Source organism: Pseudonaja textilis, chromosome 3 (genome assembly GCF_049901715.1).
Source record: "Pseudonaja textilis isolate UNSWEBS1 chromosome 3, rPseTex1.2, whole genome shotgun sequence".
NCBI classification, from domain to species: domain Eukaryota; kingdom Metazoa; phylum Chordata; class Lepidosauria; order Squamata; family Elapidae; genus Pseudonaja; species Pseudonaja textilis.
In genome coordinates, this window is record NC_141992.1 from 86925717 (window position 1) to 86997805 (window position 72089).

Genomic DNA, 72089 nt, shown 5'->3' on the forward strand with positions numbered 1-72089 from the left:
ATTTAAAATAAAGTTTGGGATGTCCCTTTCGCAGTTGCAGAGTCATCATCTTATCAAAACCAGTGATTTTTATTACAGAAGATTTCGGGCATAAGCAGAAATTTTATTGAGTTTTACCGATAGAGGTTAAAAGAATAAAAACGCCACCCTGATCCATCCTCTAATTTTTCATCCGGTTCCCTTGAAATTGGGAAGAGAGATCGCTTCAGAACCGGAGGTATATCGCTTATAGCGCCCTAGCGGAGATTCTTTGACTATGTCAAGTCTTCCCCTCTTTCGGAGCCGCGTGTGATGTCATCCACCCAACTCAACCAATAGCAAGCATCGCGGCGCATTCGAAAAAGAGAGTCGGAAGTGCCGCGGAAATGGTAGTCTGTTGGTTTAATGTCGACGGGCAGGTAAGCAGTAACGCGCGAAAAGGTCACTTCTGGACGCGCCTTCCTCTTCTCTACTCGAGGGATTGTTTATGGACTTGCTAGATTTCTATAGCCCTCCGCTTCTTTAATTAAATTCTCTTTTAAAGCAGTCTTTCTTGTCATGCGAGAAATACTGTAAAGCTTGCCGAGGCAGAGAAAACGAAGCCCGGCTATTGTTTCTTTTAATGCCGGATTCGGGAACTGGAAGGTTCCCAAATGTTTGGAGGCAATTTGAGTGCAAATGCCATCGTCCGTACTCTCTACAGATGGTGGGAGTTGTAGGCTAGCCACAACCGGACATTCAGAAGTCCCTATCCTTGTTTCAGTTCAGTGTTTTTCAAACTTGCCAACTAAGATGTGTGGACTTCAACTCCCAGAATTCCTCAGTCTTCATACTGGCTGGGGAATTCTGGGAATTGAAGTCCACTCATCTTAAAGTTTGAAAAACACTTTTTAAATCCCTTCAGGAAGGATTTCTTTAATTTGAAAACTCTGTCAGGTGTTTTTGTTTTCTCCCTTATTCAGTGAATGCATGCAAGAATTCTAAGGAATTATAATTTGATATCAACATCGTGGATTTGGGCCTTTTCAAAAATAATTTCAATAACACTGAGATCAATGTTTGTACAATTTTTGGGGTTTGTACAACTTTCATAATTGTACAAAAGTTTTGTAAGCCTGATCATAACATCTGCAGAAACTCTTCCATGCAATCCGCCAATTCATAATTTGCTGCTATATTGTAATGAATTCACTATTCCGAAGTACTATATTTAAAAGGTAAAAATGCTTTTCATGTTTCTTCATTTTTAAAGAAAAGCAGATTGAATTTTTGTTTTTCACATCTCAGTCTGCTATACACTTTTTCAGTAGAGACTCTCATTTTGTGGAGTATCCTTTCTCTGGAAGAAGAGAGATTCCTGTCCTTCATACAGTCTTGACATTGTGAATTTGGACGTTAGCTTACAGTAGTTTAATTTTATCATTGACTTAAAAAAAGATATTACAGGTAGTCCTTCACTTATACCCCCATTCATTTAGTAATTGAAGCTACAGCAAGAATGAAAAAAGTGACTTATAACCATCACAATTTCCCCACAGTCATGTGATCAAAATTTGAGTGCTTGGGTAACCAGCATCCTGGGGTCATGTGATTACTATTTCCAACTGTCCGAGCCGTTTTTCAGACAAGCAAAGTCAAGGAGGGAAGTTGGATTTGCATAATGTCCACATATTCAATTAACAACCGTGGCAAAAAAAGGTAAAATTTAGTGTGACTCAGTTAACCACCTAACACCTGCCTTGCTTAGTAACAGAAATACTGGTCTCAATTATGCTCATAAATTGTGATATGTTAATTTTGTATGCTTTATCATTTTATTTGCTTTAGCTTTGTTGTACCCTACTTGAATTAGTTAGGAATAAGGAAGATTATAAATATTGTGAAATAGATGAATAAATATGATTTAGTCAGAAATAAATGCCACCAATTAATAAGCCCTTTCTAGCAATGCAGTCTTATTTGAAATTTAACAGGTATTTTACAGGCTTGAATTATTAGTTATTTGATTACATGTGTTACCACCTACAATCCTACTGAATTTTATTTCTTTGTTTTACCTGAAAATAACAATGCCTTTTTTCTTTTTCTTTTTACAGATGCCGTCATGACATGTTTGTTTACATTATACTGAAAGTGAGATTAGATGCCAATTCTTTTTTTCAGGCAGACCTTATATGAGATAATTTCAGTTCTACAATTGTAGTTAATAGTATTTAGTCTTAATGTCTATTGTTTCTATTCCCAAGAAAAGCCACGTTAGTGAGCTTGGTGGCTCTTCACAAAAACAACTCTTTGGAAATGTCTCTTCAACACCTGGATTTGGACAATTAAAACCACGTGTATTAGAAGATGAGAGAACCAGTTTATTTTCACAACTTTTGAATAAGAGTAAAGAAATAAATAGAACCTATGTAGTTTCTGCTTGTAACAAATTGTCCAGTCCTTTACCTGCATATACATCAGAAATCAAGTTGACTCTCCAAAGAGGAAGAGAAATGAGGAAAAGAGAATCCAATATAGATAAAATCCATGGCAGTGATAGTACACTAGTGGAAAAAAGATTAACCCTCCAGCCCCGAATTGTAACTAGATCAACTGAAAAATCTAAGACAAATAATATTTCTGAACTTAAAACAGAAAATCCTGGATACTTGCCACTGAAAAGTAATAATGCTGCATTTTCATCCAAAGGTAACAACAGTGATATTTTACTTACTAAGGCTACTGGGAAGACAAATTATAGTAATGTTACTGGGAATGTCACACCCATAAAACCCAGGACCCCTGCTGCTTCTCAAAATCAAAATGAGATTTCTCGATTATTACATTTAACCACAACTAATCCTAATGGTAAACCATCAGCATTAAAAATATCTGGAAAGTTCAGTAAATCAAATGGAAGTGAAAACCGGCAGAATAATATTACAAAAAATGAATATTTGGAAAGGCAGAAGACACCAAGGAAAAATACAGCAGAAGTATTTAAATCAACTGTTCAGTATGCCAAGAGTCCTACTACTTCTGTCTTAAAAACTAGGATGCCTTGCCCTCAAATCTCACGAAAGGAAAGCTGTGCTGCATTCACTCTAAGCAAAATGGGAAAGATACAAGAAAATACCACATGTGCTCAACGAGCTGCTTCAGTTAAAGACGACAGCATAAAGCAGACTGTGCCCTTTAAAGACAACCCTTTTAAAATAGAAAATAGTAAAGTGACTGTGGCTGTGAGAGTACGGCCCTTTAGTTTCAGGTAAGTCTTTGCACAGATCATTGTAGTTGTGCCCAGTCACTGTCTTCTTTCAAGATGATGATAATCATGGATAACCTTTTAGTGAAGTACAAGAGTTATCCAATTTTATTCCTGTTGTTTCTTTCCCTAGTATGGGTTTCTGAAATTCAGCAACTTTAAAGTCTGTAGACTTCAACTCTCAGATTTTCCCCATCCAGCATGCTGGCTAAAGAATTCTGGGAATTGAAATATATAAATTAAAGTTGTTGGGATTGAGAAACACTGTTCTAGTCTACTACCAAAGTTAATCTCCAGCTTTTTGCAATGCAGTGTAGTGGCTTCCATATTTGTTTTTTAAGTCTGCTTTCAACCTATTCTGAATCTGTATAGTATTGGGTAGGCTGGAGACACATTAGCTCCCAAACCTACCAGCACTACAATTCCATTTCTAGCAGTACCGTGTTTCACTGAAAATATGACTGGGTCTTTTTTTCCTTTGACCTCTGAAAAAAAATGGCTAGGGCTTATTTTCAGGTGGGTCTAGTTTTTAGCTCACCTCGCACTGGTCGCACCATCTGCCCTGACCAGCAGGAGCCCACTGCCGGCCCACTTCTGTTGTCACTTGCTGCTGCTTGCACACGTTGCCCCCAGCCTCCATTTTGCTGTCAGAGCCTTCCAGAAAGCTTTCTGAGCTGAGAAACTGGCTCTGAATTGACATGCGCAGCACCCCCTGGCTTCCATTTTTCCTTCAGATGCCTTCCGGAATCCGGATCAGACCTCGTTTCTTGGCTGCAAAGGGATTTCTGGAAGGCTCTGATGGCAAAAGGGAGGCTGTGGGTGATGGGTGTGAGTGGTAGCAAGTGGCCACAGAAGAAGTGGGCCTGCAAGGTGAGGCAGATGTTAGGGTGTGCGAGGACTGGTAAGTAGAGCAGCTCCACCGCTCCATTTCCACCCAACCTTAATTTTTACCTGTGTGCCTTGTCCCACCCCCTGTCCCTCAGGGTAGGCGGGGTCTTAATTAGGGCTAATTTGGGGGGGTAGGGCTTAATTTTAGTGCATGTAATCAAATATATAATAGGGCTTCTTTTCAGGGTGGGTCATATTTTTGGGGAAACACGGTATTATTTTGAACTTCAGAAGTTTAGGTGCCTTCCCTAACATTTTATAGAACTAGTGATTCAAGTCCAGTTCCAGCAGAATAATACACTGCAGGTTTGGCAGCAGAAAAACCATCCCTTCTTTGCCTTCCCTGCAGATTTATTTTGTTCCCTACTAAACCTGCTGAAATGTCCTAGTGAATTCACCTTTATTTTATATATTTTATACTGATTGCTCAAAGTTACCGGGTGAGCCTCATTGATTGAAGCTGAATTAAATCCTGGGACTTTCCAATACAGAAAGTCCTTGACTTATGACCACAATTGAGCCCAAAATGTCTGTTGCTAAATGAGACATTTGTTAAGTGAGTTTTTTCTCCATTTTACGACCTTTCTTGCCACAATTGTTAAGTGAATCACTGCAGTTGCTCATTTTAATAACACAGTTGTTAATTGAATCTGGCTTCCCCATTGACTTTGCTTGTCAGAAAGTTGGAAAAGTTTACAGGACAGTGCAACCATCGTAAATATGAGTTATTTGCCAAGCATCTGAATTTTGCTCACATGACCATGGGGATGTAATAATGGTCGTAAGTGTGACTAGCGATCATAAGTAACTTTTTTCAGTGCCATTGTAATTTTGAATGGTCACTAAATGAATTGTAACTTGAGGACTACTTGTACCAGGTGTAACTACTACATCATGATGGTCCTGAGATAATTTCATCTAAGACCATTTCATATCTGAATTATATGGCTCTGATAGTGTAAAACCTTAAGATATTGATACAACTTATTAGTCTGTTATTCTGGTTTAGATAAAACACATAAAGGAAAGTTATACTAATGTGAAAACTACTATAAAATGATATTCCTGATCATGACAGAATGTCATGCCCCTGGTGGAGATTGACTCTGAGGGAGAGGAGGAACAGCGGACAGGGAATGGAAGTGTGGATCCGGAGGTTGTGGAGAAGGCTGGGGAAGGGCAGAGGCCGGCTGGGCAGTCAGAGGAGACCCAGGCCCATTCCCTCTTCATCCTAGGGCATGCAGTGAGGAGATAATAAGGGAGAGACGTGGTCTTCATGGGATGCAGCTGTGACAACTGGATAAGAGGACGGGCATGCGTGTGGGCGAGTGATAGAAACAAAAAGTGGAAATATCTCTAGTTTATTGCTGCTATCTGAGTTTGACGTCCTTCCCAGTGTGTGTTCTGATATCTGTGGACGTCTTCAAGCCCTTATCTTGCCTGGTTTGTGTTGTTTTTTACTCTTTATAATTTAAACGGCATTTCCCTCTCTTTGTAACTGCTTGTGTGGGAGTTTTTTTGTCTCCAGTCAAGGATATTTGGAGCTTGGAAGCAAAGTGAAGGAATAAAAGGGGCTTCATCTGTTTTTTGTGTGACTGTGTTTATTTTGTATCCTGCCCTGGGTCATCACACAGAGTTTTTAATCTTTTCACAACTCACCCCAAATATAACCTCCTATACACTGTAGTTCCTAGAACATTAGCTAGATAAATGTAAATTGTTAGTTTTCACGACTATTATAGATCTAATATATTGAGTGTTTACCTCATTGCAAATTACATTTCTTTTGTGTTTTTGTTTAGAGACAGAAGTGAAGAATCTGTCCAAGTGGTTTCAATGGAAGGACAAGAGACTGTTGTTCATCATCCTTCTACAAAACAAATATACAGTTTCACCTTTGACTTTTCATTCTGGTCTGTTGATAAGCGCCCTAACTATGCAAGCCAAGAAGAAATATACCAATCTTTGGCAATGCCTCTTCTAGAAACGACCTTTGAAGGATACAATGCTTGCCTGTTTGCATATGGACAGACTGGTTCTGGAAAATCTTATACGTAAGTTGAGTTGGAAGGGAAAGTTTGGGGGCCAGATGAGAATCAGCAGCATTCAATATATGTTGCCTTTTGATAGTGATCTTTAACTAATATTTTTGACTAATATTGATATTTTTGACTAATATTGATATTTTGACTAATATTTTTAACTAATATTGAAATCGATGTAACCCATGAAACTAAGATAGAACCTCAGCCAGTCTTTAAGATGCCCTGAGTCTCTTTGTTGTTTCTTTGCTGCAACAGATTATTAACATGTTTAATCCTCTCTAGAATATAATTAACAATTTAAAAGATTAACTGAATTGGAAGGGACCTTGTAGGTTATCTAATCTAACCCCCCCCCCTCCCCGCCCAAGCATTAGAATAGAAGGTAGCTACCGAGTGATAAAATTTCACACAGATCTTTCTGGAAACATGATAAAAATGCAGTCTTGTAAACTAGGGGTAGAATAATATGGCGGCAAAGAGACTTTAAAGCAGGAGTTTAACCAGAAATTCCTTGAAAACGTTTTGAATATACTAAATGGTCTCAGGTGATCATCTTTTGGGTTGGATGAACAAATTGTGTTAGACCATAGATTCTTTTAAATGTGGTTTGCTGGATAAATAAGAGTTAGCTGAATTCATGTAACACATTAAGTTAAAAAAGGAGAAAAATATTTTGATTCAATTAACTGTTGAATCCACTTTTTGTCTTGGGCACTTGTCAGCAATATAGAGGTAGTAACCCGCATATTGTAAAGATGGTTGGAAAAACAACTGCAAAGTTGGGTGGACTTTCTGCATCCAAAGGCCTTCTGGCTTGAATCTGGGGAGTTCCTCCTTCCTTTTCTAAATAAATTTATAAGGACAAAAACCTACTCTCTTTTGTTTCTGTCTTATTGAAGATGAAATCTATAATAAGTTCCTACCTTTGTTATTAGATCAATTTGGGAGGGAGAGGGAGGGAGGGAGAGAGAGAGAGAGAGAGAGAGAGAGATCATTTATTAGTCTAATGAGGATGGGTTATTTTTTTTTTAATGCTTCAAGATTTTTCAGCATTCTGATTCTATAGAACAATTCTGATTTCTTTAAGTTGTTTTTTTAAAACCCTGACCTCTTTTGTATGCAGAATAATTTGAAGAAATTCAAAGGTCTTCTGCTGAACTGAATATATTTAAATTGTCATTACAGCATGATGGGGTTTGATGACGATGAACGAGGAATAATACCGAGATTCTGTCAAGACCTTTTCTATCAAATAGCAGAAAAAGAAACAGAACAGGTACTGTGATACTTACATCCTCGTCAGTTTGGAATTGAAGTATTTTTTTTTAGCCTGTAATAATTAAATGTGCATTTCATCATTAGTTTCTGGAATTCAGATGGAATTAAAATAAAATTTCTTCATGTAGTGCTTCAGTTGTGATAAGTCTTCCTTAGCTGAGGTAGATAGAAGCTAACATTTATAAAAGTGCATATAAAGAACAATGTGATGCAGGTAAACTTTATGCCATCTAAAGTCTTTTAGTATGAAAACTTAACTTCAGATGCATGCTACGATTTTTAAAAACTGGTTTGTTGATTTGATATATGTTGTAAAAAAAAAAGTAGTCAAATAGGATCAGAAACCAATTCTATTTCTTTAAGGTGAAGGTTTTTACATACTATGCTTTTATTTCATCCAAGATGCATATATTGATATATTGAAACTGTTTCACAAGCATTATGAAGTTGGATCACCAACTTCATAGTTTGGCTAGTATTAATAGAATAATGTGCCTTTTGTAAAAAGTGATCAAAACTTGTTTACAACTGTATCATTTTAAACCATTACTGACTGGAGAAGAAAGAAACATCTGAGAATGATCCTTGATTTTTGTTTATCCTAGAAATTGTTAGGATCTACATTTATACACTTGAAGATAAGTTTGGTCATTCATCCTAATTAAGATATGAGCATATCTTATTTTGGGAAAGGGTTTTTAGGCTGTGAGATTGGTGCCTTAAGCATCTGTAAGCTTTAAGGCATCTACTTTGCCTATGAGGAGCTTAAAACCTCTGTCCTTGAATTGAGCAATAAGGCCCAAATGTTTGGTTTCATCCTCTGTGGAGATTCTCTGAGTTATAAAAAGTCCTTAGGTCACATTTCTGCAGCTTCCACTATCATATATTTTCCCAAAGTACTTAACCAGAAATCAAACTTTTCTTCTCACTATTAGATAACTTATCATCTTGAAATCAGCTACTATGAAGTCTATAATGAAAAAATTCATGATTTGCTTATCTTCAGAGCTGAAAATGGAGAGAAGAAACAACCTGTAAGTTAAAATGTTAATTTAAATAACTAGTCCAGGTTATTTTTTCCTCTGTCTGTTATTTTGCTCTATTCTGTTTTAACTCTTACTTTTTAAATCTCTTAAAGTTTAATTTGCATGCTGTTTTGCCTGATGCAGTTCTTACGGTGAAGTATATTAATATTCTTCGTAGTTTATAAATAAAATGTAAAGTGAAACAACTTTTTTGAGAATTTTCACATTTTTATTGTGTTTCACTGAGATCTTAATGTTCTACGCAGCCTATATATGAATTGAGAGGCCACAAAAAATTGTTTAGTGAATCACTAAAAATAATTAATTCTTTTAAAACATTTCTTTCACATTTATAATCAGCATTTTTTTTAAAATTCAAAGCTTCGTGTAAGAGAACATCCAGTCTTTGGACCATATGTGGAAGACCTGACAGCGTAAGGGATTATCCAATTATGCTTTTTCTCTGATAGAATGGTATCTGCCAGGAAAAGTGATTTCTTCTTCCATTTTCCCGTTTTCTCCAAATCTGCTCTTGAACTGGTTTGGGGAATGTGCAAAGAATTATAAGGAGGGGATGTAAAATTGATAGGAAGTTTGATTGTGTAAAGAGGAAGTCTCTTGGGATATCCTTGGATTAGCCCATCAATTTTACTTTCTGAATTTTTCTATGAATGCCTGGGTACTGAACTGCAGCTTTATTTGATGATGCCAAATATAACAAGAAGTCTGCCTTTATTTCATAGCTGTTGTAAATCATGAAATTTAGTCCTCAACTTATCAAATTTTCTGTGGATATTCTCTCTCTCATTAACTTCCTTCTCTTATCCAGACTTCATTTTATTTTACCTACTGACTTTCGGGTTTTGTTTCCAAATTGATATCAACTATTTAGACTTCCAATATGATAGACATCCATCTTGATTCTCTTTAACTTGGTCCCTTAATCAGTTTTCCAGACCTCAGTCTACCCAGTGTGGATTCTCCTCCTTAGTCAATTATAAGCTCGAGTCCAAAATTTTGCTTTGTTTTTCTACTTAGATTGTAAAATATTTAGCTTGTAATCCCATTTAATTGGTTCTTGTGGTCTAACAAACAAGTAAAAATAGATTCCTCTGTAAACTTTTGTAAATTATGAATAAGTATACCAGTATGTGTTTGTTCTGTATCTATATCTGTATACTAACATACTATTAGAACTAAGAAATATAATTTAAGCAGATTGCTTCATATCTGTCAACATTCGTTTTTCTGATTAGATAAAATTATCCCTTTCCTTTTAGGAATGCTGTTAGTTCTTACTCCGATATCCAGGTAAAATTTTGTTACTTAAATATAAATTATGAATCTTTCAATGGAATATGCAAAGATATAACCATTAAGTATAGTAAAGAAAAGATTATAGAGTAACTGAGAGTATATTACATTATGCTGACTTTTGTGTGGTATTAAAATATTTGAACTAGTAATAAGTACTGGCATCTTGGTAGAAAGTTCCTTGCATTATCAGTATTTTTAATTCATTTTCTTTACAAACTCAGCAAGAATTTGAAACAGGCTCTGTTTTAATTCGCATACCATATAATTTCCAAGACAGATTCTCTTTAAGAATGAAGTAACAGATGACAAACATAAAATACAAATGCTAACTAATTCTGTAATAAATACTGACAAGCTAATTTTAGGGCTGCAGTTCAAAGACTATTTGAGCAAGCAATTCTGCTTGTTTCTCCTGCATATATAAAATAGCACATGGAAGCTTTCTTTAAAAATCAGTGCAACTGTTTGCATCCCTATTTACTCTCCAAGATGAGACCATCCATTCTTTACCAAGAAGAATCTAGTAATTTGTTGTTATCATGCTACGGGTAGGTAAAAAATGTAGCCCTGAGAAAGAGTGAGTAGCTAGAAGATTGAGGAAAGCTTCATTTTAATGTGTAGACCAACTGAAGGCTTGGGAAGACAGCAGAACTCAACTGAAGAAGGAAAGGCAATGTGAACTATTAGATTGAGAGATAGGCTCCACCTGTTTCTCTGAGGGGCCAACAATTGCACTTATACTAGACAGAGATGATTTAGGTATCTGTTTTCCAAACGAATGCTTTTACAATTTGAATGTTTTATTAGATTAAAATATAGTAATCTACGATAGCTAAGTTGTATATGTATGATTATATCTGTTTTACTCACATTAGCTGTTCTCATGCTTATTTTGAAGTAATAATGGGATACAAAGTGCTTTATAAACAGTTGAGCCTCCTTTCTTTTCATCAGAATTGGCTCCAGCTGGGAAATAAACATAGAGCTACTGCTGCCACTGGCATGAATGACAAGAGTTCTCGATCTCACTCTGTTTTCACATTGGTGATAACACAAACCAAGGTATTATGAGGACTGTCTTAAAAGGTTGTATATATGTCATGTACATAGGCTGGTGGTGGCTTTGTCATAAGATTTTTCAAACATTCAAAATGTTAATCAAATAACTTCCTTTTCTGAAGGAGATTTGCTTTTTAATATGGATATAATATTCTGATAGCTTGTAGTTATAGACAGTATCAGAATAGTGCAAGCCATGATATTCTACATGAACCTCTATGGAAGCAAAAGTGAACTTCAGAGAAGCAGGATATGAAAAATACTGATTCTTTTGGTGTTGGAGAAGATTCCTGAAAATACTGTAAGCGAGGGGTGTCAAGCTCGCATTGTCATGGTGGCATCACTATCCCCCTTTGCTAAACCAGGCATGGGAATGGCCAGCACGTGACGCATCCAGCCCATGGGCCAGGAGTTTGATAGCCCTGCTGTAGGCAGTCAAGGAAACTAATTAAATGCAATAAAACCTTCCAGAATATAATAAAACTTTTATTGTTCTAATAACCATCATCATCATAATCAAAATAATGATAGTAGAACACGATCGGCATTCACAAATTCACCATCAGTCAATTGCAAAAGGTAGCTTTTCTTTGAATTGTTTACTTCCTGTAACGATATCTGTAACACCATCAAATACCCACATCTGTCTGTGCCAGGTCCTTGGGAAGGACTCAATAGGCAGACAGAAATGCTAACTCCAGTCTGAACTGACTGACAGTGACAAACCATGACAGTAGGCATCCAAATACAGGTAACTATTTTAACTCCCCCAAGGGTCTCTGGAAATCCTTCATTTTAAAAAGTTGTTCAAAAAACCATTTCAAAAGGGGCCATTCTAATTTCTAATAGCCTCTCTGATGAAAAAGCAACATCTTCTGGCCTCAGCATCTCTCATTTCATGAAATAATGATGAGGTTGAAGGTACCTGGAACAACTTTTACTCATGCTAGGTTAGTTTCTTCAAATTTCTCTACTTCCTGCGTACATCTCACTTCACTCAGATGGATTCCTTGATACAAAGAGAGAATTTTCTGGGCGTGTAGGCAGGTGCAGTAAATAAATCATGGGAAACCTAATAAATAGTTGGAATTTCATTTGGACTTCTCTGGTTCTGTTTGAGTACCAGAGCTGTTTGCAGTGGAGCAGTCAAGAGGTCCAAAATCATAGATATAACCATGGATAAAAGCTTTGCCACCCTGTATTCCTTCAAGGAATACTGATAGTTCTCAATTTACAACCCCAATTGAGCCTGGAATTAGGACTGTAAGTCATGTCATTCATTAAGTGGGTCATCACATAACTTACCTGATTTATGACATTTTTTGCAGTGGTCATTGAGTGAATTTTTATGGTCACTAAATGAGTCCACTATCGTTAAGAAATGAGATGATGGTTAAGTGAATCCATTGTCTGCAATGGGCATTTTTTTTGCCAGAAACACCTGTTTGGGTTATATAATGCCTTAAAAGTGAGTTAAAAATAGAAAAAAGAAAAGAAAAGAAAAACCTGTTTACTTTTGGAAGAGCTCTTTACAACTGTTGCTGTCTGCTACTATCTTAGATCTCCCTATCCCTGGAAATTTAGATCAAATGTACCTATTTTAACAGGGTTCTCCAAAATTTCAGTCACTAAGTGACTAGTCATAAATTGTGTGAAAGCGGTTGCTGTCATTATCTTGGACAGGAAATGATTTTCAGGGATGACAAAATGGGTATGAAATATGCCTTCTCTAAGGAGCAGGACTCTCAACCTCTCCTGATCAAAATTCTTTTGGCTACAAAGAAAGCTTGCCCTTTTGATGGATTACAGCAGAAAATGGAAACTGCTTCCTCTTGAATTTTCAGAATCCTCATTTGTCTTGAGCGTTGCCCTCTTTAACCTACAGCAGACTTGGTAATCGTTCCTATTTAGTAAGTATTTATCAACAAAACCAGTCTCTGATTTTAGCAACAGATTTTTCTTTCTATCCTTTCATTTTTAATGCTCTGGCAGCATTTATTGACTATGCATGTTATTTATTGCTATTAAAATTTTAAATGTTAGAGAACCACGCTGTATGAAGGAGGAGATCCTTCTGCATTTTTTATAAATATGTAAGCTGATCTATTGCTGTGGGGAATTTATAGTGTGTTTAATTGTAATGAAATATTTATTTGTTTTAGACAGAGATGGTGGAAAAGAAAGAATACGAACACAGAATCATTAGTCGTGTCAATCTAATAGACTTAGCAGGGAGTGAACGCTGCTCTACATGTCAAACCAGTGGAGAAAGACTAAAGGTAAAATGTATATATAGGCAGTTTTCTAATGGAAGTGTTTGCCTTGTTGGTCTCGTTCTCCATACCAAACAGGCATACTGCCGCACATTTTGAATGTTGATGGATTCAATTGCAAAACAAATAGCAGATACAATCATTTATAAGAGTTTTTCATCATCTAATTATTGCCAGCTCCATGCAGCTTACAAGAATAAAACAAGCAGAAATCAGTCAGTTTATTGCAGTCTTAGACCACTACAAGAAGTTCATGAGTGATCTCTGAGCAGTTATAAATGTCTTTTAAAGATAGTAAATAAAATTTGGGATAAAATTAAAATGTGTCTATAAAATAAATTGACTAGAACCTGTGAGTCAATTCCAAAAGGAGCAATCTGAGTTAGTAACATGCACAAAATAAATGTCAACAATCGTTAGTGTAAAACAATAGCATCATCTATCCCTCAAATTGTATAAGTTCACAGTAAGAACCAAGAATACCAACTCTATAACATCAAAACACATTTATTAATCAGCATCACTACAGAGGTAGTCTTCAACATACAACTGGTCTCTCAGTGATCATTTGAAGTTACAAATGATCCTCAGGAGTACATATGACCAGATTCTGAAGTTCTGACAACTGTCCCGCTGTGGTCACATGACCGAATTTGGGATGCTTGGCAGCTGACCCACATGGCTGTTTGCAGCACCCATAGTCATGTGACCATGTTTTACAGTGTTTTTGCGAAAAACCAGCATTTACTTCCTATTTTTATAAAATTTGACTCGTAACAAAAAATAATTCACTTAATAATTGCCACAAAAAAGGTCAGAAAATTAGATCAGTCACATGGGTGACCCACTTTATGACCATCACAACTTGTGACTGTAATGGGCAGGCTTCATTACACTCCTAAGTCAAGGACTACCTATAACCGCATATAATAGTGTAAAGAAAAACAATTGAAAATCAGCCAATTCCTGCAAGACCACATCTGTTGTCACTCTATCAGCCATGTAGACTTATACGCCTTAGCCTTAGATGCCACCTCATAGTGTTTTTTTTAAAAAATTTTTTGTTGGTTTTTAAAACAAACATAAACAAACAAAACATAAAAACATCAAGCCATCTTCCATATATATACATATAGTGTGCCGGTTGGTTTACAAATTGTTTTGTGCTTCCATTTTGTAGTCTTCAATTACAATTACATTGCATATAATTTCGTATTTTCAATCAAATATTAAATACATTAATATCATTAATCATTTGACTATACTTTTATTCTTTCATGTTTTACAAAATAATCATATTTTACTTAATTTATTTTATGACGGTTCATATTATCATCCCAAATCTATCCTAAAATCATTTTGTAGATATAATAAGAAAAGAATACATCTTTATATATTTATTATTTTCGAAGAATCTACATATTTCATTACTATATTTTATTGTCTAACCATTGATGGAATAGATCCCAAATTTTATAAAATTGTTTATCATCTTGTTCTCTAATTTCAAATGTCAATCTACTCATTTCAGCACATTCCAAGATTTTCTTAATGATTTCCTCCTGTGATGGTGTTTTCTCATTTTTCCAGTTTTTAGCAAATACAATCCTAGCCGCTGTTAATATATTTACAATCAGGTATTTCAAGTCTTTACTATATATTTCAGGTAAAATTCCCAATAAAAATATCTCTGGTTTCAAATCTATATGCTTTTTTGTCATTTTGTCCAACCACGTGTGGATTTTAGTACAATATTTTTTAGCATCCGCACATGTCCACCACATATGGTAATATGAGCCTTCACCCTTTTCATTCAATATTTCACCATATCTAACTGTTTGTTCCTTTTTGTATATTATAAGGATAAGAAAATGCTTCAATAGTCAATAGCCATACTGGAATTTTCAAATAACATTGTCTTTTAATCTTCTCCCAGTTTAACCACAGAGACTCCTGTATATAATATCTTCTAAAATACCCCTGTGTTTTAGTTCCTTCATACCATAAAAAAGCATGCCACTTCAACGACCGATCATGTCCTTCTAATGTCAACAATCTAGTATTTCTTAATGTTATGCATTCCTTAACCCACAACAAATTTGTAGCTTGGTAATACAACCCCCAATTAGGCAAACCAAATCCTCCTCTTATTCTAGCATCTTGCAAAAGTTTTAACTTTATTCTTGCTTTCTTACCTTGCCATATATATTTCAACACAATTTTGTTTAAATTTTCAAAGTAATCTTTTCCAAGCCTAATTGGAATTGTTTGAAACAAATATAAAATTCTGGGTAATATATTCATCTTGATTGTTGATATTCTCCTGATTAATGACAGTTGTAAATTTTCCCATTTCACCAAATCTAGCGCTATCTGCTGCTTAAGTTTGATATAATTATTCTCTTTTAGTGTACTGCATCTTGCTATCAAATATATCCCCAAGTACTTGATCTTATTCGTGACCTGGATTTTCAGTAGATCTGCCAGTTCTTCCTTTTGTCTTGATAACATATTCTTTGTCAGGATCTTTGTCTTATCTTTATTTATTTTCAAACCAGCCACCTTTCCATATGTCTCTATCTTTTCTATCGATTTTGATGCTGTTTCTAGTGGGTCTTCTAAAATGAAAACCAGATCATTGCAAATGCTTGCAATTTAAATTCTTCCTTTTTAATTTTCATCCCTTTTATATTCTTTTCATCTCTAATATTTCTATTTAGCACTTCCAAGGTTAACATAGACAACAGAGGTGATAGTGGGCACCCTTGTCTCGTTCCTTTTCTTATATCGATAGAGTCTGTCAGTTCTCCCTCTATCATTACCTTTGCCGTTTGCTTATGATATATAGCTTCTATTGCTTGAATAAATTTTTTAGCAAAGCCCATCTGTTCCAGCAGTAATAACACGAATCACCAGTTCACATTATCAAATGCCTTCTGTGCATCTAAAAATATCAAAGCCATTTGTTTTTCAGGATGTGCCTCGTAGTATTCTAAAGTGTCCAAGATTACTCTCATATTGTCTTTAATTTGTCTCTTTGGCAGAAATCCATTTTGATCAGGATGGATAAAATTGTTTAAGTATTTTTTAAGTCTTTCTGCCAATATTGAAGCAAAAATTTTATAATCTGTGTTTAGTAAGGAAATAGGTCTATAGTTCTTGATTTGTAATGGATCGGCCTCCTCTTTTGGAATAAGTGTAGTATAAGCTTCTGACCATGATTTTAGCATCCTCTTCTTTAAAATAACTTCATTCATAACTTCTAGCAATGGAAGGTTCAACGATTCTTGTAATGTTTTGTAAAATTCTGCCGGAAGTCCATCTGGGCCTGGTGCCTTTCCATTATTTTGCTTCTTGAGTGCTCCAGTTAACTCCATCATTGTTATATTGCTTTCTAATATTGTTTCAATCTCTTTAGGTATCTGGGGTAGATTAGCATTCTGTAAATACTGTTTAACTCTTTCCTCATCAATAGTCTCTTGTGTGTATAGTTTCCCATAATAGTCTCGTATGATTTCCTTCTTCTCTTTATTACCATAGCAAGCTTGTCCTTGATCATCTATTAATTGCAATATTTTCCTTGATTCTTTCTCCTTTCTCAATTTATATGCTAACCATCTACTTGGTTTATTTGCGTCTTCAAAGTAGTTCTGTTTAGCACCTCTAATTTTCTGTGCTAGTTCTTCTTTTTCTATTAGACCCATTTTATGTTTGGATATATCCATTTTTAACTTAATGTCCTTTTTCTGTGGCATTTTCTGTGGCATTTTCTGTAGCTCTTTTTCAAGTCCTTTATACTCATCCTCTAATGCCTTAGAGGCTAATCTTTTCATGGTATTTCTTTTCCTTGTATAGTCTATTATCAAGCCTCTGGCATATGCCTTCATTGTATCCCATACGTTCTGGATTGATGTATCTTCTTTTTTGTTTTCTCTAAAGAAAAAAGCCAGTTCTTTCTCCATCCACTCTGTGAAGTCTTTTTCCTTTAAAATAGTATTATTTAACGTCCATCTAGATCTTCTTCTTTGTCCTTTCCATTTAATTGTCATTGGATTGTGATCTGCCCAAGTACTTGTTTCAATATTTCTTTCTTGAATATTAGTTAACAATTCTGTTGACATCCATATCATATCTATTCTGGACCATGATAAATGTCCATTTGAGTAGAAGGTGTATTGTTTGGTTTTAGCATTTCTTTCTCTCCATGTATTTTTTAAGTTTATTTCATCTACCATTTTAAAAAAAGATTTAGGGAGGGTCTTTCTGTTTTGCTTTATTGTTTTCTGTGCTGTATAGTCCAGTTTATTGTCTATAATTCCATTAAAATTTCCCATCATAACTATATTAGCATAGTCCAGTTCAATTATTTTGATATGTAACTTTTTATAAAATTATTCTTGATTGTCATTCGGGGCATAGATTGCAATAAGGAGTGTTTTTGTATTATTGTCCATTATTTCCACCATTAGTATTCTTCCATCATCATCAGTATAAATCAATTTCGCTGGGATAATATCTTTAATGTATAAAACCACTCCTCTTTTCTTGCATTGTGTCAAGGAAGTAAATATTTTCCCTAATTTTGGTTGTATCAAAAATTGTTCATATTGCTTTTTAATATGTACTTCTTGTAGGCAGATTATATCAAATTTTAATTTCTCTAATTTATGGAAGGTTTTCCTTCTTTTAACAGCTGAGTTAAGTCCATTTATATTAATTGTAATCAATTTTTTTCTCTTCCATGGTTATATTTTGTAGTTAGGTTTAACAGCTCTCGTAGATCTTGGTTCACGGTGTTCTTTGGCTTCCTCCTTTCCACCTACTGCACCTTCTTTTTCAGTCGTCATTTGGCAGTCCTCTTGGAATTCAATTAGTGAAATTTCTTTTTCTGCCTCTTCCTCTTTCCCTCTAAAAGATTCTGTGTAAAATGATTCAGCTTTCTCAATTGAGTCAATTCTATATCTCTGTTCTTGCCTTGTGAACATTAAACCTTCTGGAATCAGCCATCTAATTCACCTCTTTTTTAAGTAGCATTTTGGTCAAGAATCGGTATTCTCTTCTCATCTCTCTCACTCTTCTGGGTACTTGTTTCAAGACCACAATTTCCTTGTCTTTGTATTTCAATGTTTTCTCTCTTGCCACTTGCAATATTTGCGTTTTAATGGCTTTCTTTGTAAATCTGATGTGAACTTCTCTTGGTAAGCTATTTCTCATTGCATATCTTGTGAAGACTCGATAGACCTCATCTATTCCATCCACCATCTTCTCTTCGGTTATTTCCAAAGCTTCAGCCAATATTTCTATCATTATCTCAGCTAGGTTTTGTCCCTTTTCTTCCTCTATGTTTTGGAATCTAAGATAAAATTCTGATCTGTCCATCTCCCATCTCAGCATACCACTTTTATCTTGTTCAACCACAGTTAATCTGTTATCAATATCTCCAATCTTCCTGTCTCTTTGTTTATCTTCTTCAATTTTTTGGAGTCTCTCATCGTACTTCATCATCATTTGTTGGATGTTCTCCACCTTTTCACCGGTTTTCCCTGTTCTTTGTTCGATGTTCTCTGTTTTCTTTTCAATATTCTCTGTTATTGTTTGAATATTTTGAATTCCTTGCATAATCATCTGCAGGGTCACTTTTTCTTGTTCTTTTTCATGCCGTAACATTGTCTATATTGAACGTTGTCCTCCAGATGGTGGAGAGGAAGAAGTAGAGGTTGAAGAACCAGGGGCTGTTAATTTCCTACTCATTTCGAGCAATTCAAAATCTTCAGGTTCTAGACCTTAATCCAATTGCGAAATAACCAATTGCAATTCCAAATAAAAATAGTAGGGAAAAAGAAGCCAAATAGTAATAATAATAAAAAAAGAGAAAAAATTTCTTCAGGTTCTTGTATACCTTAATCCAATCGATTGGTTAGATAGCAGTAAAAATTCAAAAATGAAGGAAAAGACCATAAACACACACAAAAAGGAAAAAGTTGTAAAATCCTAAAAAAGGCGGAAAAGTGAAAAATAAAAAACTAAAAAAAAGGGAAAATTCTTCAGGTTCTTCAACATCTTAATCCAATTAACAGGTCTCAAATGTAAAAGGATGCTTAAGAAAAAAAAAGGAGGCCAGAAAAATAAACAAAAAAATAAGAAAAAAAGCCAATATGGAAGGTAGATGGAAAGATAAAAATACCAAGGAGTGGGAGGGGAAAAAAAAGAAAAAAGGCTATTCCCTTAAAAAGAAAACGAAGAAAATCATTAATACTAAAGCTTTTCCTTTAAATTAAAGAGCAAGTTCCAAAGGGCCAAAAATCCAAACAGTTAATACAAAAAAGTAAACTGATGAGGAGGGGTAGCGCAGCTTAGAAAAAATAAAAAGAGCACACTGCACTTTGTTTAATTATCCAAGGCTCTTGTTATAACTCTCTTCTCCAGAGACTTATCACCTTTTCTTTTCCTATAAGCTTCAACACCAGACTCCAGCTGTTGATAGAAACCCAGAAGAGCACCTGCAATAATACTCTCCCATACTCTTCCCTCTATCTTTATCAAATAGCAATGTCCTTGAAAAAAAGTCTCAGTTCTTTCTCAGCTTTGTCTGGTCAAAAGAGAAATAGAATATTTCCAAGCCTCTAGTTGGCAGTGTTACAAAGTTTCTTTTGCTTTCACTTTCCCCCTCCTTTTCCAAGCAAAATGCAATAAGAATTAATTAAAAAAAGAAAAAGATATTTTTAAAAAATAACTAAAAGGGAGTCTTTAGCCTAGAATATTATAAAATCAAAAAGGAGAAAAAGAAGAGATAAAAGAAGAGAAAAAACCAGTCCAGTTTCAAAATATAAGATCATGTGTAGAAAATCCAGCAATGAGAAGAAAAAATTAAAACATTACTTTGACATTCCTGTTTAAAATCGCCGCTTAGTCACTTCTATCAAAACTTTTACAGATTCTTTCTTTTCCTTAGGGTGTCCTTTCAAATCTTAGAATAAAGAAAAAATTCTCACCAAACCGGCACTCTCTCTTTCCGTTCTCTTTCGTTTCGGAGCTGTCCCAACTTCACCAGCTTTAATGGCTGCCTCTTTGCCGCTGGCAAAAAGAGCTTCTCCTGGATCTACCAGGGACTTTGCGGTATCCCTGGGATCGACAGGATGCGCTCTTTACTTTCACTGTCTCTTCTGTATGGTTTAGATCCGATTGGACCGTCCAGGAGCAAAGATATCAGCAGAGATCTCAGACCTCCAAGATTGCATATCATATCGCGGCATGTCGCAACGCCAGCTCCGCCCTCAGCCCGATACCACCTCATAGTGCTTTACAGCACACTATGGGCGGTTTAAAATGTCAGCATATCACCTCCAGCAATCTGGTTCCTCGTTTTACCAACCTCCAAAGGATGGAAGGTTGAATCAGCTTTGAACCAGTCAGGATTGAACTCCAGGCTGTGGGCAGAATTTGCATGCAGTACTGCATTCTAACCACTGCGCCACCACAGCTCATCGATGTATCTTGACACCATCATTTTATTATATTTCTCTGAATATCATTTGACTTGTCTGAATGTATCTAGGTGTAGCGCCCTTGATTTTTGATGGTATTAATTGCAAATTGAGAGTAGAAAATAGTAGTATAACATCTTTAACTATTTTTCCATGGTATTCAGTGCCATGTGATGGGGTTGCAATTTGTAAAGTTCCCAACTGGCATTTGCAATGCTGATGGGAATCCTGGGTATTCTAGTCCCAGCAAAGTTGCAGGGCACCAGGCTGGAGGTGTTCTGTTGCAGGGATGAGGGCCGCATCAGGGTTGTGTTTAACCTTGGTTGGCTGTGGGGAGCCATGGCCAGGGGGGCATGGCCAACAAGATGTCCTGCAGCTCATAAGCGCCCCTTCTGGACGCCGTTTTTGGCTGCGACGGCTTCCTGCAGCCCTCTGCCAGTGAAAACGGAGCCCTCACTCTGCCCGGGTTTTGTTTTTGCTGGGCCAGTACTTTGCTGTTTCCAGGGCGGCCCCATGGGCCAGATCTAAGCACCCCATAGGCTGGCTCTGGCTCGTGGGCCTTGAGTTTGACACTCCTGTTCTATAGTATTACAATGCTGAAAAATCTATGTCCATGGGAAATCAAAAATGCATTGATGTTTCTGTTTAATCAATACAGGAAGGAGTAAGCATAAACAAATCCTTGTTAACTCTGGGGAAAGTTATTTCTGCACTATCTGAGCAAAATCAAAGCAGGAAGAAGTTATTTGTTCCATACCGTGACTCTGTTCTTACATGGTACGTACCTGTTTCTAAGAAATGTAAGAGAAACTTTGGTTCCTATTTGGCATTTGTCCTGAACTTTTTTGCTCAGTTATTACAAGAATAGTCAGTTATGACAGTAAATATTAATGTCTACAGGTAGTTCTTAACTTACAACAGTTCATTTAGTGACTGTTTGAAGTTATAACGGCACTGAAAAAAGGAACCGTTTATATTATTACCGTTTTTCACATTTATGACAGTTGCTGCATCCTCATGGTCACATGATCAAAATTTAGATGCTTGGCAATTGACTCATTTTTATGACAGTTGAGGTGTCCTGGGATCACGTGATCACTTTTTGCAATCTTTTGAGAAGCAAAGTCAATGGAGGAGCCAGATTCATTTAATAACTGGCAAGAAAGATTGTAAAATGGGGCAAAATTAACTTAAGAACTGTCTCGCTTAGCAACAGAAATTGTGGGCTCAATTGTAGTCCTAAGTCAAGGACTACCTGTATATCTTTTTTAAGTTTCTGACTGCATTCTATTCATTTTAGCAAAAAAAACCTTCTATCTTTCTGCCGGTGTATTTAAATTCTTTCATCTTTCCAGAAAGCAAAATATTATGACGCTACCAACCTCATCATATTTTGAGGCCTATATTTTGTCAAAAGAGTGGAGTTTGGGTGCTTAATAACAATCTTATGCCTACCTACTCATCCTGAAGTTATAATCCTTTGCTTACTCACTTGAGACTTATGTCTCAAACAACACATGTAGGATTTCATTGTCCCCTTTAATAATTTAAGAATTTTTCTCAATTTAAGGGTTTAGTCTGAGGCAATGAATCTATGCTTGTAAGAGAGAATAAGTTCAGACAAAAAAAAATCTTGGTTCTACAAGTTTGTTTCAAGGGCTTTCATATCTCATGCAAATTGTACAATCTTAAATGAACCTAAAGTTCATTTAACATCTGAGATCAGCTTAAAACTTAAAAATAAAATGGATCAGTTTAAGACTGTTAGGGATACACCCTAGCAGAATCTGCACGGCAGTCAGGCAGGCAGGCAAAATATGTGAGATAAACGTTTTTGTAGCTTACACTCAGTAAAACAGATACACCGTGCTAGTTAAATAGTTTATTCCAGTAAGAGTTATAGCATAGTCAAACAGTCCATATATCATTCACTAGTTCAGTCCGTCCAGGGATTATTCAGTTGCAAATTCCAGTGTCGAAAAAGAGAGGTCAGTAAACTTACAAATATCAGTCCAGTAATATATCTTCTCTCACAGTAGAGATATGAAGAAGTCAAAAACCCCTTTCTTCCTTCAGCAACTCAGCAGTAGGAAACACGCAGTTAACAAACCATCAATCCATGCAATCCAGTAATTGTCAGCAATCGTCAGGGACTCTTGCTCCCTCTTATGGCGGTTCACAACCTCACCCAAAATTACATGCTTTGCAGTTTAAAGTGACACACACTTAAACTTACAATCATAGTTTATATATATTATTTTACCCAAACTATGTTAGGTAGCCTATGTTATTCCTAACAAAGACTAAAGTTAATATATATTTATAAGGATTTCTATATTAACCTAACTTTCTAAGTTTTTCAGAAAGGATTGGAATACATAAGAGTACAGTGGCATCCCATATATACAGTATTTTATTTAATCTGCATTGATTGATACACCTGGATAAAAAATGAATAATATCTTAATATTTGGTAGATGGAAGGCAGTGGTTCAAGTCTGTCAGTCCCAGAAGCTCATTTCAATAGCTTCTTCAGGAGCTTCAAAGCCAAATTAGATACTGCTTTTTATCTAGTGTCCCAGCCATTCTATTATCGAAAGCCTGCGGTATATTGAGCGTACTTTGAGTGTACTTTGATCAGCAGGTATGACGCTGTTTGTCAAATAAATCTACAGCTTATTTGTAATCCTAATACAGCATCACAAACCTAATGAAACTTCTCTAACTATTAGCATTACTTTTCCTTTACTAGTTCTTATGGTACTAAAGGGAGAGATATATCAGGGAAATAAGTACAGGTAGTCTTCAATTTACAATCAGTTGCTTAGCAACCTATTTGAAATTATGGCAGACCTCTGTGGGGGTTCCTAGGCCCAGTTTTGAAATTCTGACAGATGCTCTCCCTACACATATGTGATCGCATCTGGGATGCTGGGCTGTATTTATGGTTGTTTATTTCCAGTTTACAGCAAAAACTTCCCATAGTGAATCATTGGTTCACTTAACAACTGCCACATTGACATTCAACAAGCAGGGCCAAAATCTTGTTGGACATGTGGATGACTTATGATCATAATGGGCATTGTGTTCATAGGCCAAGGACCATCTACAATGTTAAAAAGGCTTCTGGACACCTGTCCCTTTTGAAGTTTAACTGGAGGATAGAATGCCCCAGAAAGATTCTGCAGTTCTCCTGACCCTAGCAAATGATCAAACTTTGAAGATCAAAGAAAGGCAGATGATATTGATTTGATTGGTGGAATAGTGCAAAGATCTGATACCATGAGTGAAGAAATATGTTGGCTTAGCCTTAATTGGATTGGATTTTAACTATTATTATTGTCCCTTTTTAAAACTGCAGACAATACACACATTTGTGATTTTATTCTCTTTCAAACAAAGGCTGCTAAAGGAAAGTCTAGGTGGAAATTCAAAAACTTCTATGATTGCCACCATCAGCCCTGCTGCCAGCAATGTAGAAGAAACACTCAGTACTCTTCGATATGCTAAGCAAGCTTGTTTCATAATCAACACTGCCAAAGTGAATGAAGATATGAATATGAAGTTAATTCAGGGTAAGAATGATAATTCTAATTATTTGTCTAAATCACTCATATATTTTTTTCCTGTGCCAAGATGTGTGTGATTTTACTAGAGAATATGTATTTTTGTAGGAGCAATTTGAAATTGGTTTCACCAATTCATTAGCCAAAGCTTATTAACTGTTGAACAATAGTTAAACCTCGCTGAACTTGCAAATTAGATCCTGTTTGATGGTAAGACTACTTGAATACATTGATGGTTCCTAAATTTAAGGTTATAGTTCTGTCCTTAGAACCCAACCAAGTTTTATGTTTTAAAGTCTTAATCTGAATTATATCTGAATTTTATATTTTCTTAAAATGCCACTTTTGTTTGGTTGAAAGTGTTACATTTATATCCCAGGTTTCCTTGTGCAACTCAAATTGGTATACATGGGGGACCTTCCCTTATTTTATCTCCATAAAAACAATCGTTTTAAATGAACTGGGCTGAGAGAACCTGATGGTCCCAAATCACTCAATTGATGAAGAGTTTGGACTAAACCCTTACCTGCCTGGTACTGTCTACTCTCCTACAGTGGCTATTCTAAACTAAATTAATAGATTTATTTTAGAAAATCACACTTAAGACTAACTACAGTTTGAGTTCAACATAATTTTGGGCTGCACATTGTTCAAGATAGAAACAGACGATTGTAGCTTCCTCATATATTACCTCATATCTGGAATGTGAAGACCCAACATTTTATGCTGCATCTGTAGAAGGCTGGTAGGGATCATGCTTTTGGGGTGGAGGCACAGTGAATGTGCAAGTGGTCCTTGAATTAGAGTATAATTGAGCCCAACATTTCTTTTGCTAAGTGAGACAGTTGTTAAGTGAGCTTTGCCCCATTTATAATTTTGCTTGCCACAGCAGTGTTAAGTGAATCACTGCTGTTGTTGAATTAGTGACCTGGTTGTTAGGTGAATTTGGCTTCCCCATTGACTTTGCTTGTCAGAAGGGCACAAAAGATCATCACATGGCCCTGGGACACTACAAACATCATAAATATGAACCAATAAATATGCCAAACATTTGAATTTTGATCATGTGATCGTGGAGATGTTGCAGCAGCCATAAGAGTGAAAAATAGTCATGTCTCTTTTTTCAGTGCTGTTGTAACTTCGATTGGCCATTAAATGAATGATTGTAAGTCAAAGACTACCTGTATAGTCACATGTTGGGAGTAATTAATTTAATATGATTTTTAGATGAACATAAAATGCTTTCTGCATCTTCAAATCTGCTTTTGAATGCAGCCTAATTGTTACTTTTATCTGGCACAACTATTTTTTTTAATGAGATGACACTTTAACCTCTTTCTGAGAAAGATTATCAAAACACTGCTACCAGAAGATTGGCTTATGAGTAATTGTTGAGCCTTATTTGTTGAATATAGAATTGAAAGATGAGATTGAGAAACTGAAATTGGCTCAGAAGAATGCTCCAAATATTGATCCTGAAAAGCAGAGACTTTACATGCAGGAAATTACATCTTTAAGAATGAAGCTACACCATCAAGAGCGGGAGATGGCTGAGATGCAAAGGTAATGCATGATCTTAAAAGGGGAAATTATAAGGTTGCAATAATGAATCACTGACAATTTAAGCTTGTAAAGAAAATGATTTCTTCCCCGTTTTTTCCACTGTAAAATACAATATATATGACCCTATCAAAGAAACGTTAATGAAAAATATTAGTAAGTACACTTTGATAGATACTAGATATGAAGTTTAACAATTTAAATACATTAGATTTGATTCAGACTGCTCGTTGCAATTTGATATGCAAGTCAATGGGATTTTAGAGATTTATGGTTTAATTTATGAAGCAAGTTAATCATGCTTCAGCCCATGACTGACATAACTTAACCATTATTCTTTATTATAGTAACAATTTGTAATATATCTATATCATAGATAGATAGATTTCGATCGATAGTTTGGGGAATTAACACCAAACTTGGCACTATTTGCTTCATTATGTTCATTGGCTATTGCATAGTAAATCTGTATACATATTGCATATATACTATAGTTCAATTTTTTCACATAATTAAATTTTAAATAGTATATAATTACTGATTCTATTTTAAAGTCCTACTTTTTTCCTGGATGTTTGAAAAAAATTCTGTCATGAGATTATGCTGCTTTTGTTTTTTTACAGCTATGTTTCCATAATAAACAAGGACACAAAAGACTGTTCTGTTGGATTTACATGTTCATTTTTAACTTCTTACCATGGAACTTGTTCTATGTTTTAAGTGTATTATTTAGTAGTATCAGGTGATCTTTTTATTTTGTGTTAAAGGGCCTGGAAAGAAAAACTTGAACAAGTAGAAAAAAAGAAGTTTGAGGAAACAATGGAATTACAGGTACTATTCTTTGTTACAACTAGTTGCTGTTAATAATCCTGGATAAATTTATCTATGGATAAAGCTTTTGCTTCAGATACTTTGTCTCACATAATTCTGAGCCATTATTTATACTAAAGTGGGAGTAGAATTTCAGTAAGTCTAGAAGGTACGAAATTGCAGAAGACGAGCCTTGTTTTTTAAAAGTTACAAATAATATAACAACTCAACTTTTACTAACAAACCATTTTCAAATCCCAAATACACATTGCTCACTTTCTTAATTCTTTGTTTTAGAAAGCCGGCATTACATTCAAGGTGGATAACAGTTTGCCTAATTTGGTTAATCTTAACGAAGATCCTCAACTGTCTGAGATGTTATTGTACATGATTAAGAAAGGAGAAACTACAGTTGGGAAATGCAAGCCAAATTCATGTCATGATATTCAGCTGTCTGGCATCTTAATTGCTGATGACCACTGGTATGTACTAAATGAAGAAATAAGGAGTAAAAAATAACTTGTGTCTCTTCTTTCTGGTGATTTGAATTCAGCAGTTGTTGAAAGAGGATATGTTTCTGAACATAAGCGGAGGGCAAAAAAAAATTCTGAGAAGTTAGGTAGCAGAATATCCCACTAAAAAGAATTAAATTCTCACACATTGTTGTCTTGGATACAATGTGTGGAATTGGACGAGCTATTCATAAATACTAACAGATTCGTTATATAATAATTCTCTGTGTAGGAACTCACACCACATGTTAAGGTATTGAGATTTAATAGCTGATCAGCTGTTGTAAGGCTGATGCAATGAGGATGAATCAGCATGGTTATTGCTACTTTAAGACTTGAGGGTGAGTCCACAGGGTTTTACCATTTTAAGAAGCTGTCTATATATATATATATATGAGGCCATGAGAGGGCGTATCTCTCTCTCCTTATGCTCTGTCTCCATTGTGGTTCTCCTTGCAGAGTAAAGATTGATTGCTTGCCAGGTATTTGCCTACCTCGTATATGTATGTATACAGCTGTTTTGTATTTAAACCACTGTTAAAAGACAAAGGCTCTGTGTGCTGTGTTGTGCTCCTGGGTTGTCTCACAATAGTAGCTCACAACAGTAGCTGCAAACACTCTGACACCACACTCGAGCTCTCACAAGGGAGTCAAGGACTTGGATTGATTAGGTAAGTTCATTTTTGTAGATATTAAAAGCTTTGGTAATGATGAAGATCAGCTTCTACAGAATCTAAGATTAGCTGTCCATCTTTGTGTCCCACGGTTTAAATTCTGAATTCCTTTTCCAGTTCTTTCATTTTCAAGAGCCGCAGTGGCACAGTGATTAGAATGCAGTATTGCAGGCTAATTCTACTGATTGCCAGCGGTTCAAACCTCACCAGCTCAAGGTTGACTCAGCCTTCCATCCTTCCGAGGTCGGTAAAATGAGGATCCAGATTGTTGGGGGCAGTATGCTGATTCTATAAACCGCTTAGAGAGGGCTGTAAAGCACTATGAAGTGGTGTATATGTCTAAGTGCTATTCCTATTGCTATTGTAACAGACTGCCTGCAGCCTATTTCTCACGAATTTCCTGGGTTCCTTACTATGAGCCTTTTCAAGCTCTGCCTATCAGATCATGATGTCTTTGTGACATGTTATGGCTTTTCTAAAATCTGTTCATTTCGTATTTCTTAGATGGTAGCCGTGACTCCTCTAAACATGAAACTCGTTCTGCAAAGTTGGTAAAACAATAGCCTTAGACAACAGTACGAAAATGGAAATCATGTCAAAGGGGATGATTGATAGCATAGCAAATGAACCAAACATTCCACCGATTTTGATCACATTCAGAAGAGCTGATTATGCATTGCTATTCAGATGCAATCAACATTTATGTCTTGATTTTGTTAATTGATTTTGTTAATTGATTTTGTTTAATTTGTAGCATTATCAGACATAAGGGGGGCATTGTGAGTATTGTTCCTGTTGGAGAAGCGAAGACATATGTTAATGGGGAATGCATTTCAGGAGCTACACTTCTGCATCATGTAAGTCACTAGGCACAGTTGTAAATCTATTTATTTACACGTGGTTTTCAAGTTTAAGTTCATGCACTTGTTTAGAATAGACTATCCCTCTATGCAGGTAGTCCTCAAATTATACCACAATTGAGCCCAAAACTTCCATTGCTAAGTGACAATTGCTAAGTTAATTTTGACCAATTTTACAACCTCTCTTAAATCTGCAGTTGTTAAGTTACTAACATGGCTGTTAAGAGAATTGGACTTCCTTACTGGTTTTGTTTGTCAGAAGGTCGCCCAAAATGATCACGTGACCCTGGAACACTGTGACAGTCAAAACTATGGGTCAATTGCCTAGCATCTGAATTTTAATCATGCGACCATGGGGATGTTACGATGGTTATAACTGTGAAAAATGGTGGTAAGTCACCTTTTTCAGTGCTGTGGTAACTTTGAGTGGTCACTAAATGAACTGTTTTAACTTGAGGACTGCCTGTACTCTGCAGAAATTTTCTACAGGCTGATCTGAATTCAATACTATCTGAATTTCCTAGGGTGATCGCATCATCCTTGGAGGTGATCATTATTTCCGATTTAATCATCCAGCTGAAGTTCAGAAGATAAAAAAATTGTCTTCTAGGACTTCTTTTCCTGAGGAGGGTCCAAAGGATTTTGAATTTGCAAAAAATGAATTGCTGGCGGCTCAACGAGCTCAGTGAGTAATAGCAGATGTTATGCTTTAAATAGTCCCTGTATTTTCCCTTGCATATGTAATGAATACTGCATGCTGGCCTTGCAAAATTTTCATACACAGGCAGTTGTAAGGGTTTTGATTGCATGCTGTGCATTATACAAAACCATAGCTGCCCCTTTGTTCATTTTTTCATCTTGGTCATAAAATCAAGATGCCATCAGAATTTATGTAACCTGGAATTGCCTGTGTGAAAATATAGTCAAATCAGGTGGTCAAATTTGTGTGTGTGTGTGTGTGTGTGTGCGTGTCTGTGTGTGTGTGTGCATGTGTATTAGGTGAATCCTGTGAATCCTGTGTGTGCTTGTGCGTGCATGCACACACACACACTCACATACACACACACACACACAAAATCATATGACATTGTGCCTAATGACAACACAGGATTCACCTAATAATGACAACCATTGCCATTATATGTCAGGGCAGTCATGTGACATTGTGCTTTATGACTGCATCACTTAGCAACAGAAGTCCCAATTACTATTATTGTTGTTAACTGAGGACTGCTTGTAATTTAATTTTTTCATTTGGGTTACGTGTGTTGTCTCATTTCAAACAGGCAGTGAGATTTAAATTTTAACTTAATTATTTCCCAAGAAGAACTAACTTAGATCTAAAGTTTAAAAAGAACTCTAGATGAAAGGATAAGTAGAAATTCAGTATGACGTATTTTACATTAAACATATTTTATAAGTATAATGTATAAAGTATTTTATAAGTATAACATATATATTATGTCTCTTTAGAATTTGAAAACAACACTTCCTTCTTGGGAATATTCTAAAATTATATTAGCATTTACAGATTTTTATTCTTTTGTGTGCAGTATTTCTTAGGTATAAATTGTAGCATTAATTTCAAAATACTTCTAGGCTTGAATCAGAAATAGAAGAAGCACGGCTTAAAGCTAAGGAAGAAATGATGCAAGGGATCCAGCTTGCCAAAGAAATGGCTCAAGAAGAACTTAATGCTCAGCAACAAAATTACGAGACCAAAATAAAATCATTAGAAGCACGACTGGTAGGTCATTACTGATGCTTTAGTAAGTTTATGTTTGTGTGCATTCGCACATCTACACTCACCATACGAGTAAGACAATAAAAGTAGGAACTATAATAGAACTAGGTGATGTGTTTGCAAGCAGTACATTCCCCCTCCCCAAAGTTCTTCCTTGAAGCTCTCTATCCAGTTGGTAGATAGGCTTAGCAGTCAATTTTATTTCTCATTCAGCCAGCCTTTCCTCTCTTCAGGTCTGATCTTTGATCCTATAGAGCAAGGATACCCAATCCCCAGTCCTTGGACTGGCACTGGGCCTGGGGCAAGCCAGAAACTAGATCACACAAACAATCAAAGCTTCATCTGCGGGATGCAGGCAGAAAATGGAAAATGATAAAATATTGTTCATTTGGGCAGTGGCTTTTATGAAATAAAATTTTTATGTTGGTACCTATGATTCAGTCTCCTTTATTTTTTTTAGGAAGAGGAATCCCATAGAAAACAATTGCAGGAAATGAACAATCAGATGACTGCAAACAAAATTGAGGAACTGGAGAAAGCAAAGCGAGGCCTTGAGCTAGAAGTAGACTTCAACAAGAAGCGATGGGAAATAGAGACATTGGCTGCCAGAGAGGTAAACAGACTAAATTCATTTGTTTGTATTTTTATCCAGTGTCTTCAAGAACATGTGAGTCTCATATGTTCTTGAGTAGATCGCTTCCATGAAATCCATGAAACTTATTAGAAATTAACAATATTCCTAATGTATTATCCAGACTTAAGTTGAGGCTATAAGTCTGCCGTGGTAGATATTTAGAGTCTTATTAACAGGAATAAAAATTAATGAATTGTTACATATTTAAAGCTGCCCAACTAATTGACTCAAAACCCTTTGCCATCAATAAAAGAATCCCCAATGAGATGGGACAATTTTATAAAATGAATACAATCTAAAAAAGAACAAGATCCAATAATGCAATAATGCAAGACAATAAAAGAAAACCTTGGGAAAAACCTATGTCTTCAAGTTTCCCTTAAAGCAGCGGTTGCCTACCGGTGGGCAACAAGAAAATTTTGGTGGACTGCAGAGAAATCTTACACCCAGAGCACCCCCAAAGCAATTAATCTAGGCTGCACGGGAACACATGGCTGCACTGCCCACATGGCCCGCGGGAAGCATCCCCGCCCACTCACTCCTTACCCGGTAAACTTGCCTGCTAAATTGCTGTTCTGCTGTGCCGGAAGATTTAGATTAGCTAAGAAGCAGGAAATAGTTGGATTTCTTGCTTTCTAGCTAGTCTTTGCATCTTTGGCTCTGCTTTTAAGCACAGCTGAACTTCCCTTTGGACTGAAGGTTCTATTATTCAGTGCAGACTCATGGGAAGCAAATTTTATGTGACAGACTCAGGTAGACGATGGCAGATAGATAGATCACTGAATGATTCTGTGAGCAACTCAATCTGCCTGCCTGCTTTGCCTGATTTTGGTTAAAAGTTGCTCTTTTTTAATAAAAAAATCAATATTTATATACATATTTATAATATTTACATACAAGCCATGCCCAGCCAGTCACATGACCACCAAGCCACACCCACAAATTAGGTCACACCCACAGAACCGGTTAGTGGTCCCTGGGATTTAAAATTATGAGTTTGGTGGTCCCTGAGGTCCAAAAGGTTGGCGACCCCTGCCTTAAAGGACAGCAGGATCAGGAGAATATGAATGGGGGGAAGATACCATTCCTGAGAACAGGCACCATGACAGAAAGCGCATTTCCTGGGCCTCCTTAATGATTTTCAAGGATGGAACCATTATTTCTTTCTCAAATCAAAGACTCAAATCTGTCTTTCAATGGAACTTACATTTAGAATAAGAATAATAATCATAATAAAATTTAAAAAGCAGTAAAAAAAAATAGTATTAAAAATTTGGGTAGCTGGTGAAAGGGCTTATCAACACTGATATTCCTCAGTCTCTTGCTGGTTGTCAACCTCTTCAGGGAGAAATGATGGAAACTGAAAACTATGAATTAAAATTATACAATTCTTGGGATTCAGAAGGAAAGTGAGGTTTGGGAGTGTGTAGAAGTATCTAGCACTTTTTCCCATTCTTTAAAGAGCTGGGCCTTTTCCAGGGATCATTTTGCTTCCCATATCATCTGTGGTGCAGTCCCAGAAAAATTCAGATTTGGTATAAGGATATGGAGACATATAGTACACATGCATGGCTACCCTCTCTGAAATACCTTTTTTGCCCTTCAGATCTGATATGATGTACCACCAGATATTTGTTTATGTATCTGAAGAACTTATATGGCTTCCTATCTCACATGCTATTCCTAGGGAGCTCACAGTAATTAAGAAAACAACACCATACTGTTCCCACCAAGGTTCTAAAATCATCTTTATTGCTAAATTAAGTCCTATCTCAATGCTTTTGGAGAAGAATCAGGTTTTCACAGCCTTCTGGAAGGTTTAAGGATAAGGCGCCCTGAATTTCAGGTGAGAGGGTATTCCAAAGGGCCAAGGTGGCCATGAAGAAGTTGTGTTCTGAGGTCCCATTGTGTAACAATGTATTTAGGGAAAAGATCTTGAGTTTACATCCTCCGTCCCATCTAATGTATTGGGACAGGAAGACACCCTCTGTAACTACCTGGGGCGTGGCACAAAAATAACAAAGGCATTAAAGTAGATAAATTCCCTTTAATACCTCCAACTTGGCCCCCAATGTCAAGTTATCCTCAGCTGGAGATCAAACTCTTCCAAAAACAGTCTACAGAAGGAAGAAATGCAGTCCGAACCCAAAGTACAGATAAATTAGAAATAAGAAAAAATCAACACAAACCATGTTGAAGTAATTAACACGACAGGCCAGGATAATAAATTGCAGACTTCCAAAAAGATAAAGAAGCACACACAGTTGGGAGGATGCCAAAACCCAGATAAGCCTCGACAAAGATAATGCACACTTTGCTTCCAGCAAGGTGCTATGTGCAAACACCCTTCTTATATCCTGTTCTCCCAGCTGCAATTAATGAAAGGGATCAGGGCCTTTTTCTCTCCTGTAAGCCACATTGGTCCCTTCTCCATTCCTCCCTGCCTGCCCTAGGATGAAGAGGGATGGCCCTGGGTTTTCTCCTGAATGCCTAAACGGACTGTGCCCTTATCCTGTTTCTTCCACAGCCACTGGAGCCACACTCCCACTCCCTGTCAGCTGCTCAGTCAGAATCAGACTCCAACAAGGGCATGACGCCTTCAGTGAGAGGCAGTTCTGCGCATAACCTGGCCCTGTGTCCTCGGGGTAGTGTAGTCAAAATCAAGATTGCAGCCATGACAGTGTGATTGAGGCTTCATCTACTATTTTGAGCTTTTTGAATATACCCTGCAAACACTCCGGTATATCCACCATCCTTCTATTTATTTATTTTACAAATAAGGTGGCAAACATATTCAAAATACCTTCCTTCACTTATTTTCCCGACAACAAGGTTCTGGTGAGCTGAGCTGAGCTGAGAGAGTGACTGGCCCAAGGTCACCCAACTGGTTTTAATATCTAAGGCAATATCTGAACTCATGGTCTGTTGCTTTCTAGCCTGGTGCCTTAACCACTAGACCAAACTGACCCTTTGTTAGACTGCATCCTCCAGTTTTGAAAGCTTTTACCAAAAAAACTTCCCATCCTGGTTTTGTTTTAGGTTTTAGAAGATCACACGGTTCGTCACGTTAAGATTCTTGAAGCTTTGGAGGCCGAAAAGCAGAAAATTGCTCAGGAAGTGAAAATTCTTCAGCAGAGTCGAGGAAATAGAAATAAAGGTACGGTTATAATATTACATAATTACCTGTCTGGTAGTTTCCCATAAATAAATATTAAAGCATTTTAAATAAATAACAAAACTGTTTTATAGCAGAGCTCTGGGACGGACCCCCTTCTTCTGTTTATAATGGGGAAGACAGAGTATAATTTTCTGCCACAAAGTCTAGGACAGGGGTGGGCAATTAATTTCTGTCGGGGGCCACATGGAAAATCAGATCTGCGTTCGAGGGCCGAACCAATTTTATAAAACGCCATTATAAAGGGCCCATAATAAAATGCAGCAAATTATATATAAGAATATTATTTTATGTGTATGTATGTATGTATGTGTTGTGATTGGAAGGTCCAATCCTGTTAGGAACTTTGAATCTGATGACTGTTAGATCGTGGATTGACGTCAGAACCAGGGAACGTTACTCCCTTTAGTTTGATTTGATTGTGAAATGACTGTTGAATTTCAAAAGGGAGTCCTAACAGTTTTGTCTGCAGTTTTGAATGAGAATGTTACAAGGGAGGACATTTGATTTGCAGGACCGGCCTGAACCTTCAACCTCCTCGGCTTCTCAATCAGGTTATCAGCCGGGAACGGCTGATAATAAGGAACTTATGGAGTCTTCAGGTGAAAGTAATAATTTAGATAATCGCTGGGTGGATGTCAGAAGCAGGCGTCTCCTTACGAGAAGAAACCAACGGGAGCACAGGAGGAGGGCAGATCAGTAATTAGACTAATTAGCTGCTGCTCTATAAAAGGAAGAGGGATGACTCTGCACTCTTGTCGGGAACAAATTGTTTGCAAAGAGAACCGAAGACTTTGGCTTGGAGGATTTAAACCTGAAATATCTTGTTGGGACTTGGATTTATTGGGACTGTTAACTTGGACTATCTTGTGGAGGCTGGCTGCGGCTGTTATCAGTGAAGATTCCTGGTTGCTGCCTTTATTTGCGAGGACTGCTGCTTTCAGCCTTATCTGTTTATTTTTGGAAGGTGGGACATAACATGTATGTATATGTATATGTATATGTATATGTATATGTATATATATATACATACATACATACATACACACACACACATATACATACATACATACATATAATATTCTTATATATAATTTGCTGCATTTTATAATGGGCCCTTCATAATATATATATATATATATATATATATATATATATATATATATATATATATATATATATATAATATGTAATATATAATATATAATATATAATATATAATATATAATATATATATTATATATAAGAAAAAGTAACACCACGGCTGCTCCTGCTACTACTTTCCACGCTTTCCAAATGCGAGTCCCAGGAGAGAACAAACAGCAAACGGCGCTCAGGGGCATCCAAGCCCACCTAAAGCTAGGCCGCTGCTGATGGATCCTTGCCTTGCCTTGGTGCCCCGTTTCCCAGCTCGGCAGGTCCTGCTCGGGTGGCACTTTAAAAGCCCTCCTCGCGTACGTGCCCGACGAGCCGCTCACCACGACGGCGGCTCCCAGCACCCGAGCAACTTCCCAGCAACTTGCGGCTTGCTTTTTCCTCTCGGGTGCTCGCGCTTGGCCCCGAGCTGCGCGGCAGAGGGGAAGCCCAGCGGGCGGGCGGGCTGCTTGGAGGAGGCGACCCGGCGGCGCTCCGGCTTCCCCTCCGCTGCGCAGCTTGGGGCCAGGCGCGAGCGCCCGTGAGTTAAAAGGAAGCCAAAAGTTGCTGGGAAGTTGCTCAGGTTTCTGGGGCTTCCAGGGGGCGGGCGGGCTGCTTGGAGAAGGCGAGCCGGCGGCGCTCCGGGTTTCCCCTCCACCGCGCAGCTCGGGGCCAGGTGCGAGCGCCCGCGAGGAAAAACAAAGCAGTAAGTTGCTGGGAAGTTGATCGGGTGCTGGGAGCAGGCTTTTAAAGTGCCGCCCGAGCAGGACTGCCGAGCCGGGAAATGGGGCACCAAGGCAGGGCAAGGCTCCACCAGCAGTGGCCTAGCTTTAGGTGGCTCCAAGCAGCCCACTCCAAGCAGCCCACCCGCCGGGCGGAACCCTTCCCGCTCCTCAGCGGGAAGACGCTCCCGCCTGCAAACGTTGCCTTTGCAAAGTTTAAGCCTGGAAGCCCCGGAAAAAAAGGGGGGATTGGCGGGACTCACCTTCGGAGAGGTCGCACTCGAACGTGATTTCGAATTCCCAGCCGAGGCCTTTGCAAACTTCTTTTATTTCCTACCCCGAGAGCGCTCCACACTGTTTTACATCTTTGGGGCCACACGGCGCAGGGCAATAGGCCACGCCCAGTGATTATTTTTCAGGGTCGGGCCGGATTGGACAGACCAATGGGCCGGATGTGGCCCGCGGGCCGTAGTTTGCCCACCCCTGGTCTAGGAAGTGTGCACAGACTTCAGACCACAAGTAGTTCTCATCAGTAGTTACCATCATTTGTTTAGTGAATGTTAGAGACATAAAACCTGAAAAAAAATAAAGAACTTAACAAATTATATGCTGGTACTCTTATAAATAAGAAATTTACGCTTTAATTTCCAGAGTTGCTAAACCTTTTCAAAAAACATTTTGCAGAACCAAATTGGGATTCTTTGAAACTGTCTATGATGCTCAGAGAGGCCAACACAATCAGCAGTAAACTTGACAAGCACACTGTTTTTTGTAGGTATGTTCTTGACTGAAATATTGGAAGTTGTTCCTTGCATATCTTTTTAATTACTGTAATCTGATGATTGCTTTTAAACAATCAAATTAAAGCCATATTTCAGAGTAGCGTTTGCAGTCCAAATAGTTTCTAAAAATGACTCAAAAAAGTCTTTGCCTATTTTTAAAATGCTTCATTCTGAAATTAAGCACCTAGATAATTTGTTATCTTCTCAATCTGTAAAATACAATTCCCTCCCGCTCCCACCAATTGTCAATTATAAAAGGGGTGGTGTATCAGATGATGGTGGTCACTTTATGTTCTGGGAGTAAGCTTATTATGTTCTTTTATCAGACATGATGTAATGGCTCAAGAAAATGGCCTTCAAGTGCAGGTCCGTAACATCAGGCTGGGTGTTGCAACATACTGGAGCCTTGAGAAATTTGAAGACAAACTGGCTGCAATGAAAGATGCATATGAGGTTTGTTTAAGCAAAAGCTTGAAATGCTTCCTATTGCTTTTATGAAGGAAAGGCAGAGGCGCTTTCAGAATTTGCCTATATGAGTATGATCTCATTGTTTGCCTCTGTAGAAGCGCAAAAAAAGTAGGAACATGCTTTGACACCCAGAAGAAATATTTTAACATACTGTAGATAGCCATTAGTTATCTGCAAGTACAAGTACTGCTCGAATTACAACTGTAATGGTCGTAGGTTGTGACAGTCATCAAGTGGGTTGTCATATTGATCAATCAACCTGACTTTACAACATTTTTGTGGCAGGTGGTTTTGCTGAAAACTTAGTTTTTGGCAAAAATGTAAAATGCAATCATGTGACCACAGGTGACATTGTAAATGTCCTTAAATGTGGGCTGGTCGCCAAGCACTTCAAATTCAGGCATGTGACCCATGGGGGAAGGAGGACCATCAGAACTTTAGAATTAGGTTGTAAATATCTCTGGGAAGGTCTGATATAACTCCAAAGAAGGACTACCTGTAGTTTAAGAGTGTGTGGAAAGAAGAAACATGTACTTTGGTGAAACAGCATTTCAGAAAGAACTTAAGAAGGAAAGAAAGCAGGGCACTGGACAATGATAGAAGTGAGCAAGAAAGATTAGGAAGAAGATGAAGAGCAAGCAGCACTGAACAAAAACCAGATGGAGAATTTAGAAAATAAGATTCATTGAGTGATGGATACCCATGTCCTGGGAATCCAACCAGAAAAAAATTAATTGTGATGGTAAAAGAGTTTCCATCCTGAAATGTTTTTCTCTTTTGTTGTTGTTTGGTAATGTTTAAATGGTTAAACATTTTATAAACCCTACATAAGGATTTTGTTCTGGATATAAATATTACAATTATATATTTTCCAGCAGTGACATTTTTCAGAGAATCACCCAGTGTAGATAAGTGATAAGCTACTTAAAAACTGTTTATAAATGTTGCATTTATGCTGAAAGTTTATTAAAATGAATATATTGCTGCATAAAATAAATATTATGTTAGCTGACTCTTAAAACATTTTATATGTGACATAGTAGTACTACAGAGGGATTGGTCCTGTTACTTTTTCAAAGAAAAAAAAGCACTTTAATCTTATCCAGAAAGACATATTTTTCTAAGGAAAAACAAATCAGACATACCCACGAGCCTTTCCTAAATATCAGTATATACATCTCTTTTATTTTACTAGTTATTAGAATTGTGTAAATCACCTGACTTCAGGAAGGCTCATTAAGTTTCAAAGAAAGGAATGTGTCTATATTCCTATAAATCACCTGAAGGTCTGATCAAATTTATTTAAGGGAAAAAATGCACATTTTATGAGTGCCAGTATGAGCTTGGAGCAAGATGTGTTAACTGAAGTACTTATCTTCAGTAATAGATTACTTTTTAAAATCAGTTACTTATAGGGATCCTGATATGCTGTATATATTGTGGAGGGCAGCCTAGATTTGGAGGTATGATATTGATCAAAGTTCTTCCATGGGTTTTAATCTTTGTGGAAAGAGTAATGAATTTTGAGCATGAGTTTTAAAAATGGTAGGCTGATCCTGCATTTAACCATGTAATCATATCCTAGTAGAAGTTGAGTGTTGCCTTTAGTCTTAAACTGTGGAAATGACCTTCAGGAAAATAAATTCCTTTATCTTCCAGATGAACAGCACTGAGGGAACTGATGAGATTTTTTATGATCCTACTGATGAATGGGAACCTGATTTTTCAAATGCATCCAGTTGTTCCAATTCTTCAAGGAGGTAACTAGAACAGTGTCAAATTATGTATTTCTGGCAATCAAATATCAAATTGTTAAAAATGGAAAAAAAATCAAGCATGCTTCCTTCTGACCAAGTTATAAGTAGAAGTAGAAGCATGTTCCAGAAGTTTCATCCCTTATTTCCCTCCTTGAGAGGGAAATCTCATTAGCAAGAAACAAAATCAAACTTTATTCTGTAAAGAAATAAAAAGGTCAGTTTTTAAAATATTAAATACAGTATTAAAATGCAGACAGTACACCTTTTAAGAATAAAGTCATAGAGCTCTTCAGATTATGAGAACAATAAAAGCTTGAATTAAATTCATCAGAGAATATATTATCCTGCCAGAAGTTGCTGGTCTATTCCAGTGGAAGATTCTGCCAGAATCTAAAGGAGAAAGGTGAGGGAAGTTTCAAATTTATTTAAGGGGAAAATGCACATTTTATGAGTGCCAGTATGAGCTTTGAGCAAGATGTGTTAACTGAAGTACTTATCTTCAGTAATAGAAGGTTACAATATAGATCAGAAAAAGTTACTTTAGTTAATATCCAGCCTGAAGGCTAGGAATCCATTCAAAAACCAGCCTCATACAGAGAAATTGAATTTAAAACAATAGACAACATATTGCACCCATAAAGACAGGGAAAAAATAATAAACGTTGAAATCAACTTCTTGGGAAGTAACCTCACCTAAACATCTGTTCCTCAGATACAGTTTTCCTGGACTTAGTTTTCTTGTTTAGATTCCTGAAGGAGGAATCACAGGAGTTTTTGGGAAGACAGTAAATCTCATTCTTCCACCCTCAGTTCCCAGTTTTTTCCTTTGTCCTCTTCTCTATTTCTGCTTTTGTTTAAAATGAATCCTGATTTTCCTATTTCCAGCATGGAAATTTTGTGTGAGACCTAAAGCCATCCTTCTTGGGAATGAAAATAGGCTGACTGGCATGAAACTGATACTCTGAGAATGCAGACTGGCAATGAATCCTGGCATTCTTAGAAGTGTTACTGGAAACTAAATGTGATCTTTTTTACTTGGGTCTTGTGCAATTTTAGGAGAAGTAGAAGTTTGAGAAAGAGCAAGAGAATCTCTGGGTGTTTGTCTGGGATAAAGGAGAAACTGCACAATTCATGTGTAACAGGTATGTATATTGTAACGCTCTGCCCTTCAAAAGTTGTTTTTAATCACTTTTTATTGTATTGGCCTTCTATTAAAGTCCCTGAAGTTTTAGAAAAGCTTTATGTTTTCTTTGATATATTTTCCCTCTTTCAGCTGATTTTTTAAAACAATTATTAATGTTTTCTTTGATATATTTTCCCTCTTTCAACTGATTTTTTAAAACATTTATTTTGCAGAAGGAAGTCTGGACTAAAAGTAAGGAAAGTCATACTGGTTGTCATGATGCGCATGTTTTCTTTTATCCTAGGCACAACTGATACATTGGCCAATCTGATCTCAGATCCTCCTGAATCATTTGTACCAGGCATTTGTAAGGAACTGCTAACTTCAGCCTTGGATGTGCTGGGACAGGTTCACGAAGAAGAAGAAGAAAGCATGGCGCAAATTCTTTTAAAAACTTTGATTACAATATATACTCGAGTCACTGCTATGACAAAAGCTTATGAACAAGCTGAAGAAAATCCAGAGAACTGTAAGTTCTGCCTATTAAACACAAATCAGATTGGTTTGATTGAAACATAATAAGGAGCGATTAGGTTTTCCCCAATTCTCAATTTGCATTCTAACTGAGGATTTTATCTCTCTGTTTAGTTTTCACTGTTGATCAAGCTGCCCAGTCCTGCAGCATAGCGATTACATCGGCTTTCCAACAATTTGTTGTTTTGACTAACCAGTGGCTGAAGACTTTCCGAAAAAACAGTGAATTTGTAAAAATTTTCAGTGAACTAAGGGAAGATGTAAAACATTTGGGCGGATATCTGCAATTGCTCTTTCAGGTAAGAAATCTTGCAGGTGACCCTTACAAAGATCAGTACTAGAAGTATTGTTTAAATCAATTTATACCCATCACTGGTTTAAATTTAGTTTATGCTATTTTAACTATGTGAATTCAAATGAATGGGGAATATTCAAACCGTAAACACTTCCTCATGCTACAAATTCATCTTCCAGGGTGGCTGTGCAGACCTGTCATCAGTAGTAGCAGAGGCAGAGAAGAAAATAACGCAAATATTGAAACGCCTTGCTAAATACATAGGACATTTGGCAGCAATGACTGGCTCAGAGCTAAGTTTTACAGATGGAAAAGGAGGTGATGAAAGCAATGCAAAGGTAAATTAAGGATGTATGTATTTATGTGTACAGTATATCTGTGTGTGTGCATATGTATACAGGTAGTTCTTGACTTGTGACCAGTCACTTAGCAACAGTTTGAACTTGCAATGGACCTCCCCAGGGCTACTTATGATCCGGATTCTGATAGCCGCCCCACCCCCCCATCACATTTTGGGCGCTCAGCAATTAGTCTCCATTTAAGGTTGTTTGCAGCCTCCCATAATCACATGGCCATAGTTTACAACATTTTTTTTTGCTGGAAATCAGTTCTATACTTTGGTTTTCCAGTAAAAACTGCTCATTGTGAAAAATGGATTTGTTAAAAACTGCTGGGTTTGCTCAATGAGCACAAAAATAAATTTGTAAAATCAGGCATAGTGATCCACCCAGCACTATCTGTGTGGTTTATGCCAGCATATTGCCCCTAAAATCTGGATCCTCATTTTACCAACCTTGGAAGGATGGGAAGCTGAGTCAACCTTGAGCTCCACCAGGATCGAACTTCAGAATTTGCCTGCAATACTGCACTCTAAACTGTGCTTTATGACTGGTATAGCTTACAATCATAATTCCAGGCTCATTTATAGTCGTAAGTTGAGGACTACCTTTAAAAACATGAATGAATGATATGACTTGGTGCCAAGGTAGCTGAAGACTTTCCATCTTCAGAAAGAATTGACTTACCAAATGCAAATTTCTCAGGAAAACTACTATAGGCCCTTCACTTCCATTAAAACTGGGGTGGGGCTAGGGATTGAACTCAGCAGGTGGAAAAAAATTTGTGTTGATTTTCCCAATATTGATAGTGTTCCAGCTGGTTGAGACAGAACTTTTCTTAAAGGTATATTGTATTATTGTATGTTGTTTTAGAAAGGATGTTGGTTTTGGTTCCCTCCCCAATTACCGCTTATTATTTACCTCATATGTTTTATTTTTCCCTGTATGTTTCATGATGTTGCACTATGTTGCTTATTTTATTGATTGTGGCATTGAAATGTGATAGTTTTTTTTAAAATGGTTCTGTCAAATAGCCATGGTGTTGTTTCTATAAATAGGCATTGAATTATTAACTATTGTAAGCATTCATAACTAATAGAAAACTGTAATTGAGTTTTTACTTTGTATTTTTATTTTGTCTTTCTGTTTGTGTCAGAAACAACTCATATCAGATATCTATGATGGAATAGACTTGGGACTGAGACACCTTTTAGATTATATACAAAAAACATGCAGGATAATGCAGAAGGAATTCTCAAAATGGTACCCACAGAATGAGGTGATATGGAAATAAAAAAATTATTTCAACATCTTAAAACTATTTTTTTAAGTCTTCACAAATTTAATATTTTGACAAACTTCACCTTGATTTTACTGAGAATGTCTAGAATACTTTTGCTCTCATATACATAACTGTACCTTCATAAGTAATTCATGATAGAATTTTTTTTGGCCTTATGCCATTTGTTATGCCAAATGAAAACATAACCAGTTCAAAAACATGTAAAAATGCAAGTAGAAAAATATGGACCACTTTGGTGGGAAGGTAATAGCGTTTCATGCGCCTTCAGTGTTTAGTCATACTGGTCACATGACCACGTAGATATTTTTGGTCAGTGCTGGCTCTTTGGCTTTGTAACGGAGATGAGCACCACCCCCTAGAGCTGGAAACAACTAGCACATATGTGCGAGGGGAACCTTTTTATTGATATGCACTACATTGTGTATGATCCTTTTCTCTGTGTGAATTGCAGCTGTAAATGTCTTTTTTCTTATCCACTCAATATATTTATGAGAGATGTTTCCATACACAATCTTTAGTGTATGTAGCCTCCCCTTATGAAGTGTTTATATATCTTGACTTGTCTAACAAAGGGCTACAGATTTATTTATTTAATTTAGGTATAAATCTACTTCTGAAACCCTCCCCCCTTTCCACTTCTGCAGTTCCTCTGGGTGAATTGCAATTTCTGTGGCTGGGCTACACATATTTGCAAAATTATTTGAAAGTACTGCTTTGAACCTTGCCCAAGCCCAATGATATGCATTAAAGCAGCTGAAAACAGGTGCAGCTGTTTTAAAACTCACCTTAAAGAAAGGTTGCTTTAATTGCTCAAATCCTTAATATTTTCTTTTCAGGTTCAGAATCAAATAAAGTACAAAGCGATTGAATTGGCTAAACACCTTGAAGAGATCATGTCTGAGTGTAAAAAAGTAAGTAAAAACTCTACAGGTAGTCCTTGAGTTACAATTGTTCATTTAGTGGCCGTTCAAAGTTACAATGGCACTTAAAAAAGAGTGTGACCATTTTTTTATACTTATGATGGTTGCAGCATCCCCATGGTCATGTGATCAAAATTCAGACATTTAGCAACTGATTCATATTTATGATGGTCGATGTGATCACCTTTTGTGGCCTTTTGACAAGCAAAGTGAATGAGGAAGCCAAATTCACTTAACCATGTTACTAACCTAACAACTGCAGTGATTCACTTAACAACTGTGACAAGGAAGGTCGTAAAATGAGGGAAAATTCACTTAACAAATGTTTCGCTTAGCAACAAAAATTTTAGGCTCAGTTGTCATAAGTCGAGGACTATCTGTATTACATTTTTCATCACAATTTGAAATGAAATTTTTTTCCCACTACAGTTGAAATATAATTTTTCACAATGTTATTGACTCATACATGATGACAAATTCATTCCCCTGCATTTTTTATCCTTTATCCTTTTTAACTATAAATCAAATGACCACAGAAGTTCTATTTAGTGCATTATACTATCTTGATATATACCGGCTTAAGTAGTTCTCAAATACTAACTTGTTTTTTTCAAAAATACTAACTTGTTTTTGCAATCTTCATGAAAACTTTTTATTCATACTGACAGAATGAAGTAAGTCTATTAACAGAAGAAGAATCTGTTGACCAAGAATTAAAGAAGGCACATGATAAAGCTACTGAATTCTTGGAATTACAACATTGCTTAGATCAAGTCCACCAGATGATTATTCATTTATTAGAAGGTATTTACTTATATTATCTGGCAAAACCATTTTGAAAATTATGGCCACAAAGTTGCAAGAATTGATTCAGGGATTCTTTATTTTGTTGTGATGGAAACTGGTGATTATAATCATTATGGTTGGTAGCATAGTCATCCAGATATTTAGATTGAATTTGGCATTTTTATCCATCTATTGCAGGGGTCTTCAAACTTGACAGCTTTTAAGACTTGCCAAGTTTGAAGACCCTTGATCTATTGTGTCCTTCCCAAGAACCTGGGAATAGGCATATACGGTTATGTGATAGTGTTAAAGATATCATTGCAGGATGTAAACTGTTCCAAGTAAAATTGCCTTGTCTAATTGACTGATGGTGATTTTGTTAGTGTTGGCACCATTGATGCTTAAGTGTTGCTCCAGATGTTTTGGGACTGTATCCAGATGCCTACTGGTACTGTCTTTGCTTTCTTTGTCACAGTCATTCTGTTTGTAGGTTTTTATATTTTGTGATTTTCTCCATTAGTAATATTATTATTATTGTTGTTGCTTGGTTGCCCAGTCAGCCACTTTTTTAGACTGGATTTCGCATTTTTATCCACCCGTTGAGTCCTTCCCAAGACCTCTGAGTAAATTCAACTGATCAATAAATAATCATACAGATTTAAAACTTTAGGGAGCATTCTGTGGTCTAACTTGGTTGATCAACTTATATACATTTCATTAGAAGAGCATTGCAAAGACCTATGTTCTCTTTCCTCTCTCCTTTTAAATTTCCCCATTTTTGAAGCAAACAATACATAGCTTTTAAATCCATGTGCTGTAAGATTATATATTGGTTAGTTGAATTTACTCAGAGGTTCACAAACTGAAATATTTTCTGATGAATCTTATGTTTTAAAAACACCTAGATTCATAGAAGCAAAGTGGAGGACACTAAGAGATAAATTAAACAAATGGTTAGTTAATGCCACCTCATTGGAGATTCCAGAGTTAGAAAGTCAGCTTAGGAAAAGGGACAAAATCCCTGTCTCACATACTTCACAGGATTGTTAAGAAAAAGAAGGGAAAAGTAAAAATGTAAATTCTAATTGTAGCAGAATATAAAATGAAAGTTTACTTGATTCAGCCAGTACCAGGATTATATTGGTTGGTTGTGGTAGGTAGGTAGATGAAGCATGGTAGCTCAGAAGGGTTAGGACACAGGGCTGGCAATCAGCAGACTTGTTTTGAGGCCTATTGCTGCCTCGGGGCAGAGTGTGCTCCCATCACATGATCTACCTCCTGCCATCCCAGCAACTTAAAAGTGGGCAAACGTGAGTAGATAAATGGGTACCACTTTGGTTGGCAACATAAAGGGGACATGAAAGGAGCCCTGGGTGCCCCCCCAGGCAATGGCAAATCCTTTCACCACAGAAGCAATACAGAAGTAGTAGTAGGTAGGTAGGCAGGTAGGTAGGCAGGTAGGTTGATGGACAGATAGGTAGGTTTTTATAATTGTTCTTTTCCCTTCCTCTCTTTTTTACTATTTTTGCTTCTATGGCTTTTCCCATTTTAGAAGAACTTGGGAATGTGGGGGAGACTCTAAGAGTTGTACTTCTAGAGAGTATGGCTGAAGGGTATGCTTCATTGGTCTTATAGCAAAAGAAATATGAGATACGAAAACAGATGATGATTAAGCATTTTTGTTCTGCTCTGTGTCACTGTGGCTTTGATTCTAGTCAAGACAATATGTTATGAGCCAGTAAACTGAAATGACTGTGAATTTGTCCCTTTGTCAGGGAGAGCTAATCTGAGTTGGACCTCATCTTTTTTCCCCTTAATGTTGCCTCATAATATTATCTCAACCAATGTTTCCAAATTAGGTATGTTTTCACATTTCAGGATCTCATGTATCAAATAATTTTGGATAGTTATAGCTTGTTCCTAATTCTGTGACCAACATGTATTAATCATTACGATTACCGTATTTATCGGCGTATAACACGCACAGGCGTATAACATGCATTCCCTTTAAGAGGGAAATTTCAGGAAAAAAATATGCGGCGGGCGCAGCGCTGACATCACGTCACGATGCTGCGCCGCCGCTAGGCACTATTGGGAACGGGATCCCTTAAAGAGGATTCCGCTCCCTGGACATCGGCGTATAACACGCATACATCATTTGCCCCCTATTTTCAGGGGGAAAAAGTGCGTGTTATACGCCGATAAATACGGTAACCTGCAAGGAATCTATTTCTACAGTTGCAATAGTCATTTTCTATCTAATTTGCTGTTTTATTCTTGAGTTTGTTTGCTGATATATACACAAGCACCTCTTATTAATTTTATTTCCAGAAATGTAGCTGCTTCATAAAAACCCGGTGTCCTTCTTAAAAAGAAAACTTTACCAAAATAGATGTTTCTACATACAATTATTTACTGGAAGTTTTCTTTTTAAAAAATAACTTTATTGTTGATGTTTGAAGGAGCCCTAAAACGTATTTCCAAATATTGGAACAAATTACAGCCCTTACAAATAGTCATTTCTATAGTTAATAATTGTGCCTTTTGTACATCATTTCCATAAAATAATCTAAGCCAGAAGAATACAAATTATTTTTTTCTCTTTTCAAATAATGCATAAGTGACTCAACTCCTTGATTTTCAATTGTTTTAGACTTGATTTACTTTGTTTTTTTGTTTTGTTTTCTGCAGGTGCCTATAGAAACAAAAGTCCATTCAGATTTCTTATTAAAAAGATCTGCACTCTAACTGGGAATTTTACAGCTCTCTATCAATCACCTATTTTGCCTGTTAGCTCAACGGAGTATCTTCGTCATGAAATTCCACCAGTGATGAACCAGGATGAGTTGAACTCTGTAGCACAGTCACTCATTATAAGTTTTGAACTTGAAGAGAGACAAAATTCATTCCACCTTCAGGATGGTGGCATTCCCAATGTTCAATCTCAAGGAAAACAACCTGTAAGAGGTGAACCTGCAAACTTTGAGAAACGAAAAACAATTCCAAAAAAATGTACATTTGATCTACCCCTGAAAATTTAGGAGAAACTTTACATTGGGTATATCATACACATACCTTGGGATTGTATACAAATCAACTATGGATAAATTATTGCTTTAGATTATGGATCATTCAGAAAGCTATATTTATATACTGTAAAGATTCTATATCCTAATATAGTAGTGTCATAAATGAATAACTCAGGAGAACTGAAATTCAGTTCATAATTGGCTCACATTGCCATTGATTTTCCGGGTTGTGGAAATGCAAATGCATGTGTTTCTCCATATAATGTATGGAAAGTATTGTATGAACGAATTGCTTTGAGGAGATTTAATTTAATTTTCTCACTAAAGAAATAGAGGAAAATGCCATGGAAAAGGGTACTTGATCCACAAATGTACAACCTGGTCTTGTTTTCATTGCAGATGAAATTTAGATAGAAATATCCAATTCAAAATCCAATTCATTCTGCAGGAACATAGTAAATTTATTTTAAATCTCTAAGCTTATATCAAAGAATTTTTCCCTTTTTCTGGAAAATGAGGGCATTGTTATTTAGATTAATGTTGTGCCTTTTGGTATTAACAAGAGGAATATGCAATCTATTTTGCAGTTAAGTCTTTCCTTGACAGCATATTGAGCCTAGTATACAGCAAAATGGATTTGTGCGCAAGTGCGAAATGCACATAGGCCTTACCATTTAGTAGGAATGTCTTAACCCCAATAAAAAGCTAGATTGGAGATTGCCTTAACCTTTGGCTATGGTTTTTAATAGTTTATTGAAGATTGCTTTAAAAAGGAAGCTGGAAAGGTTATACATAGCAATATAGGTCCCAGATGATACATTAGGTAAATATGATGTGACAGTACAGTGATTTAAACACTTCCACACACATTTTTTGTCATCTCAGGGACTAGGATTTTTTTAAAAGGAGGGAGATAGTTTCTGAATAGTCCTTCCTTCAGCTGTTCTTTTTGTAATGCATACACATTTTGAAAGCAAAAATTGTGCTCTGTTTTAATACTGCTCTGTTAAAGAATCAAAGGTTCACCATCAGCTGAAGATCTTAAAAGATTCTTGTCCGAACACAAAGAGAAGTAAAGATAAATTGCTTTCATGCTGGGAAAAGAAATTCAGATTTGATTGAAGTTTGACTATGTACATTATGTTCATAATCATGTCCTGCCTATGTTTTCCACAAACATTTGCACTTACACTTTATGCATGTAAAATGTCTGTAACATTAAAGTTAAATTATAAAGATTTTGCATGTAGTCAGAATTTATAGGAATAAAAAAATGTTTTCTTTCTAACATAACCATCCTTGTACATATTTAAAATGCTGTGCAAAAGTCATATTAAACTACTATATTGAAATATGTGCCTTGGTTTTTGTTCATACATTTATATTTTAGAATTTTTACTTCGTATGGATTGATTTCATCTGTAATTTTTGTAATAGCAGTTCATACATTTATTATCAGGCAGACTGGCATTATGCTTCTGGCTGGGATTTATATCGATAGTCCTCAACTTACAACCACAATTGACCCCAAATTTCTGTTACGAAGCAAGACAATTGCTAAGTGTGTTTTATCCAGGGGTGGGATTCAACCGGTGTTACTACTGGTTTGGTGACTACATTTTGCACGTGGATGTGCGCTTCGCACAGATAAGTGCCAGACGCAAGCTATGCGCGCATGTAAAAAAACCTTAAGCTGTGCCGTCTGGAGAACTGAAAAGCACAGTACACAGGTACACAGCATTTGAAAAGCCTCTTTTTTCCTGCTTTTTCAACGGCTGTGCTGCGCAAAGCAGCTGACGTTGAAAAAGCAGGAAATAAAGGACAGGTAAGAGCCCAGGCAGGCAGGCGAGCCAAACAGCAGTAAACACAGAACCGGTCTGCTGCTCTTCAGAGCTACTGGTTCTATAGAGCCGGGCAAAACTGGTAGTATCCCACCCCTGGTTTTATCCCTTTTTACAATCTTTCTTGCCACAGTTGTTAAATGAATCACTGGAATTAAGCTAGTAACGGTTGTTAAGTGAATCTGGCTTCCCCATTGACTGCTTGTCAGAAGGTTGCAAAAGATCACATGACTCAAGGACACCGCAACCATCATAAATATGAGTCATTTGCGAAGAGTCTGAATTTTGATCACATGACCAAGGGTAGGCTGCAGTCATAAGCCCTTTCAGTGCCCTTGTAACTTCAAAGAGTCACTAAATGAAGAGTTGTAAACTGAGGATTACTTGTACTGTGCAGTGTACTGTGCAAGACTTCTGGCAACTGCCTGGATTAGTCAAGGCAAGCTTTTCAGAAGTGGTTTTCCATGGTGTTCTTCTTAGGGCTGAGAGAGAGTGATTTGCCTAAGGTCACCTAGTTGACTTTGTGCCCAAGGCGGAACTAGAACTCATGGTCTCTCAGTACCTAGCTTGGTGCCTTAACTACTATACCACACTATCTTTATGAGAGCGGTGTCAAACTTGCGTTGTCATGGCGTCATCACGTGATGCATTGGGACTTTTCCCCCCTTCGCTAAACTGGAGGGGGTGTGTGACGCATTCGGCCAGCGGGCCGCTAGTTTGACATGCCTGCTCTATGAAAACATTATTACTGTGTAATGAATTCGGGCTAGTTTAATCCAAATGGCTATCTCATCATTAGTGTTGATTCCATCACTTCCAAATGGGTCATCAACATTAATTCCATATAGATCGCTATGTACATTTTATATGGCTAGTAACTTAAAATCCTTTGGTTTAAAATTCCTCTGTACGCAACGCTCAAATATTCTTTCCAGTTTCAAGTTTTCTTGTATAATGGTATAGCACTGTTGAATTGGAAGTGTAAAATAGAGAATTCATATGAATTAATCATCTATAAATGTCAATGTGTTTTTTTTAATTAAAAGAAAGTAACCCACATTTAAGAATTAGGGCATGTTTTTATATCCTCAAATACTAAACCTTTGTATAATGTTCTGCTTCAACTCTCTTTTTGGAGTAATAATGCCACCCAGAGGTAAAATAAAGAATTACATATATTTTCCATAGGTATTTGCTCTGTTTGCAGAAATTTGATCAAATTTGATCACAATTGTCTATAATGCAATTATGAATAGCTTGTTTGGAAGGTGCTAATCAAATCTACAAAAATGGTTCTAAGTAATTATTTTAAAATTTCATGTAAACTGAAAAGAACTGAGGTCTCTAATTATGCCTGATCAATGGCTTTATATCCTTAAAAATGTAAAAATGAATTGAGGATAATGTCAATTAATTAAAAATGTATTTTAAGTATAGTGGATACCCAAAAAAATGTATTTGAAAGGATGAACATCAGATTGTAGGAGGTCTAGGCACTTTGAGTGCTCATTGACCCATATAACATCATCATGTGATCATCTGGTATCTCTTTGTAATAGTGTTTTAATCTTCAGTTAGGGAAATCTTCAAATGTTAAACATGTGAATGTGATGTTGAGTTATATAACAACCTTTGAATATGTTTTAGAAGGAATTATAGCTGAATAGAGAGAGCCTGGAGGTTGGATAAAATAATTATATTGAAAAACTGGGAAAGTTATATTATTTCTGATATTAAGGAATGTGGGTTTTTGGAAGTGTGACCTAACTGTTATGAAAAAGTGATATTTTCTATTAATCAAAGAATAAAGCAGTAAATTCTACTGTGGCAAAATTTTTGTGATATTTATGATATTGTGTTATGTATGATATTAGTAAACCAGTGACTTGTTAAATTTAATATATGAAGCCTTTTGTTTTTCTTTCCTTTGGCTTTTATTACAGGGTCTTGTTTAACTGTGTTTTGGGGTGTTTTGTAAATTTTGTATGTAATTTGTATTTTGAAAAATAGAAATACAGTTTTGTTTAAAAAATAAACCCTGCCAGAAATACACCTTGTTTTATAGAAAGCTAAGTGTAAAGTTTTAGCTGTATAACAATCTATGATTTAAATATAATTTAAATATAATTACAATTTATTTGTAGACTACAAATGATGCCATGGATGACTTGAGATACCTCTGATACAGGCTGGCATTGTTGGGAAATGCTCATCCAGGAAGGGAGGAGGGGTTAAATGGGGAATTAGCAATGGATCCTTGCATAACTGCAAGAGATTCAGGATTGACCCTCTCCTCCCATGGAACCTTATCTATCTGTTCCCAAGGGAAAGCAAGCAGCGTGGAGATATTCCTGTATTTTTGGCAAAATAAGATAAATCAGTTAGCTTGACACATGTATGGGTTTTCCTGCTTGCCCTGACAAGAGGTGGTATTCAGCAGGTTCTAACCAGTTCTGGAGAACAGGTAGCGGAAATTTTGAGTAGTTCGGAGAACTGGCAAATACCACCTCTGACTGGCCCCTCCCCCATCTATTCTTTGTCTCCCGAGTCCCAGCTGATCAGCTGGATCTTTTGTTGCCCTGCACAGGAGAACGGAGCTGGAAAGCAGGTTAGTGGGGTTGGGAGGGAATGGAATTTTTGCAGTATCCTTCCCCTACCACGCCCACCAAGCCACGCCACACCCACCAAGCCACGCCCATAGAACCAGTAGTAAAAAAAATTGAATCCCACCACTGCCTCTGACTTATATTGGATATGCAATTGTCTGATTTCAGCCAAGTAGGCAGTACTTTAAACTGCCTAGACATTTTTAATTGAAAAGTAAGTTCTTCTCAGTTCACCATTAACCCAATTGAATACAGTATTATATAAGAGGTTTCTATCTTGTTTGTTTGTTTCTAAAGTAAAATAAGACTTGTTCAATTCCACCCTTCAAACTAAGAATCTGACTGTTGATCCACTTAATTAAACTATTGCTCTTCCTTTCTTATTTTTAATGGCTAGGAGATGGCTTGGACTTATAACAATGGAAGACAATTAGATTAGGATTTTGTATATTAAGTTCTGTTTTTCAATTGGGTACAGGTTCAGCTAGAGCCCCCATTTTTATATGACATACAGATAGTCCTTGACTTATAGCCATTTGTTTAGTGATGGTTCAAAGTTACAACAGCACTGAAAAAAGTGACTGTTTTTCACACTTAGCGACTGTTGCATCATCCCCATGGTTACATGATCAAAATTCAGATGCTTGGCAACTGGTTCCTATTTATGATGGTTGCAGCATCCTTGGATCATGTGATTACCTTTTGTGACCTTCTGATATGCAAAGTGAATGGGAAAGCCAGATTCATTCAATACCATGTTACTAATAACTGCAATGCTTCACTTAAACAACTGTGGCAAAGAAGTATGTAAAATGGGGACCAAAAGTCACTTAACAACTTAGCAACAGAAATTTTGGGCTCAACTGTTGTCATATGTCGAGGACTACATGTAGAAAATAACCAATTTTTAGAAGCCAGATTCTTAATGGTATCATAACAAAATTATGAAGGTATAATATTACTACAAGTTTGAAAGCGAGTAGCTAGTTATATTTCTCATTATACACACTGAGCCATGTACATGGACACTGAAGTGCAGCTGGTATTCCTTAAAAAATTAGGTTTGCAGCCACAAAAGTTCAATCCTGGAAAGAATTACTGAGAAATGCAAGAATAGTGATGTCATATATTTGTTTTAATGCTTAAACATTCAAGGGGAAAAGCACTCATCTGCTTTTATTTCAAGTCATTTTGAACTAAAATCCATTTCCTTTTTGGCAAGCAGAGAATGTACATTTTAAGAGTTTAAAAACTGGTACTTCTAATTAAGCTAGAGGCACTTGAATGATGTTTCTTCAACAATAATTATATGGTATTGCCTGCAGCTTAGCTCCACCCAATAACTTCAGTAACTTTTATTGAAGCCAAAAGGGGGCTTAAATCCAGCAATGATGGACAACAAATATTGCAATTTGAAAAGGCATAAACGGAAGCTCTTTATGTAGGAAATGTCCTAGATACTTTAAATATCTGGTGATAAATTAGCTGTCAGGCATGATTATATGATGTGGAACAAGAGCAAATTTGTCCATCAGTAGCTGACAAAATTGCTCAGCTGCAAGTCTTCAAACTGTTAGCATTTAAAAAAAATATCTACTGAACAAGCTCAAAGATCAAGGAATTTTATTTAGGAGACAGCAATGGAGCTGAAACATTAAATTAAATATATTGCTGGTCTAATTTGGCATAAAAATATCATCAATTCAAAAAGTGTATTGCAGACAATAGTGAAGTGATCTGCTTAATTCTAAATGTATCTTTGCTCTCCATCATTTAGAGACTGACTCTGCATATATAAAAACATGGTAAGATCAGAGCTTTAATTTTCCTAATAGATTATATAAAGCAACACGTAGGCAATGTCTTTATTAGATCACAAAAAAGTTTGTAAATATTTTTCTCTCAGGTTATAAACTGGCATTTGTTTTATGGTTTCTGTTCCCAATTTATGTATCACAGTATATGTTTAAATCAGTCCACTTTCCATCTAAAAATGTTCCACTTTCCAAAGGTAAGGATAAAACTTTTTATTTCAACAACTGATTTTTTATGCTTCCAAAAATGAGGGTCTGAAATTTTTTTTGCTTTTGCTTTTGTTTTTTCCAAAAGCCTTGTAAAAATCTTTGGTAATTTTGGTTTGATCCTAGATAAGTTTATATATTTGTAGACTACTCCAAAGTGAATGAACAGTGCTATTAGAATATGTTGAACATCCTCCACCATCCCACCTTTCCTTCCTGGTACTTTATTTCTAAAAATGATGTATTAATTTAGATACCACCATAGTTATTTTTACAAATAACTCAAGGTAGCAAACATACCTGATATTCCTTCCTCCTGTTTTTCCCCACAACAACTCTTTGAGATAGGTTGAGTTGGGCTGAGATAGAGTGACTGAGATAAAGTTACCCAACTGGCTTTCATGCCTAAGGTAAGACTAGAACTCACTGTCTCCTGGTGCTTTAACCACTAGACAAAACTGGCTCTCTTTAACTCGCTTTAACTTTGTCCATCTTCAGTTTACCCTGATAAAGTTAATTGTCTCAGTGTAGATTTTGGATTCTTTTTCTTGTGGTTCATTTAGAAATCATTATCTGTTAAAGCTACGAGAGCAAAACAAAACCGAAGTAGATACTACATCTTGATTAGGAGACAAAATTATTAACAAAAGAAAGGTGCAATATAACCAATATGTGGAGGTATTTTGGTGGTTTGTAAGTTTTTGAAAATACATGTTTGGCATTATTTCAGTACCATGCAGATTCAGTTTTATTCCACTAGATGGAAGTATTTTATAATATACTACTACAATTTCTGCCCCTCTTTTAAAGAGGGCTAAGGATTTATCTCCTAAAAGTAAGCAATGCTCTGGAAAAATCACCTCTTCCTGCCTCCACCTCTTTCCCAGTCTTATTTTTAAAACACCCACATCCTAACCTATTCCATAAGAAAATAAGTAACAACCTGATAAATTCTATAGTTAGAAAATAGCTATTTTTGTTGTTCTGTTATTTTGTTGTTCTGTTATACATACTGACAATATATTTTTAGCAACCAGATCAAGTTATTTATTCATATAGCTTAGTATTGCTTATTTTGACTGGCAGTCATTTTGTAGGGCTTCAGCAGACCTTTTCAGTTCACCTACTCTTTTAAATTTAAAACAAAATAAAACAAAATTAGATATGCTAGGAAATCTGTAACCAAAATACGTGATCTATCACAGCAATGTGATCCATCCTCCATTTAATCTCCTTAATGGAATTGAGATCCCATAGTAGGCTATGACTGGTTCTGGAAAATGTACTTTCAATATGTATGTGGGGCTGGAGTACAATGGGAAGTACAATTTCTCTCTCTCTCTCTCCCTCCCTCCCTCCCTCCCTCCCTTTTATCTCATCAGTTGTGTAATATATTCAGTAGATAACTCAGAGATAAAATGGTTTCCACTGAAGGGTCCTCCAATTTATGTAGAATAAAAACTTATACTATACAGGAACACTTTAAACAGTACCTTTTCCCCTGAAGTATATATGTCCCAGTGGATTAAAAGCGGTTACCTCCCTAACAAACATTGAATACAATCTTATAAATATCTACATGACAATGTACTATTGTATCACACTGTTTTTATAATATATCCTAGGATTCTACTTTATTTATTTGTTTATTGTTTCTTGCAAAAAACTACCTGGTTGCTAGGAACCAAAAGTTACTTGATGGCATATAATCAATCAATCATCAATCAATCAATATCTACTTTTATTTAGATGAACTAAGTGACACAGCCCAAAAATAAGCAGGAAAACTCTTTTAGAGATTGAATACTTCCACCAATAATTTCACCTCTTTAATGAAAGCAATTTAATTTGTCATTATTACCTAACCAAGTAAATTGAAATCCTAAAATTGCTTATGATAATTACATGATTGACCATGTTTTCAAATGTTTAAGGAGAAAGGGAATAATCGAGTTGTCTGAGGTAGCACCAGTCTCAAATGCAAAAATAATTTTAGTTTTAATAATAACCAAATGTACATTTATCATCACATCATTTGGATATTTAATTGTAAAGAAAAACTAAAGGAAATGTTATAAATGGAAGCCACATCAGGAAAGCCAAAGTAAAAATTCTTGAGTGTAAGAAATATCATGTTTGGCCATTTTCCAGGAAAACAGCTTCTGATGAGGAGCGATGTGTGACTAAAAATTCCACAAGGTTTAGCTTGTCAATTTCACTGCTCCATGGCTAGAGATGACAATTTTCTCTCTAGCCAAAGTAAAGATTTGCACATTTATTACTTGGATACTTGAAATGTTTCCAGTCATTTTGATTTCCCCCCCCACAAACTGCTAACTGACTTAGGTCCTACCGAGTGCTTTTCTGGACATTAATTTAACATACAAAAATAGTTGAAGATCTCATATCATTTTGTCAGTGGGCGATAAATCTTGGTTGACAACTGTCATTGTAAAAGAAATGGCATCTTTTATATTGATACAAATGCTATCTTATTTTCAACTGAGCATTGGAAAGTCTGAAATGACAGCCCATAATCATAAATTTCCCTAAGCTGTTGCCCTTCTGATGGGGGTATTGAAATTCTAGGAATTTTTTAGATAAAATTAAGGAGAAAGGGAACATTAGAGTTGTCTAAGGTAGCACTAGTCTTGAATGCAAAAATAATAACCAAATGTGCATTTATCATCACATCATCTGAATCTCATTGTAAAGAAAAATTAAAGGAAATTTGTTAAAAAAAATTATTGGAGTTGCTGTCCTTTGTCTGTGGAGGAGTCCATGTTGGGCTTTAATATTAGTTTGGAGAATGGACTCCAACTCTGTTCTGTTTTATTTGAGCAAGGCTGTTAATTTTCCCTTTCCCCATTCATGGGAATCTTTGCCTCACTCTGCCTCCTGGTTCATCTGCTCATTATTGTTTCCCTCCCCTTATTCCTCTTCCAGCATGTTTTCTCACAACTTACCTTCCCAGAGCAAATTATAAAAAGCAGCACAGAGCTATGGGCACAGCTATTTTGGAAACGTGCCCGGTTGCAAATTTGCTGACATGTTATCATTTCACCTTCCTATATCAGGGGAGCTTTTAGAATGCAAGAAAGAGTGCTGAAAAATGTTTTGAGGAGTTAAATGATTTCATTACCTTTAAAAAAATATAGCTTTCTGGAAGAGCAACGCCTCGGTTTGTGTTTTGTTTTTGGAAAGGGAATACAAATGCATACAGAAAACAAGGTTAGAGAGCATTAGAAATATATTTTATTTTTATTTGGGACAATGGGGGCAAGGAGCTTTTGGTTATTCTGTGATAGTTCTGAGGATAGGACCCTTACTGGATTATGATTTTTGGACTCTGGTATCGGTAGCCTGGGAGGGAAGAGGGTGAGAAGTGACTTGCTTGTGGTGTGCATAAAATACTTTTTGGAAGGCTTGCAAAAGAAGTGGTCAGATGTAAAATTCAATTAAAAAATGAAGTGGAGAGAATTCAAACGGTAGATGTTAATTCAAATGGAAATTCTAATTTTTCTTCTTGGATTAGATGCATACTAAAATTACAGCATGTGGGGAATACATTTTACTAAGATGCTATCTTGGAGAATGAATATGAAGATTACAAACAGAACATCACATTTTGTTACCATTTCCTCCATCTTATTGAATAGTTGTTGTTTTTATATCAATCCAGCTCATAGCTTAAAATGTTCTAGAAGGGTGAACTATCTCCTAAGGGAAAGGGATTTTTATTCTTTGAATAATAAATTCCGTGCCAAGGAGAGCTGGATTTCAACAATATCTTGAGGGCCACAAGTTCCTCAACTGTTTTATTTGAGAAAATCCCACACCATTTGCAAGGGCGCTTGGGAGAGACACTGTTTTGGGCAAATACACATAGTTGTACTAACAGTAGGATCATAACTATGTTGCCTCCTACAGATCTAATATATCATGTGGAAATCATATATTCTGTTTCATGGATTGAGAATTCAGCTGGGCTTGCATATTCATACCCTTGCATAAATATTCTTGTATGATATTAAATTGTTGGAGAAAAGTAAAAATATCCTTTGGCTCATGGAGTTTTCATATTAAATGTGAATTGTCCAATTCATGATTTGATCTTTGAATGTTTAACCAGGTTCTGTGGCTTTCCTTGCATCTTATTTACTTATCGAATATAGTGCTTAGTGTTAGTGATATAAATGTTGCTCGTCAATGACAAAGTATTGTTAGAGCTTTTCTTCATTCCTCAGACTGTCAGCTGAGTTGATGATGTGTAAGCATGAGCCTGGTGTATCAATTACCTAATAAAGCATGTTACAAAGCTCTGAAAACAGGATGAATTTGCCCTGTAATCTTAACAAGGTGCTCAAATGATTCCGAGGAATGAGTAATGTTCTATAATTGACACTGCACAAATCCACCTTTTGAGAAAAGATATTTTGCTTTTCAAACCTGTATGTTTCTTACCGTCTAAGAACATGGAGTGATGACTGAATTAAAAAGCAGGCAGTCAACTAGATAATTAGTCTGAAATTAGTTCTGAAGTTAGATATTTAATTATGTACTTAACACAACAACATTGTATGCAGTTCGAGAGATCACTAGCTTATCTTCTAGCTTGTGATGCTTTTTAAAAAGTAAATATGCAGTATTTAGTTATAAGAATAGTATATGGACTGTCTACTGTTCTAAAGGCTTATCGTGAATTCAGGTTTATGTGAATGAGTCAGTGCAAAGAATGAGTCAGTGCAATTGTGATAGAATTTCATCTCTATTCATATCAACCTCAGCATTATCTATGTTGTTTCCAGAATATAGAAGGTCTGCACACTCTTGCAGGTTCCAAGGAAACTACAGTTTAGCTTCCAATACAGGAAATGAGAGGAAGATTTAATTCTTTTTAATCCTGCATACAGCCTTGCTCACATGGAATGATTAACTGAGCATTGAAGGGTGGGTTAGTGTGTTGGGTGAACTAAAAAACTAATTGATTCAGCCAATTAACACCGAGGGAGTTAGTTAGCCCCCCAAATCAGGTTTGTTTGACACTAATCTAATTTTCTCCAGTCAATAAACTGCCACTCTGTTCTGTGAACTGTTTAACCCAACATAAATAACTTCCAACATCCGTGATTGAGGCAAGTCCTACTATTCCATTTCTACAGCCATTTATTTTGCCCCTTTGTGACCACATGGGAGGAGCTAATAAAGGGATGGAACCAGGTGGATATGAGTTCCATGGATGTGCTTTATGATCTAAATTTGAATCACAGATTTTAAAACAGGTTTTTCTCACTGTAGCAAACAAATACCAAGAAGTGGTTCCTTCTCCTTTGTAATAGCTAAGAGTATGAACAATAAGGTTGTTTATTTATTTATTATTTATTATTATTTATTTTATTTGTTTGTCAAACATGTACAAGATAACTAGTAATAGGTATGAACAGAGGTGGGATTCTACAGGTTTGCACCTATTTGCTAGAACCGGTTGTTAACATTCTAAGCAGTTTAGTGAACCGGTTATTAGAAGAAATTACTGGCCTAATCCTGTAAGGAAGGCAAGAAGGAAACATTCTGGTGTTGCTTACAGAAACTGCCTCTCCATTAACCCATATTACATTCTTGGCAGGACTAGACTTCCTGTCTCAGGAACTTCTCTGGAGTTTTTCCCCCCTCCTTTGCTTGTACTTTGCTTGTGTGGAGTGACCATTCAAAGTTACAAAGGCACTGAAAAAAGTGACTTAGGACCATTTTTCACGCTTATGACTGTTGCAGCATCCCCACAGTCATGAGAGGCCAGGTGAGGAGATGCGTGCCTTGATGTGAGTGAGATTGAGTTGGCCGTGTCCACCCAGTCACATGACCACCAAGCCATGCCCACCAACTAAGCCATGCCCACAGAACCAGTTGTAAAAAATTTGAATCCCACCCCTGGGTATGAACATAAACACGAACAAAGGAAGTAAATACAAATAAATGGGGACAGTAAGAGAGGGACGGTAGGCCCCCTTTACGGACCTCTTAGGAATGGGGTGAGGTCCACAGTAGACAGTTTGAGATTGTAACTGCAAGGGTTTGAGGCTGTAACAATGGAGTTGGGTAGAGCATTCCGGGCATTGACCACTCGGTTGCTGAAGTCATATTTCCTGCAATTGAGTCTGAAGCGGTTTATCGTGTGTTTGTATCGATTGCTTGCACGTGTATTATTGTGGCTGAGGCTGAAGAAGTTGTTTCAACCACAATAATACATGGGCAAACAATAGATACAAACTCAAGGTATGTTGCAGGACTGCCAAAGATATCCTAGATCAGGGGTGTCAAACTCACGGCATCACGGTGGCATCACATGACGCATTGGAACTTTTTTCCTCTTCGCTAAACCGGGCATGGGCATGGCCAGTGCATGATGCATCCGGCCTACAGGCCGGGCTGGGCATTTGATAGCCCTGTCTTAGATCATATATTGCTTCTGCAGAGAACTTGGCCAGGGGATGAGATTAGATAGTTGTAGGGAAAAAAAGAACCCAGTGTATGAATTATGGAGACTGCAGCTAACCCATTCATATGTCATTTAAATTAAATCATAAAACATATTTTTTTAGACTTATGAATTGCATGCCACAGGAAAAAAAGAGCTCATGAATAACTGCATCTTATTTAATATTAATGGTGGTTTAATTTTACTTAAATTTGCATTAGCTGAATAATATTAATCCATTTATTTCCATATGTTTAAAACCTTTATGATATTTCCAAAGTTAGCATTTTTGGACAATTTTTGTAGGGTTTTGGGGTGATGTATTTACCCTTGAAATTTGAAACTGGTCTCCTCAGTCCTATTCTAGTATAGCTAATTCTCGGCCTATGACCACATATGACCATTAGGAGCTCAAGATTTCCATTGCTAAGCAAGACAGTTATTAAGTGAGTTGTGCCCCCATGTTACAACCCCTTTTTTTTGCCACGGATGTTAAAAGAATCACTGCAGTTGTTAAGTGACTCATGCCATCATTAAAATAATCTGGCTTCTCCCATTGACTTTACTTGTGGGAAGCCAGCTGGGAAGGTTACAAATGGTGATCCCATGATCCCCAGGCAGTGCAACTGTCATCAATACATGCCAGTTTCCAAGCTCCTGAATTTTGATCATGTGACCATTGGGATGCTGCAACTGTCGTAATTGTGAAAACTGGTTTTTTTTCAGTGCTGTTGTCACTTCAAATGGTCACTAAACAAATGGTTGTAAGTCAAAGACTACCTGCAACATGTGATTACTTAGTATCTGCCAATCACAATAGGAACAGGATGTGTCAAGTATTTCAAGTTCTTCCTCCTAGATCCCATTATAACGATGAAGTGAGAAGAAAATATAAAATTTCCAGACATAACTTTGGGAAGAACATTCTAATTTAGGACTTCTCGTTTCTTTTTCTATTTTTCCCATCATCACCATTTGTTCTCCTCTCCTCCTCATAGTTCCTTTGATAGCAAAAGAATTGGCCCTGAAGTTTCACTGCTCTGCTTTTACAGACTGTTACACGATTACAGTATGCTCTTCTACTCTTACACTGTTCTTCTATTTCACAGTTATACTATTATACTGTCATACCTTTTAAGATCAGCATTATGTGCCAAGTCTTTTCTTGATGTTTCTCATGCTGCTAGGTCCAATCTCTTTAAAAGAGTGGGTAGCAGAATATAGCAGAGAACCAGTTTGGTGTAGTGTTTTTACAGCATTGGTCTAGAAACTGGGAGACCATGTGAGTTCTAGTCCTGCCTTAGGCACGAAGCCAGATGGATGAACTTGGGCCAGTCACTCTGTTTCAGCCCTAGGAAGGACGCAACAGCAAACAATTTATGAAAAATTTTGCCTAGCCAAAAAAATAAAAAAAATAAAGCAGAATAGCAGCAGAAAACAGAGACTAGAGGCGAAGAGCCAAAACTGATAGTTTTCAATTTACAACAGTAATTGAGCCTGCAATTTTGGTCCTAAGTCGTGAGGGTCATAAAGCAAGTCATGACATGACTGCATTCAGTTTTATGACCTTCTTTTTCTGGTGATTATTAAGTTAACGCTGTAGTTGTTAAGCAAACCCATTATTCTCTATGGGCTCTCTTTTTTCCAGGAATTGGAAGTAAACATTGATTTCTGTCCACAAAAAAAAAAGCAAATCATGGTCACATGACATGACACCTGGTCACATGACAGGGGCTAGTTGCTGAATGCCCAACCACATAACTATGGGGGAAGGGCAGACCCAGAAATTTTGAATTTGTATCATAAGTCCATTTTTAGGGTCCATTGCAGTGGTGGGATTCAAAAAAATTTACAACCAGTTCTGTGGGTGTGGCTTGGTGGGTGTGGCTTGGTGGGCATGACAGGGGAAGGACACTGTAAAATCTCCATTCCCTCCCCACTCCTGGGGGAAGGATACTGCAAAATCCCATTCCCTCCCCACCCCATTAATCTGCTTTCCAGGTCTGTTCTCCTGTGCAGGACAACAAAAGAAGAGCCAGCTGACCAGGAGGCAGATAATAGATGGGGGCAGGGACAGTTAGAGGTGGTATTTGCTGGTTCTCTGAACTAATCAAAATTTCCACTACTGGTTCTCCAGAACTGGTCAGAACCTGCTGAATACCACCTCTGGTCCATTGTAACTTTGAATGGTTCCTAAGCAACCAGTCACAGTTTCAAAACTACCTGTGAGGCCACTCTCTGATTACTCCCACCAGTGATCATTTAACTTCTCCTCCAGTCAGGTCTGATGAAATGTAGCAGGTTTTACATATCTTGTGGGTTGATGGAATAAGGGAAAAAATATGACTTTAAACCCAGTTCAGCTAAGGATGACATAAGCCACAGTCTCTCGAGGACTGAGGAAAGATGAAGTCAACATTATAGGGGGAAAAGATGATGTCGAGGAATGATTAAATGTAAATGGGGACATGCAGGCATAGATATCTAATTTTGATTAAGAATCATGGATTAAGGCTTTGTTGACCACACTGAGATATTGAATATCTTTAATCTGAGCCGCATAGTAGATTTTATGCTGATAAGTTTATTTATTCAATCCTAGTTCATTTTTGCAGCATGTGCCCTATTCATAAAAACTATTAAAATTCCGTTTTTGTAGTCAAGAATCTGGCAAACCAAATAAAAGATTAAGAAGCCAGAGAATATGCTGTTACAGGCCTGTTGACATCATGCTTCTTCCAGTTGAATTAGGACATGATTGTCAACATCCTGTAAAACTTGCAGTTGATAGTGACGCTGTGTTGCAGGAGTTGGAGGGTAGAAAATCTTACTAAAACTGGGAATTATTGTTGTGGTAAAGGCCTTGGTTTCTGTTTACTGCCTGGAACACTACCTTTAACACTAAATGGAGCTCTGCAAAATGAGTAGTTGTCCCTCCATGTACATATAAACACAACTGTGAGTAGTATTCAAACACCTTTCAAAGGACATGGCTACTTTAATGCCAAGACACATAGCTTTATTATTGTTATTGATCAGATTCAGCCACTAAGTTGTGTCCAACTCTTTGTGAATAGGACTAAAATCCCTAAGAAGCCAAATAGCAGAGAAAAGAATTTAATGGGAGTTGGTGTTGTTAAACAATGAAGACAATAGAGATATCATTCTCCTCAGAGGTAGGCACACATTTCTATTGTCCCACTATCAACCCTACTCAAACAAGTTTTGCAGTTTTGAAAACATGACATCATGAAAGACCTTCCAATGGAAATTACAGTGGAATGAATGTATGAATTGGCACCTATCCTATACAACACTTGGAGAAAAAAAAAGCCATCACTGCCTGCCTGTGGTCTTTTATTCAACTTCAAGTGTTCTCAGTTGACAGTTCTTGGTGCATAATTGCTGACGTATTTTTTTTGTGATATTATTTTCATAGCTTGATCTCCGAGCCTTAATTAATTTCCTTACATACCCCTAGGATATATTTTTAATGACTTGCTTCATTCTGGCTAGGGTAAAGGTTAGCCTGTAATTTAGTCACAGTAAACAGATGGGATTTAGGCTGCCAACAATGAAAAGTCTGCAGTAACACGTACAGCAGAGGCAGACAAGCACATACACCCCTCCTTACATGGAAATTAAACCAGACATTTTTTGAAAGAACTGGTGAAAGAGTAAAAAACAGACCTACAAGCTAAACAGCTTGTAAATATGTAAAAAAAAAGGACAAGAACAAAGAATTGCATTAATATTTTGACCATAAGTAGGAACAACAGTTCTGCTGTCACTTCCTCAGATGAACAGTTTTTCAAGTGGATTACAAGGCTGAGCAGTCAGTTTTTGAGAGGTGGCGTGTGGTAGATCTGGGGGGGGAGGGGGGCTGGTGAGATTGCCATTGATTAATGGATGTTGTGATAAGCAGGGAAAAGATCAGTATGGACTTATCCTGGTTTCAGCTGTCACAGCTGCATATCTTTACTCTTCTAACCCTATCCGTCTCTCTGGGAGCCTTTTAAAGTACCTCCTTTTTCTTTCTGGCAAATAATTTAACTAGATGCCAAAGTACCCAGAAACAGCTGTTTCTTTGGAAATTTGCTTCAGGCTTACATATTTGGTATGGGTAAGAATATTGCTTGCGACAATGACTCCTTGTGGAAATGGTGACGAGGGGTGCGGGAGCCATGGGAATTGTTGTTTATCAAAAGTGGTTTCGTAAAAGATAGCAATTTGGAACAAGTGCCAGCGCTCTTTTATTTATTTATTTCTCATAAGACAACACAATATTTAATATATGAATGCGTGAGATTCATTGATTTGTCTGAGATAAACTACTTGCATTGAAGCACAATTTGATAATGTAATGAAAGTTCCACGGTATTGAATCGGTGTTTGCTTCTTCCACATATTTAAAAGTTTTGCCTGGAAGATGAAGGGAGGTTATGGTAACAGGTAGGCTTTGTTCATGAGAATTGTCCCATGTGTGTCAATAGACCTATTTGTCAGAGCATAATATACTCATATCTTAATGTGCATTTATATGCGAAATATTTGAAAATCAGTTGGCTGAGGAAGGTGACTCTAGAAATTGAATAAACAAACAGTTCTAAAACCCTTTGATACTTGGAATGAATGCAATGGAATTACATACTCAAAATGCAGGAAGGAATTAAGTATTTGTGTCTCAAAGCCTTTCTTATCTGCTGTCCAGAGATGCTAGAATGCATCTACCGTTATCCCCAACCATCATAGGGATAGCACTGATTTGGAACTGGAAGCATGTGAGAACTACACCAGTAAAAACCAGCTAGAAACCATATGCAGGTCACTCTAAGCTCTTTGAAAGCAGAACACGGTATGAATCAGCCTGTTCTCATTGTCAGGAGAGGGAGTTCCTTAGTTCCAGGTTAGATCTCTCCCCTGACTAGTTTCCACCCTTTGCTTCTTGTCCCACCCTCAGGTGCTTTGGAGAATAAATTGACCCCTCTTCCCTGTGACAGCTTTTTGACTATTGGAAGATGACTATAACATCACCACAAGCCTTTTCTTCATTAGGCTAACATACCTAATTCCCTTAGCTCTTCATCATATGGTTTAACCTCCAGAACCCTTACTGTCTTTGTTGCTCTTCTCTGCATTTTTTCTAGGACTGGAATTGGACAACTATTTGTCTAGGGTGGAATAAGGATTCCTGCCTAGGGCAGGGGGTTGGATTAAAAGACGTCCAAGGTCCTTTCCAGCTGTGTGATTCTAGGATTCTTTCAGAATAATACTTCACCCACTTTGAACATGATCAAAGAAATGATAGGAATTGAAGTAAAGAGTGACACTGGTGTAATATATAAAAGAGAATTGGGTTCCAATGACTTTCTAAGGATGAAACCAAAGAATTATTACTATTCTTGACTGAATACAAGAGCTGTCTTTTCTTCATTAATAAGATGAAAATCCCACTGAACCACTCTTGAACTTCTACATGGATGTGTCCATGTTATTTTCTTGGTAACATTTTACCATACCACATACTATTTTTTAATATTCACATAAACGTATTGGAAGATGAGAAGGGACAATGAGTTTAGAGTTTGTGATGGATTAGGCCAGATGCATCATGTACTGGCCACACCTGCCCCCGGTTTAGCAAAGGGGAAAAAAATTCTGATACATTACATCACACCAACATGACGACATGAGGTTGACACCCCTGGATTAGGGGGGTTTAAGGAGGTGGTTAATTGTAAATTGTAAACATGTAAAAAATATAAGAAGATGGCAATTTTTACATAGATAGACAAGATGAACATTTTTAGTGATTTAAAGTAAGTAAGGATTTTCAGAGAGAACAGCAACGCTCCCAGTCCCTTCCTCTCTCTTTGTCGTATATTCCCTCCTTCTCACACATACACAACAGTAGGATGAAAATATTTGGAATCGAATGAATCAATGGATTTGTGTTTCTCACACACTGCCTCTTCTTTAAAGTACCATATAAACTCTATTTATGAAGGGCATGGAGCTTTTAAAAGCATATTGTTATCTGGAGGTGGGTGGGAAACAGTTCATTTTTCATGTAAGTAAAAATGGCAATGAGCTTGTTCTTTAAATTCTAGCCTTTGAATATAGTTAAAATCAAGGACCTTATCTATCCATAATTTGCCACTTGGAATTTTCACTGAATATATTGGGAGAGCTAAGTACAACCTTATGATTATCTCACTAAAATCAATGAAACATGATTTCCAGATCTACATTTTGCCTTGGCTGTTTTGATTTTAATGAAATGACTAGATTCTTCTGCAACCAAATTCAGATTGGGTAACTTATTGCCTGTTCTATCATTAGAGCCTTTTGCTCCTTTTTTGTAGGAGAATTTGCTTGCTACTTTTTCCATAGCGTATGTTAACACTTATATATGACAAACCTTACTTTAGTTATTTGTAGCTGAGCAAGACACATTTGATGGAAAACTATTTCTGCATCAAACAAGCAAATAAATCTTGGACTTTAAAAAAAGAACATTACTTTACAAAACATATCTGAGAACCTTTGTATTTCAAAATCAAACTATTTATTTATTCAACCATAATACCATGTGTCAGCCATGTCTTGTAATGTCTTCTGTCATATAAAAGCAAACAAAGTCATGTTACATTAATGCCTTGCCTGAGATCATATGACTGACTGGCTATAATTCCATGCCCCTTTGCTATTAAAAACATGACCCAGAATGTTAAGCAGCATTTGAATAAAAGCACCTACATTTTGCACATGGTTACAAAAGCTGGGGAGATTATTTCTGATTTCAGTGTTTGTACTGTGTGCGTTTGTTTGAATTATCTCATGCATCCCATGAACATTATTGAAATTGGATAGGAATAATAAGTTCATTTTTTCATAGATGTGCACCCCGATTGTATACTTGTTTACTCAGAATTAAATCCCATATATGTATTTTGCTCAAGGAAGCCTGCACTGGATTACTGTCTTTTAAGTTTGCAGGTTTTTAATACTACAGCATCCATGAAACTCCTTTCAAACTGTTTTCAGGTTTCTGTAATATAAAACTGTTGGTTGGAAATGAAATGTACACTTCTTTACCTTGGAGACAAAGTACAAATTTGGCTGAGTCACTTTCTTATAAGATAAGAAAATCAGCTTTGTGTGTGTGCCTTTTTAAGAAGAGGTAGTGCTGGCAATGAAACTGTTGGGCTCTAAGCTTTTTGTCCAACCCTTATTTTCAATCTTTAGCTACTGCCTTACTATAGGTGGGAAATCTAAACTTACAAACTCTGTGCAACATATAGTCAGATTAGCTAGAGTTTTCTTATTCTCAACTTCTTTCATGAAGTATAATTCCATCTTCAAACCACAAATATTTCATATAAACAAACTTATGTTTGTATTCACTTTAATTAAATGAAGATTTTAGTTCAGAGCTCTACAAACTCAGAGAAAGTCAAGGATTTTTTTGCCCAATAAGACAAAGATCTTGGTTTTCAATATTAGGTCTCTTACTAGGGAAAAAAAAAGGTATCTATGCAATTTCTCACCCACTTTTGTCTTTCCTGTTATTCCTACTTGCCCATGGCTCTCTTTCCCTACTCCAAACCAGCAAATGTGTTCACTTTTCCAATAATTCCCTTCAGCATGAAGCGGCTTTTATGCTCTTCAACAAGTGTTTATGGGAAAGTGTTGATGCTTATTAATCTGTTTCTTGTCTAGCAAGTGGGCTTGTGCATGATTTCTGGCAAAACTGGCATTTTTGATCGCTCCCAGTGTGTGCTGCAGAGTGGTTACACTGAACAGATGTGGTTTGGAATTGTTGTTTTTTGTAATTATCCTCATTAAATGAAAGCGTATGTCAATCAGCTAGGTACTTTATACACACCAATCACTTGCAAGAGATTTACATGTATATATTTTATACACATATGTGGGAAAAATATCTAAACAATGTGAGTACTTCATTAGATTTAATAATTTGGCAAACACATGCTAGTTACTTGAGATCTGTTGATAAATAACCTACCAATTGGTTTCAGGTGCTTTGTGGCCTTATGGCACAAACTGTGTGGATTGAATCCTTCAGAATGAAATACTCTAATATACTTATATATTATGTACATTGGGTAGGAGACTCATACACAATTCATCAATATTAAAGGAAATAACCATATCTCCCTTAAAACATCTAGCTCCCTTCAGATATTTAAACTTTGTCAAAACACATTCTAGTTTTACCTCACCTCCCTACATTGAACAGGAATTGAGTCATTCTGCAAACAGCAGCATTCCTTCTCCCATTTTTCTCCACAAGCACTTTGTGTAAGGCTGGTACATATTCTCTCCCTAGTATACATTTTGAATGCCAGAAGATTTTAGGGAGACACGTTTCCAATCTATAAAGCGTAGTATAGCTACCGTATAGATCCAGTTTGTCTATTTTCTGTTAGTGTTCCTATGCAGGTAGTCCTTGATTTATGACCACAATCAAGTCCAAAATTTATACTGCTAAGCAAGACTTTTAAGTGAGTTTTGTCTCATATTTACAACTTTTCTTTCGCCAGTTGTTCAGTGAATCACTGCAGTTGTTAGTAGCACAATTGTTAAGTGAATCTGGTTTCCCCATTGACTTTGCTTCTCAGAAGCTCACAAAAGATGATCTCATGATCCCGGGATACTGACATAAATATGAGCCAGTTGCCAAGCATCTGAATTTTGATCACATGATCATGGGGAAGTTACAATGGTTACAAGTGTGAAAAACAGTCATAAGTCCTTTTTTTTTGAGTGCCATTGTAACTTTGAGTGGTCACTAAAAAACTGTTGTAAGTCAAGAACCACCTGTACACAGCCAAAGTCTTTTTTTTTTAAGTTTGGTGCCACCAAACAGAAAAGGAATCATAGTCCCATGCCAAATGGCTTAGCACTACCTAATAAAATATAAAGTAGGATTTCCCCAACTGCACAATCTTTTGTTTAAATGGCTTTTCTCCCAAAAAACCCATGTCCTTCAAAACTATATCATCAATCTCATTCTCTACATGCTTCAGAAATCTTTAGGAAGAAGTGCTTCAGGTTTCATATGAACAGAGTATCTCTCTGCTGTTTATCAAAGAAACCCAACTTTTTTTCAGACATATTTCATATTGGTTTCTAGCTAGGTGCCTTAATCACTACACCAAAGTGGCTCTCAATATGTGTAGTCCTAGTAATAATTATTAGGCATACTGCTGAGATGAAACTAAATGTCCTACTGTAATAACAATGCGTAATAAAGATAGGTCTATGATAGCCTTGTGCCAATCTATCTTGATTTTAGTATATGCTCTGATTTTAGACTAGCAGTATTTTAGTATGTGAGCTGATTTTAGACAAACAGTATTACAAGTGGGGTACTGAATATTTTCTCTGTTTACAGTGGCCACCATGGAGAAATAATTTATTTCATTTCCTGTTATAACCTGGTCTTTGTATCTTACTGGACAACTAATTACAGTTTATTTGGAATTTGCAGTATTTACTCAAATGGGATCACTTGACGTGCAGTGTTAAAAATAGCACACTATCAATGATCACTATCCCCATTAGTATGCATATGCAATTCTCAGTTTGATTAATGACAATTATGGGACTATAGTCCAACATACATCACAGGCAGCAGATAAGTACATAACATACAATTGAAAGACATGCAACGGTCTTAATCAAGGCAGTGTTCTTTTTTTTTCTTTTGTGATTACATTTTAGAATTTAATTACCTTCTTTTGACTTCCTTCCTTCCTTCCTTCCTTCCTTCCTTCCTTCCTTCCATCCTTCCTTCCTTCCTTCTTGATACATACATTAACATTCTCCTTATTGATACATACATTAACATTCAAAAGCAGCTGTCACACTGTAAGGAAAGAAAAACAATGAAATAATATTTTTCTGACCTTATATGTTAAAATCTGAATCTAGAAACCTTTATTTTCTCATAATAAAAGTAATATTTCTCTTCCTCATGAAACATACAATCTATGTGGGTTTTGTGTGTGCAAACAGTATATGCCAGTGTCTTTGCTATGTGCAGAGTTCTATCATTGTATTTGGGGAATCAAGAATCTTGGTTTGGCAAAAATGGTCACTTAGGCAACAAGGTGGCTTAAGATATAGTTCAAAATAAGAGGGAAGCTTCTTCCTTATTCTCCTCACCTAACTCCCCTGTCAGAAGATAACAGAATTTCATAATAAAACAACCACAGGAAGAGATGAAAATCTATGTTTAGAATCTTTTTTTTAAAAGAGCACATGTTTTGTTTAAATGCGTGCACATCCTTCTGGCTAGAACATCTGTTTCTAACTGGTTGTTCCTCTTGGCTGCTTTTCAATTGGATTTCCTTGAGCAGGTCCAAAGCTTGTCACCTTAGCCAGGGTCTGTTAGCTATCACCACTGGTCCCACATTAAGTAGGAGGTTCAGGGCTAAGCTAATAACTCTTCTGCTTTCTGACTGATCACAGCATTTCTTGTGGTGGCTACTTATCATGTTAGCTCCTCAGGGAAGTTGCCTTCTTTGTCTGTGTCTTTTTGCAGAAACTGTTTTCTTCCGTTCTCTTCTGTCATTCCCGCAGTTGCATTAGGAATAGCAAGATAATTCTTGCTTGCATGAAAATGCTGTTTAAGCCTCACCTGCTGTTTGCATGCTGCTCTAGTCCACTTAGTGCTACCTTTTACATCTGAATTATCTGCCTACCTGTATTCCTGACTCCTTTCCCCCCTCCATGATTGCTTATGATGAAAGAAACAAAATGGAGTGCCTAGGAACATGAAGGCTGGTTTTCAGCTCAGCATGTTAGCATAGCAGCAAGCTCACTTTCGATGCTTATTTTAAATATACTGAATTGTTTTATTTGGTAGGGAGTCCCCCCCACCCCCCATTTCTGCTCTCCTCCCAGCATATCTAAACAGATATCTCACCAATGTAGCTATGAAAATACTGGCAGCCTTGACATTTCCACCATAATCTCTGGATTCTGATGCCCCCACCTTTCCCCCTCATCTAAGCAAAGAGAGGGCTTCAAGATGGATTATTCTAACATATTAGCTATTTTGCCTTGTATGAATATGAAGTCATTGGATAGCTTTGCCATCTTTTCCTCCTTAATTGATTGTGATAAGAAAAGCAACGGAAAGAAAACATTTAATTCCTATTCCATCCCTTGGGGGAAGAGCCAGCTCTTTCTATCCCTCTCTTGAAGCTTAAGAGGGTGGAGGCCAGCCAGATCTCTAGGGAAATGGTGTTCCATAGGATAGGAACTGCCAAAGAAAAGGCATGCTTTATAGATCTCGCTAGAGGGCAATATTTAAGGGAAGGCTGGCCTGGAGCATGCTTCCTCTATCCAATCTGGTGAATGAGCAGATACTTTCTGGGAACAACGGGAAGATGACCCAATCAGAACCACATTTTCCCAATTCAATCCCACATACATAAAATTAAATATTAGACTTTTACTAGACAGATCACTAAGGCTATCATATCCGGGCTGCAAAAATCAGGGCAACCACTAGATGGCAACAGAAATAGAGAACATGCTAACTGGTGTCATTTAATGGACTTTTGGAGGCAAGAAATGGCACCCCAAGCTGAAGAGAGTAATAATATACTCTTCTTTTCTTCTAGATGTTATGCAAGGGAGTTAGAACATAATCTAAGTTCAAACAAGCTTCTTGCATAAACCAGCTGACTCTCCATTTTCTTCATCTGTAGTAACAATGGGACAACACGTGGAATTAAATCAAATTATGGAGTTACCCTTGTAATTTGCTGAGAATCATGTGCCAGTGG

The 72089-nt window shown here is 36.7% G+C and overlaps 1 protein-coding gene across 1 annotated transcript; it reads left to right on the forward strand.

The window, feature by feature from the left end:
• Positions 1 to 319: 319 nt before the first annotated feature.
• On the forward strand, positions 320 to 48670 carry KIF14 (kinesin family member 14). The gene is made up of 30 exons (XM_026700134.2): positions 320 to 398; positions 2076 to 3229; positions 5917 to 6168; positions 7345 to 7435; positions 8373 to 8471; positions 8844 to 8896; positions 9743 to 9773; positions 10734 to 10841; positions 13001 to 13117; positions 21254 to 21372; positions 23998 to 24170; positions 25577 to 25724; positions 26489 to 26552; positions 26829 to 27013; positions 28472 to 28574; positions 29102 to 29262; positions 30177 to 30324; positions 30782 to 30934; positions 33995 to 34112; positions 36671 to 36761; positions 37095 to 37221; positions 38896 to 38996; positions 40050 to 40135; positions 40421 to 40645; positions 40765 to 40949; positions 41125 to 41283; positions 42440 to 42562; positions 43423 to 43497; positions 44175 to 44310; positions 46984 to 48670. The coding sequence occupies exons 2-30, from the start codon at positions 2202 to 2204 to the stop codon at positions 47331 to 47333; spliced, it is 4809 nt and encodes a 1602-aa protein (XP_026555919.1). The 5' UTR covers positions 320 to 398; positions 2076 to 2201; the 3' UTR covers positions 47334 to 48670.
• Positions 48671 to 72089: the final 23419 nt, after the last annotated feature.

Bases quoted from the DNA above. Each gene is read 5' to 3' on its own strand.
- KIF14 (XM_026700134.2), top strand. From the start codon at position 2,202: ATGTCTATTGTTTCTATTCCCAAGAAAAGCCACGTTAGTGAGCTTGGT. The intron at 30,325-30,781 runs GTAGGTCATTAC...TATTTTTTTTAG, and splicing joins AATCATTAGAAGCACGACTG to GAAGAGGAATCCCATAGAAA. The intron at 40,950-41,124 runs GTAAGAAATCTT...TTCATCTTCCAG, and splicing joins ATCTGCAATTGCTCTTTCAG to GGTGGCTGTGCAGACCTGTC.